Consider the following 72,089-nt stretch of genomic DNA (forward strand, 5'->3'; position numbering starts at 1 on the left):
AAAACCTTCATTTCTTTTCGACTGCAGAAAGAAAGACATGGACATCTTGGATGACATGGGGGTGAGGAAACTATCAGCAAAAGTTTATTTAGAAGGGAACTAATCCTTTAAGGACTCCTTTATATACCTACCCATGCCATCCTCAGTTTGTCTTGCTATCTTCTCCTCCAGTCCTCGAGTACCTGCAATACCAAGAACTCTATAAGTTAAGTCTGCTATATTGCCTGCCATCAGCTTTCTATTCAATAAACATCCGTTACCTGCGTTCCTGTTGTCTGCCCCTCTGTTACATGATAACATCCAGGATCATTGTTAGGGAAACGATCTTTGTGGGAACTAAATTTTCCCCATTGTGATATTGTAGTGTTTGTAATAATTTGAATCCAGAAATTGAGAATATATCATCATGCCTGGTTATTTAATCAAGTACAAAGAATGAATACAAAATAGCAAATTATAAAATAAAAATCACCTTAAAAATACATGTGTACAAGGAGTATTCGTGCTGTAAAAAGATATCTGGGACAGAATGTAGTTCTTCAGCTGGTATTAACATCCGTCATGAGTGATCCGATCACAAGTGTGAAGAGACACTATATATGATAATACATATGATGATAATGTTGAGATTTAGATGTTTCAAGAGAAAGCAGTACCTGAATATAATGAATATTATTATGAGCACAAGATGTAATAGCAACATATTTGCTGTGTCTGTTTGACTCAATACATGACGTTAACTAACAACATAACCAGTACTATATTATATCAGTATATCACTGCCATATTGACACACTCATCTCTGACTGATAACAGAATACTTACTGATTGAGTAATCCACTATTTTGTAAAAGGGGGTCAAAATGACATTGAACCATCAAGGGCCTTTAAAATATTTTTTTCGGCGTTGGCATATAATTGTTAAAACAAAGATTGTTAAAGTCAACAGATTTTCCTAATAGACCTGCCAATCTCTGTGTGAAAATAAAATGATGATGCTGCCATCTTTCTAAAGTCATGTCTACACCCCTGTAAATTGGCTCCAAATGGTGAAAATTGTAATTTTGACCCCCCCCCCCCCCTACAAAACAGTGATTACAGTGACATTTAATATTTTGGCTTTCATCACTATTTATGTTTGTCTTTCTACAGAAAAAATACTAACAACATTAAAAATTTGATATTGTGAAATTGTGATAAATGTCCTCACAGTATATATCTAAGATTCAATGTGTTTTGGTCAATGTGCCAAAGAATTGAAAAATAGCCAATTGCTTTGCTTTTCACACTGCCAATGATGTTCTTCCTCTTGTCTTGTTTTCCAGCACAAATATCTAAACATTCTTAAATCAAGATACATTTACTGGAGAAGCAAAGTGACTTCTGATATTAAGTATTTTTTAATGAAAAATTTATTAAAATTTAGTTAATTGAGTCTTAAAACAAGAACAAATATCTGCCAATGGGGTCCGTAAATGAATTAAACTCAAAGGAAAACATTTTGTTTATTGTATAAATGTATCTTGATTTAAGAATGTTTAGATATTTGTGCTGGAAAACAAGATATTGTAGGTACAGTGCATCCGGAAAGTATCCACAGTATTTCATTATTTCCACATTTTGTTTTGTTACAGCCTTATTCCAATTTTCCCCAAAATTCTACAAACAATACCCCATAATGACAACGTGAAAGAAGTTTGTTTGAAAAAGAAATCACATGTAGATGTATTCACAGCCTTAGCCATGACACTCATTGAGCTCAGGTGCTCCTGTTTCCACTGATCATCCTTCAAATGTTTCTACAGCTCGACTGGAGTCCACCTGTGGTAAATTCAGCTGATCGGACATGATTTGGAAAGGCACACACCTGTCTATATAAGGTCCCACAGTTAACAGTGCATGAGCACAAACCAAGCCATGAAGTCCAAGGAATTGTATTGTAGGTCTCAGTACAAAACACTGGTATCAATAACACTAAATCATCACTAAATTATCAGAGAAATGTCCCGGCTCTTCTTCAGGTACATTAGGTGGATGTTCAGATGATCTGGGTTTGTTCACTCCACTGATGGCAGGTTCCTCATGACAACAACAGCCTGTAGAGATGAGGAAATCACCCAAAAACATTCGGTCATTTGTGTCAGGAAAGCGTACAGCCAGACGGTCATTATGGCAAAATACAGAAAAAGGTGATCACGATGCATTATATAATTAAATGGACATGAAATATTGATTCGAGTTGAATGAATTCATTAGTTTACGTGTGTAGAGATGGAACACAAACACAGGTTTCCCGGCTGAACTATTGTTTGATGAATGCTATGATTCAAGTATTCCAAAGAGTTGTGTATTAAATTATAAAGTCTACATTGTATTAATGTAAAGGAAAGGCATTTTGTTTTACACTATATAGTTCACGTCTTAATGTAGTTTTTGTGAATTAACTTTACAATAAGGGTTGTTTTATTAACATTAGTTATTAAATGCTGTAAAAATATATATTGTTCATTATAAGTCAATTAATGCAATAACCCATGGTTAAAGTGTTACCCTTGTCATGACTATTAACTCTTTCCCTGCCACAAATTTTTGGCAATCCATGTTTTCACTGTTTTACGGTAGGGGGCGCTATTACACATCTTCTGAAAGAGTACAGAATCTCCTGATGAAAACACAACCTAATCAGAAAAGAGCTACAACCCAGATTTCACTTTTAGAAAAAAGGTTCTATATAGAACTCTAGGGTTCTTGACACAATTTTAAAGAATCCTTTATGCCAAAAAGGTTCTAAATAAGTAGTTTAACAGGTTATTTCCATTTTTTTCTAGCCATAAAGTACAACCCCAAATCAGAAAAAGTTGGGACAGTATGGAAAACGCAAAAAAAAAAAAAAAAGAAAAATAAAGTGATTTCTAAATTTACTTTGACTTGTATTTCATTGCAGACAATATGAACACAAAATATTTCATGTTTTGTCTGGTCAACTTCATGTCATTTGTAAATATGCATCCTTTCCTGTCATTCAGACCTGCAACACATTTAAAAAAAAGTTGGGACAGTAAAGCATTTACCACTTTGTAAAGTTGCCATTCCTTTTCACAACACTTAAAAGACGTTTAGAGACTGAAGACACCAAGTGATGAAGTGTTTCAGGTGTAATTTTGTCCCATTCTTCCTGCAAACAAGTCTTAAGGTGGGCAACAGTACGGGGTCTTCGTTGTCCACATTCTCTATTGGAGACAGGTCGGGACTGAGGCAGGCCAGTCAAGTACCCGAACCCTCTTCCTCCGCAGCCAGGACTGCAGAATGTGTGCAGAATGTGGTTTTGCATTGTCTTGTTGAAATATGCATGGACGTCCCTGGAAAAGATGTCTTCTTGAAGGCAGCATATTATGCTCCAAAATCTCGATGTACTTTTCAGCATTAATGGTGCCTTCACAGAAGTGCAAGTTACCTTTGCCAAGGGCACTGACACAACCCCATACCATGACAGACCCTGGCTTTTGGACTTGTTGCTGGTAACAGTCTGGATGATCCTTTTCTTCTTTGGTCCGGAGCACACAGCGTCCATTCCTCCCAAAAAATACCTGAAATACTGATTCATCTGACCACAGTACACGTTTCCACTGTGTGATGGTCCATCCCAGATGCCTCCGAGCCCAGAGAAGTCGACGGCGCTTCTGGACACTGTTAACATAGGGCTTCCTTTTGGCACAGTACAGTTTTAACTGGCATTTGTGGATGTAACTACGTATTGTGGTACTTGACAAAGGTTTGCCAAAGTAGTCCTGAGCCCATGTGGTGATATCGCTTATAGATGAATGACGATTCTTGATGCAGTGCCGCCTGAGGGATCGGAGATCAGGGTTGTTCAGCTTAGGCTTGTGCCCTTGTCCTTTACACACTGAAATTCCTCCAGATTCCTTGAATATTTTAATTATGTTATGCACTGTTGAATGTGAAATATCCAAATCTCTTCCTATCTTTCTTTGAGGAACATTGTTTTTAAACATTTCAATAATTTTCTCACGTATTTGTTGGCAAACTGGCGATCCTCTGCCCATCTTTGCTCCTAAAGGATTAGACCTTTCTTGGATGCTGCTTTTGTACCAAATCATAATTACAATCAACTGTTGACATCACCTGTTTCAAATCACACCATTATTTAACCATTTTACCTCAATACTAGCCCTAAATTGCTCCTGTCCCAACTTTTGTTTTCTCTTTTTCAAATGACATGAAGTTGACCAGACAAAACATGAAATATTTTGTGTTCATATTGTCTGCAATGAAATACAAGTCAAAGTAAATTTAGAAATCAAAAATTTATTTGCGTTTTCCATACTGTCCCAACTTTTTCTGATTTGGGGTTGTATGTTTACGAGCTGTGAATTAAAACTAAATTAATGAATTAAAACTAAATCCATAAAGTGATCCCTTTATGGGAACCCCTTAAAGGTTCTATATATGAAGCTCCTGACAGAACCCTCTATATAGAAGCTTTTCTTCTTTGGCGTTGGACTTTGAACAGAGGCTGAGCAGGTGAGATTACCTGAGTCCTGCTGGATCGTAGCGCCGCCCGGGCAAAGAACGTCATGGTCACAAGCAGAATCCCTCCTATCAAGCTGTGACAGAGGAACACTCCCTCCATTCTCTCAATGGCCATCTGAGGGAAAGAAACAAGAGAGTTTCTGTTCATATAGTAATGTATTAAAACTGCACAGGCATAATCACTCATTTGGGGGTTTTAACATCAATGCAATAAACAAAACACACTTTAGGTGGTCCCAATTCTCACTATTAACTTACTATTAAACTACAACATTTGCCTCAATAAACACCGAATTTCTGCTTATTAATAGTTAGTAAAGTTGTTAAGTTTAGGGATGAAGGGATGTAGAATATGTGCTTTATTAGTCTGAATAAACAGCCAATATCCTAGGAATATGAATACCCACTACACAATGCTGAGGAAATGCCTGCTTCACTAAGCTGTGAATATGCACCAAGTGGGCATAGCATAAATTGACTATACGGATACTCATCTGAGTCAGAAGCACTTCAACCCCATGGACGCATCCCATGTGACTCATATAGTGATGCTTCTCTCTAAGCCAATATCCCCAGATACTAGGAGAAAATCCCCAAGCTTCTATACTCCATAGCAAGGAAAGTCCCGGCTGTTATACCTATACCTATATCCTCCCTCCCATGCGGGACAGATATCAGAGCTCTGAGGGAAAAATACCCAACCTAGCCTCAGCTCTTATGGCTCTTAGGGAGCCGACTACTGAAGGGAGCATTCCCAACTACAATCTTCAGTATTACCACTCATTCAAGAGGGAGCATACAACCCTTCACTTTTGAGGAAGGGGGCAAACAAGAGAAGGCATATTATACTCTTGTCACCCAAACTCAAAACTACACGGAAAATGCAAGGGAGATTATGCTCTACTTAAAGATCCTAGTGTAATTATGGGAGAGCTGCTCATACCCTCACTTGAGTAAAGGACCTTCTGGTGGACCCACTATAGTTATTGGCTAAACTATAGAATGCAACAATAACAGAGGGACGCCCCAGGTGATCTACCTCTACTCATCAGTTCTTGAACATTGATCATACTGGAGAGACCTATAAAACACCCATCCAAAGAGGAGCATACATCCCTTCTTCAAGACCCAACAGTAAAGGGACTCTTGTGAACTACCCATCATAATAGGCAGTACTCTAATGGAAATACATCCTACCAAGGGGAGCATGCAAGGTGCTAAAAACCTCAATAATTAGCACCTCAGCTTAGACAAAGAGTGAGTAACTTATTTTCCTGCACAGGCTAAAACCTTCAGGATAGCCACTCATCCAAGGGAGAGCATACATCCTTACCTTTATTTAGGAAAGGGAGGCAAACAAGAGCAGGACATAATGCTGTTTGCCCAAAAACCCTCATCACCCAGGTTCTAAACCCCAAGGGAGTTGCAAGGAGCTTAGGGCCTATTTAAAAACCTCATTGTAACTGGGGGAGAGCAGCTCATACCCATCCAAAGGTGGCATGTCTTCCTACTTCAAAACCCAACAGTAGTTGGGGAGGGAGGTAAATGAAGAAGAGGGAAGCTCTAAGTTTACCCTGCTTCAACTCTTAGGGACACCCTAAGTACTATTCAGGAAGGGAGACAAATAAAAGAAGTTTGTTTGTTTGCCAATTACTCATCCACCATACTCCAAATCCAAGGAGGCAGCAGGAGAGTTTATGCCCTACTTAAAAACCCCAATAGACTGAGGGAGGGCAGCTCAACTGACTCAAATAACAACCCGTTCTCACTCCCAAGGTGTCAAAATCCGAAGCATGGTCAAGTGCTTTCCACGTCACAATGAAGACGCTAAAGGTACCCCTAGGCGTCACTATATCGACGCGCTGGTGCTTCATTCATTTCAATGAAAAACTTTTGCCGTCATACACAGACGCATTGGGCATGGGACCGTTATCGTCATGATGATCATATATTGGGTTATGATTTGCCATTATGAGATGTTGGAGTGTGATTCTCAATTTAATCAGCCAGCCAGCATAATTTTATTTACATTTACACTATTTCGACACGTTTTAACATGTAACCCAACCCCATCCTATCCCTAAACATACTCATGTGTGTGTTATATGATTTAAAACACAGATATAACAGGCAGATACGACTGCATGCACAATTTATTCAAAAAGTACAAATATTCCAAGTGTTCTGAGGCTAAGCGATTGATTTGTGTGAAGGAAATCCCCAAAAGTGACAAGCGTCTCCATCCGCTGAAGATCATGCACACATTTCAAAAATTGCCGTTCGTTACGTCAGTTTTCATAGTGAAATTGCATTGGCTCTCGTATGTCTCGTGACCAATTGCGTCATTACGTCAGCTTTGATTGTAAAATGTCATTGGCTCTCGTGTGTCTCGTGACCGATTGCGTCATTACGTCAGCTTTGATTGTAAAATGTCATTGGCTCTCGTATGTCTCGTGACCGATATCGTCATGCTCAAGAGTTGTGTGTATTATTTGAATGAAATATGAATGAATGAGTGCGTGCGTGTGTGTGTTCATCTCAGTGATTAAAACATTAAGATCAACTTTTTTCTTTACATGAAGACATCATGTGACTTCAGAAGACTTGGAATGCAACATGAGTTAATAGTTTTATACTGTTTTTGGACAGTTTTTGCAATAAATACCTGTGACTGTACTTGTATTTGTCTGTTACGTGTTTTACATTGTTTAGAAGTGGGTAGGTTTAGGGTAGGAGTTGGGTTAGTTGCTCCAAAATATAAAAGTAGCCTTTAAATATTAATAAAACATTAATAAAATCACGTCTGCTTTTACAAATGCAAAGAATAAAATGTGTCTTGATCTGACGCATTAGGTAAACAACTGAAATGAATGGAGCACCAGTGCGTCGATATAGTGACGCCTAGGGGCACCTTTAGCGTCTTCATTGTGACGTGGAAGGCACTTGACCATGCTTCGGATTTTGACGCCTTGGGAGTGAGAACGGGTTGAAAATAAAGACATTTCTCCAGAACCCAGAGCTATCTATAATATGCAACAGATAACGAGGAGGGATACCCCTCAGGTAGTCCACCTCTAGTTGGCAGGTTCTTGAACATGGGTCATGCTATAGAGACTTATAAAGCACCCATCCATAGGGCAGCATTAGAAAGCTGTTCCAAATAATTAGTAATTCCTACTGAAGGATTTGGTAATACTTGAGTAATTACTCTTAGGGTACCATGGTCTTCACTTTAGAATTAATTATACATTGTGCATTACTCTCATTAATTATGAACCTGTATATAGTAGTTCTCTGGTAGATATGAAAAAATACAAGTTACTGATTAGCCAATAGTGAACTACCTCATTCAACTGAGCTATACAACTTACTAATTCATTAAATCAGAGTTTCTAGTTAGTAAATAGCAGTTACTAGAGTGTTAATATGGTGTTACTCATTTGTTCCTGTGTTGTTATTCATTGAGAACAGAGCATTATTATAAAGTGTTACCAAATAAATCAATAAAAGCCCTCACATAACGTTGTACTTGATAATGTCTCTCCTCCACTGTTTGATTTTCATTGAAATGAAACCAAGTCTTTTCATGTATCAAAATGATGGAATGGATGAAATCCCCACAAGCAGAGATCACTCCAATGGTTGAGATGATACTCAAAGCAAGGCTGGCTGTGATCTGTGAGCAATCAGTTCAGAAAACAGCAATGCGTAAACAAAATATCAAACACATTCAAAATTATTAATTCATAGAGCAAATTATGTAGTTAGGATGCAAGCAAAGGCTAAACAGACACTTACGATCTTTTTGGAGGGGTTGCGTTCAGACAGTATATACAAAAGGCCACAGATAAAGAACTGCAAGAAAGGCATTGTTGTGAGTGAAATGGTCATTTGAATGATATGTCATTTCAGTTGAATTGCAAAATGGACTAAAATGAGTGAATATGGCATGATACGAACCAACTAAATTCAAAGGACAAAAAGAAAAGTGGTTTTGTACTTGATATAGCAGATTTGCTTTGGTCAGTTGTAAAAGTAATATAATGATTAGAACATTTATGAGTGGAATAATCTCATATATAATCTCTAGACCAGTGGTTTTCAAATGTAGAGGTGTAGTTTGTTGTGGCTTAGAAGTTTTCTCTGATGTAATTAAAGATATTTCAAGGCAAAACATGCTAATATAATCACAAGAGAACCTACCAGGGTTCCAAGCCAGAAGGGGCTCCACATTTCATCTGAGGTCAACGCATCTGATTGCGAAATCATGCTAAATCCAAACATGACCAGACATACGCCCATCATCACCAGCACAATCTTACACCGGACACATGGAAACAGACAAACACACATGAGACGCCTCTCAGGAGATGCTCCTCAATAATGTTGCTCATCTTCACCAGTAATGGGAGAGAAACAGCAGTGTGAGGTGACCCACAAGTTAAATAGAGAGACATTCACCCAGAGACTGTACCTTTAAGGGAGCGGGGTTTTGAGTTAAGCACTTCCGGGTTAACGTTGTGTGACTGTTGTTTACATTTCGCTGTAAAGTAATGTATGTTTGAAGTGGATAGTAAAGTCGACTCGACGCATCTCTGTCTCCAGTCTCCTCACTTATAACATTCCACATTGGTGACCCCGACGCGAGTTTAATTATGTCACACAACGGCGGTGGCGAAAATGATGCGGCCGCGCGCACCATCAAGTTGCTGGACTTTTGGCAGAACAATCCACGGCCGTGGTTTCAGCACATCGAGGCTCAGTTTCAGTTGAGAGGGATAACACAGGACGTTACAAAATATTTCCATGTAGTAGCGGCTTTGGATGCCTCAACGACAGCCAGGGCTATGGCGCTATTAGAGGCTCCTCCGGCTGACGGCAAGTACAATGCGCTTAAAACATTCCTGCTGAACCTCTTTGAGCTGTCAGAGCTGGAGAAAGCAGACCGCCTGCTTTCCCTGAATGGCCTGGGCGATAGCAAGCCATCTGAGTTAATGGAGAGGATGCTGGCTGTGCTGGGTTCGGCGGATCCATCATTCCTCTTCGCCCACATTTTCCTGCGGCAGCTTCCAGCACCCATGCGCACCGCACTGGCCAGTTCCCCCCTCCTTTCCTCCAGAGACTACCGGGCGATGGCTGTGGAGGCAGACAGGATTTTCCTCGCCAACCGGCAGCAGTTTGTTCATGCGCTGTTACCTCCCCAACACCAGTCTGCCCCATTTCCACCCCCGGTGGACGACCCGGACACCGCAGCTGCTGTGACGGCCCGCCGACAGCGCGAGGACGGGTGGTGTTTCTACCACTCCAGGTTTGGGGCCAAGGCCAAGCAATGTCGCCAGCCTTGCAGTTTTGGAGCCCAGGGAAAAGCCAGGGCCGGCGCTCATTAGCAGCTATGGGCGTTGGCCGCGACTGCAAGCTGTTATTTATCACTGACGCCTTGTCTGGCCAGCGGCTGCTGGTTGATTCTGGGGCTCAGCGCAGCATCCTGCCAGCGAAGCCTGTGGACACCATGGCCGGCGGCCATGGCCCCCCGATGGATGCCGCTAACGGCACACCCATTCGTACTTATGGCACAAGGTATGTGGAAGTGTGTTTCGGCGTTTTGGCTGGGATTTCGTCATGGCCGCTGTGTCTACGTCTCTCCTGGGGGCGGATTTCCTCTGCGCTTACAGGCTGTTGGTGGATGTAACGAACTGTCGCCTGATCGACGCCCTTTCTTTTGCTTCATACCCCTGCACGCTTGGAGGGGCGGGGGCGCTTTGTCTGTCAAACACGCTTGCCACTGGAGACCGGTATCAACGCCTACTGGCTGAGTTCCCTGACATCACCACGCCCACGTTCTCATCGGCGGTGGCTAAGCATGGCGTGGAGCACTACATTACCACAGTGAGCCCCCCGGTTTATGCACGGGCCCGGCGCCTCGACTCCGGCAAGCTCGCGATCGCCAGGGAGGAGTTCACCACCATGGAGCACCTCGGCATCGTGCGACGCTCCAACAGCCCGTGGGCTTCTCCTCTGCACATGGTGACCAAAGCTGATGGCGGTTGGCGTCCCTGTGGTGATTTCCGTCGCCTGAACAATGCCACCACCCCCGATCGGTACCCAGTGCCGCATATACAGGATTTCTCCGCCCACCTAGCCGGCGCCACCATCTTTTCGAAGGTGGACCTGGTTCGCGGTTACCACCAGGTGCCTGTCCACCCGCAGGATGTCCCCAAGACAGCAGTCATCACACCCTTTGGCCTTTTTGAGTTTCTACGGATGCCTTTTGGCCTCAAGGGGGCAGCGCAGACATGGACTCTGTGCTGCGGGACATGCCTTTCCTCTTTGTTTATTTGGACGACATTCTCGTGGCCAGCGCGTCCGCAGACGACCACCTGGCGCATCTCCGGCAGTTGTTCGGCCGATTCAGTGAGCACGGTCTCTTCATTAACCCGGCCAAGTGCGAGTTTGGCCAGTCGTCCATCACCTTCCTCGGCCACCACGTCACCCCGCAGGGGGCTGTTCCCCTCCCGGCCAAGGTGGATGCCGTAGCCAGTTTTCCACGCCCACACACCGTGAAGTCCCTGCAGGAGTTTCTGGGCATGGTGAACTTCTACAACCGTTTCCTCCCCCATGCGGCCCAACTTATGCGACCCTTGTACGACGCCTTGCGGGGTGGAAAACCGGCGGACGTGTTGGATTGGTCCCCGGAGATGAATGGGGCCCTGGAGGCTGCCAAATCCGCGCTGGCCAACGCTGCTCTGCTAGCGCACCCGTCTCCGACCGCCCCAGTTGCTCTTACCACGAACGCCTCTGATTATGCCGTGGGAGCTGTGTGTGAGCAGTGGGTAGGAGGAGCCTGGCAGCCGCTGGCCTTTTTCAGCAGGAAGCTCCGTGACAATGAGAGGAAAAACAGCACCTTCGACAGGGAGCTCCTAGGTCTTTTCCTCGCTACCCGTCATTTCCGTTTCCTGTTGGAGGGCCGGCGGTTCACGGCTTTCGTTGACCACAAGCCGCTGACGTTCGCCATGGCCAAGTCTTCGGAGCCATGGTCTGGTCGACAGCAGCGCCAGCTCTCTGCCATCTCAGAGTACACCACTGACATTCAGCATGTGGCCGGCAAAGATAATTTAGTCGCTGACTGCCTCTCCCGGGCAGTCACTGGATCCGTCCACTTGGGGCTCGACTACGCAGCCATGGCTGAGGATCAGTCTGCGGACTCGGAGGTACAAGCCTACAGGACGGCCCCCACGGCGCTGCTCATGAAAGATGTGGCGTTTGACACAGCCAACGCTACACTCCTCTGCGATGTCTCCACTTGCCAACCACGCCCCATGGTACCTGCTGGCTGGAGGCGAAAGGTTTTTGACGCCATCCACGGCCTTTCCCACCCCGCGGTGAATGCCTCTACCAAGCTGGTGGGGGCCAAGTTCGTCTGGCCAGGCCTGCGGAGGGACGTTAGGGCCTGGGCTGCTGCCTGTGTGGCGTGCCAGCGCGCAAAGGTGACTCGTCATACCAATGCACCTTTGGCACCCTTCAAAGTGCCAGAGAGACGTTTTGATCACGTGAATGTGGACCTGGTGGGCCCACTGCCCCCCTCCCGTGATTATACTTACCTCCTCACTATGGTGGACAGGACAACTAGGTGGCCAGAAGTGGTTCCCCTGTCCTCCATTACATCAGCCGAAGTAGCCCGGGCATTCATTATGGCTTGGGTGGCCCGTTTCGGAACACCGTCCGACCTCTCTTCGGACCGGGGTCCGCAGTTCACATCAGAGCTTTGGACGGCGGTCGCCGAGGTTCTGGGGGTGAAGCTCCACCGTACCACAGCCTACAACCCACAAAGGAACGGACTTTGCGAGCGGTTTCATCGGGACATGAAGGCTGCGCTCAGGGCTAGCCTTACGGACAACAACTGGGTTGACCGCCTCCCATGGGTTATGCTTGGCCTTCGCTCCGCCCCCAAGGAAGATCTTCAAGCCTCATCAGCCGAGCTGGTGTATGGCCAGCCCCTGCGCGTTCCGGGGGAGTTTCTTCCAGGTGCCACGGCCCCTTGGTCGGTTGCCGCCCATCGTGCTGTGTCCAGGAACATTGCCAACGCTTTTGTTCCCATTCCAACGTCTCACCATGGCCTCCCCCAGTCCTACATGCCTAAGGATTTACCGTCAGCCAAGTACGTTTTTATCCGCCACGATGGCCATCGTACCCCGCTGCAGCCCCCCTACGATGGGCCCTTCCGTGTCCTGGCCGGAGGGTCTAAGAACTTTGTTGTGGATATGGGGGGCAGGCCTGAGCGGGTGGCTATAGACCGTCTCAAGCCTGCTCATGTGGACATTGGCGAACCGCTTCAGCTGGCCCAGCCCCCACGGAGAGGGCGACCTCCAGCAGCAGCCTCGGCCCCTGCCCTCTCCCCTGGCACTCCCCTGGCACTTTCCTGTTAAGAGCAGCCGGTACGGTCGCCTGGTCCGCCCCCCTATACGTTGACTCTTAGGGACTGTTATGAGCTGGGCTGTTCTGTTTCGCACTAGTGAATAGGGTTCTTGTTCTATTTTGAGTACCCGTTCGGTATGGGCCTGTTATTATGGGTGAATTCTGGGGGGGCCTGTGTGGTGACCCACAAGTTAAATAGAGAGACATTCACCCAGAGACTGTACCTTTAAGGGAGCGGGGTTTTGAGTTAAGCACTTCCGGGTTAACGTTGTGTGACTGTTGTTTACATTTCGCTGTAAAGTAATGTATGTTTGAAGTGGATAGTAAAGTCGACTCGACGCATCTCTGTCTCCAGTCTCCTCACTTATAACACTCCACAAGTGGACAAATACTTTTGCATGCAGACTTGTTTTTTTAACATATGTGAGATGCAATCAAATAGTTGTTAATTTGTTGGTTCCTGAATGATCTTGATTAGTTTTGTTGATCTGAAAGGAAGGTGTTGTGTGTCTCACTCCGATGCACTTGGGTTGTCCTCTGAGGAAGCGGTGCACAGGTTTACTGCCGCCGGTCTCCATGCTGATCGCCTCTGGTACTCCTGTGGCTGCTGGATCCTCCACCATCACTGCACAACAATTACAATAACATCTTTACTCAAGGCCTTTTCTAGAGAAGATAGTAGGCATTAGCTCAAGATTTGCCAAACAAATGGCAAATTTAAAATAATGGTATAGGTCATGATAACATGCCATTAGCCTGTAAAAGGGGGTGAAAGATTCAACTGACTAAATCTAAAAACTTAATATGGTCAACTTCACCAAATATGAGACAAATTCAAATTCCACTGTAAGGTGTTATGATCCAGCTGGGGATCAAACTTGTGTCCAGCGTGTGAGTGTGTGTGTGTGCGTGTGTGCTTGATGCCTTGTGACCAGGTTTGCCCATCCCTGCCCTAGTAACTACCTAGAACAGGGGTGTCCAATCCTGCTCCTGGAGGGCCACTGTCCTGCAGAGTTTAGCTCCAACCCCAATTAAGCACACCTGTACAAGCTAATCAAGGTCTTATTAGGCATACTAGAAACTTCCAGACAGGTGTTGAGGCAAGTTGGAGTCAAACTCTGCAGGACAGTGGCCCTCCAGGATCGAGTTTGGACACCCCTGATCTAGAACATCATAGTCAGTGTTGGGGTACAGCGTTACAAGTAATTTGATGTAATCAGGAGGGTGAGGGCGAGGGTTAGGGGGTGGGTTAGGGTTAGGGTGAGGGTGAGGGGGTGGGTTTGGATGAGTTGGTCTCCCTTGGTCCGTTTGGCACCACCTGAAGTATGGCCCTGATTGGCTAACTCCTCTCCGTCTCCATGTTGAGAGGAATCGTGCAGTGTGTGAACATGATGGTTCTAGTCTAATGTGAGCATTTACTCATCTCATCCAAAATCAGAATATTACACAAACATTCAATAATTAAATATGCCAAACAACACAAATACTGTACACTTTATGTATTTAATCTCACTTTATTAACCAATGTTTTGTGATGATCCAATTTAACCATACAAATAAGCAAACATGACTTTAGTTAAACATCACATTTGACGGGGGCGCTACGAAATCGCACATAACTCCTAAAGTTAGGAGTAGCCCCGAGTAAAATATAGAAAAAAGCTTTTATGTTATTATTATTATTTTAAAGAAATACATTTAACTGTGCAATTTCTTTCATAATTTCTTCAAGTTAGAGCACATTTTCATTTTGGTGGGTTGTAATGAAGACATTTGAGTTTCTATGTGTTTTAAAAGTGCAGTGTGTAAATTTTAGCGACATCTAGTGGTGAGGTTGTGAATTGCACCCCCCACCGCTCACCACTCCCTTTCGAAGCACATAGAGAAGCTATGGTGGCCGACACAGGACAAAGATGTAGTCGTCGGAGAGAGCAGAGAGTAGCTAGTGCTCTGTAGAGAAGTTTGTCCCTTTAGGGCTACTGTAGAAACATGGCGGCGCAAAATGGCAACTTCATTGTAAGGGACCAGCAGTGTGTGTAGATAGAAACGGCTCATTCTAAAGTAATAAAAACATAACGGTTCATTATGTAAGGTGTTTATTATATTGCATTTCTGTCAATAGATCCTCATAAATACTACATGCTGCACCTTTAATAAACTGTATTATTATTTTTTTTAAATATAGTCTACTGTGTAATAGCAATATATGTCCGTTAGAATTTCTTCAAGTTATTCAGAACTTTTATTTTGACGGGTTGTCATGTAGACCTGTGTTTTTCTGTGTGTAGGCTATATGATGTGACGAATGAATGACGAAAGTTTTATTAAATTAAATGGTGAAATGTTCGTGAAGTGACTCTCATAGTAGCTCTGCGATGAAGTTCATGTGTTTGGTAAGTGAGATGGCAGTGGTTGAAAACACCACGAATGAAAATGTGAACGTTTTGTTACAAAATTATGTTGTTACGTATCCTAACTTTTTTTAAGTGGGTGTACGGAAAACCTTGACCTTTCCTAGTGGGTATACGGTGTATACCTGCATATCACATAGACTACACCACTTTCACCAAACTTGACACGCATATGTAAGAGCTTATTCTGTGTTCGTGTGAAAAAGCATGAGGCGACTGGCCACTTGGTGGCACAATAACATGGAAAAAATATAAAAATGGCTATAAGTACGCAACTCTAAGTCTGATTGACTTGAAAATTGGCATGCTGTGTCTTTGTCCAAGTCTTTGTCCAAGACTGCCTTTGAGGACATTTGCATATCTCGAAAAACACGGCTGGCGGTGACAAATGAAGTTCAAGCAGCTGTCGGACAGAGGTTAACAGAGGCCAACTGGAATGAAACTCCCGGGGCTGTTTGACTCACAGCCCTAGAACGCCTTTTCAAGCGTGTAAAGGATTGTATACCACACGATTTTTCGTACTCACCCACAAACTTCATGCCGCATGGTAGAACTCCTCATTCTGAGCAACTTTGCCTCTGACACTGTGAATCGAACCTTTCGTTAAATATTGGCAATTGTTTCAAAAACCAACTTTCACAAACTAGTCCTAGGGTTTTGGCTCAAACTCAAATAAAACCACTCTGGCACAATTCTCTGGACTCTCTAGGTCAATAATTATCACAAAAATGTCGAACTTTGGCATTTGGATAACTATAATAGAGTCATTAAGAAAAAGGGTGTGGCAAACCACAAAAAGAGTATAAATCCATAACAAAAACTTCACGATATTAGGTTAGGTGAGCACATGCGACATATGACTCTAAACAAGCATGCAAACTTTATGGAGATCGGACCATAGGTTGTGCCATAACTGTTAAAAAGCTTTAAAAAGGATCACGTGACCCTCCGGTAGCAATGGCTGTGTAGTTCGACTGCTCCCTGACTCGGTATCCTTAATCTACCTGTTCTCAGTAAAATTATCAACACTTGGTTAGTCTTGGCTGCTCTGATAACGTTGCAACAATTGAAGATGGCAAAACGTCAATTAGCGTTGGCTTCCCCGGAGAAAAAACGAGTCAAAGACCCTAATTGTGCTCCTGAGGGGGATTTTCTCGCCATTGTTGCTGACGAGTTAAAGATGCAGCTTAGCTTTGTCAGGGAAATGTTTAGGGAAGAATTTGCCCCAATCGCGGACAGACTTGGAGTCTTGGAAGAGGACGTTCGACTGATAAGAAATAACTTTGACAACATGCAGGCAGCTCTTCGCAACACAAAGAAAGACACCGTGGAAGTAAAGTTAGCAGTGGATTCCCTTCAGGAAAAGTTGGCGAGAATCGAAGACAAAAGCCGTCAGTCCAATGTCCGTCTAGTGGGACTAAAAGAGGGTGCAGAAGGAGATGACCCTCTGCGTTTTATACAGAGTAATCTTCCTAAATGGATCCCCTCTCTTACTGGCAAAGTACTGGAGGTTGAAAGAGCTCATCGTATATACAGCGGCGAGCGCGCGAAATCTACCCCTCGTACGTTTATCTTCAAGATGCTGCGGTATCAAGATCGGATTGCGATCCTGAATGGAGCCCGTGCCGCTGGACAAATTCTTCATAATGGATCTCCACTACTTTTCTTCCCAGACTACAGCACTCACACTGCATCTAAGAGGAGAGCGATGGCATTTGGTGAGGAAGAAGCTAACCCAGTCGGGAATTACGTCTTTTTTGCTTTATCCCGCGGTAGTTAAAGTTACTCACCGAGGGAAGATTTCACTGCTTGAGACACCGGCGGAGGTGGAAAAGTTCATCCTCAATATGAATCCCATTCCCATCGCAAAATCTTCCCCGAAGGGAGCAGAGGCTGTTGTGTCACAAGAATCCGAAGAGGAGCATGAATCGGCAGTTCCCATGGATGACTGAGAAAGATTGATTTTTCTTTTTGTGCATCCGGAAAATGACCGGGTCGGGTCAGGTGTCGACAGACGAGCCGGACTGCTAGTTGGCCGCGTATCCAAAGACTGTTACGTTAAGGGCAGGTAGAAGAGTGTGTTTTAACTCTTTGCTTGCTGCCCGTTCTTTTACTGTTCTTGTTTGTGTTTTTTGTTTCATGCCCAAGTCCGCCCACGTAAGTTTAATTTGTATTATGCACGCATTTATATGCGTAGTATTTATATGCATTCATGTATGTGTATTGCATATTTTCTTATTGCCGCCCACTATCTTTGCTGGGGACTACTTTTTGGTCCTCCTGCCTCGTTCTGTTTGGTCTGCATAGCTATTACTCATTAAATTATGGCTATACATATATTGTCATGGAACGTTAATGGGTTAAATAGCCCCGTCAAGCGGACCAAATGCTTAGATTATCTAAGATGTAAAAAGGTCTCTCTTGCCCTTATACAAGAGTCTCATTTGAAGTCAGCTGACGTGCATCGCTTTCAAAATAGATATTTTAAAATTATTTCATCCTCTTCGGCCGTCAATAAATCAAAAGGGGTGTTGATATTGTCTAGGCGTTCTACTAATTTTTCTGTTATACGTTCTGGTGGGGATAAAGAAGGCCGAATTACCTATGTTGTTGGTTCTCTAAATAATACTAAATATGCTTTTGTGTCTGTTTATGCACCCAACGAGGGTGATCCGTTATTTTTTCAAGAATTACTACGTTTAGTTGTGAGTTTGGAGGACTGTCTTGTGGTGCTAGGGGGCGACTTTAATTCTGTGTTAGATCCTCAGCTAGATAGATCTCATGCTTCTAAAGCTGATGCAAGGATTTCTGGTTGTTTTAACTCATTTTTGCGACACTCTAACATATGTGATGTTTGGCGTTTACAAAATGATGGTTCCAGGGACTATACATTCTTCTCAGCTCGTCACAAGAGCTATTCAAGGATTGACTATTTACTTGTGTCTCCTTCTCTAATTCCTTATATTAGTAAAGTGGATATTCTGCCACTTCTATTATCTGATCATTCCCCAATAATTTCTACTTTAACTCCTGTATCATTGGGCTCCAGACACAATCGCTGGAGGTTTAATACTTCCTTGTTAAAGGACTGTACATTTGTGGCTGAATTACGCAATTCTTTGAATGAGTTTTTGCAGATTAATAAGGATTCAGCCTCTAACCCCCAAGTATTGTGGGAAACCACTAAATGTTTTGTTAGGGGTAAATGTATAAGTTATTCATCTTTCAGTAAAAAGCGTAGAGAGAGTCGTAAAATTGAATTAGAAAAACAAATTGATCTACTAGAGAAGGAACTAAAAGGTACATTCTGTGAGACCAAAGCCAAATAAGTTAACGTCCTTAAATCAGAATTAAAATCAATATATTTGCATAGAGCTGAATTTTTCATACATCGTACTAGACAGTTTTATTATTTCAATGGAGAACGTCCATCTAAGCTTTTGGCTTTGAGGTTGAAGGACAATGAATCTAAGGCCAGCATATCTACTATTAGGCACTAAGGGCCCTATTTTAACGATCTGAAACGCAAGTGTCAAAGCGCGAACCGCAAGTAACTTTGTGGGCGGGTCTCGGCGCTGTTGCTATTTTCCCGGCGGGATAAATGGCTCTTGCGCCCGGCGCAAATCTAAAATGGGTTGGTCTGAAGTAGCTTCATTATTCATAGGTGTGGTTTGGGCGTAACGTGAATAAACCAATCCGAGCGTCATCCAACATTCCCTTTAAAAGCAGGTGCGCAAGTTCCATTATGAATTGCTATTATTATGGCGTATTTACCAGGCGCACGCCAGGAGCGGTTCACAGCCGAGGAGACTGATGTTCTTGTAAGAGCAGTGAAAGACAGAGAAGTGAAGTTGTAATGTTGTACATTATGGTAAAGGTGATTTCACAGTCTTTTTTTTCTTTCAGTTTTTTTCAGTTTTTCAGTCGATTTTTTTTCCTGGTTCTTGACGGACAAACCAATTTGTCAGATGTCCTTATATACATATATGTCTTGCCACTATTGGGCAAACAGGTCTTATCCTTAATTATTACAATTAGCCTGAATCATTTGTAAGCTAGATTTATGCCTATTTTTTCACATCTTCGTGGCTCACCACAATGATTTCCGTCATCTCATGTGTTAATATTTTTTTAGTGTAACAATTTATGATTTGCAAAAATAACTGTTGCATCTGTGTAGATTACATGAGCAAAGTGTATGCGCGTTGTGCACGCTATACATTATGGTCAAGCATGCGCCCTTAAAATAGCATGATGAACAACGCGCAACGCGCCACTGACTTTAGACTAGGTTTTTTCTGGTCAGTGGCGCAATTGTTTAATGGAACAGCAAAATAGCACCAGGGATTGTTTGCGCCGGAACACGCCTCCTTTTTTGCGCTGAACCGCCCAGGTAGCGCAAGTTCATTCACTAGTTTAGCGACGTGCTTCTGTGGAGGGAAAAGCGCGCTTTGCGCGGGTGCAAAATAGGAATGACACATGCGTCGGTGTACAAAGTCAATTGCGCTGGGTGCAAGATAGGGCCCTAGGGCTCAGTGTATACTCAACCTAAGGATGTAAATAGAATATTTGAATCCTATTATAAACATCTGTACACGTCAGAATCCAACACTGACCCGACAAATTTAGATTTATTCCTTAAACATTTAGATCTTCCCAAACTAAATGATTCTCAGCGCGATATGTTGGACAGCCCTTTGACAAGTGAAGAATTGAAGTCTGCCCTGGACTGCATGAGCAGTAATAAAGCCCCTGGGTTAGATGGGATTTCCCCGGAGCTATTGAAGGCATTATGGGACATAGTTGCTCCCTTGATACTTAACTCTTTTAATTTTGCTCTAGAAAAAGGGGCTCTGCACAGGGACCAAAACACAGCTTTAATAACTTTGCTTTTGAAGAGAGGGAAGGATTCACTTGAGTGTTCTAGCTATAGGCCAATTAGCCTTCTATCCACAGATTCAAAGCTGTTAGCAAAAGTCTTGACCTTAAGATTGGATCGGTGTGTTGGAGACCTGATCAAATATGATCAGTCAGGTTTTAAGGGGGAGATTTGCTGCGGACAATATACGTAGACTTCTTCATATTATTCAACTAGCAGACACATATACAGCTTCCTCTGCAGTTCTTTCTCTGGATGCAGAGAAAGCATTCGATAGAATTGAGTGGACATTTTTGTGGTCTGTCTTGGAGCGTTTTGGGTTTGGTTCTTTTTTCGTGCAAGCTGTCAAGACTATCTATTTTGATTGTTCAGCCAGAGTTCTTACTGGCCCTCATATTTCTCCTTCTTTCCGTCTTGGCAGGGGCACTCGTCAAGGATGTCCCCTGTCACCTTTGCTTTTTAATTTATCATTAGAGCCTTTGGCCCAAGCGATTAGACAATGCTCTGCAATAGTCCCTATAAGCTGTATGAATATGTCTCATAAGATTTCACTCTATGCTGACGACATTCTGTTGTATTTATCAAATATCACAGATTCGGTTAAAGAATGCTTAAAATTATTTGATACATTTGGTAAATTGTCCGGTTACAAAATTAATTGGAGTAAATCCATACTTTTACCCCTTAACTTAGCAGCTAAATCAGAGATTCAGGCCTTACCCTCTATGGTTCCAGACAGCGACCAATTTAATTATCTTGGGATTAGAGTTTTTTGTTCACTATCTCGCATTTCTAAGTGGAACTACCATCTCTCTTCTGGATAAGATTTCAAGCAATCTGCAGTGTTGGTCTCCACTCTGCTTAGCTCTCCATGGTAGGATGGCCACTATTAAGATGAATACACTTCCGAGGCTGAGCTTTTTATTTTCAACGTTACCTCTGGCACCACCTACTGGTTATTTTAAAGAGCTTCGTACAGCAGTAACAAAATTTTTATGGAATTACAAACGGCCAAGAATTCGACTCAAATCGATGCATAGGTTAAAACCTCATGGAGGCTTATCGCTACCTTGATTTTTGGTTCTATTATCTAGCATACCAAATGAGACCACTTAGGACATGGATGGATGTTGAATCTCCTGTGCCATGGCGGGCCTTAGAGACTAATATTATTTACCCATTACGTCTACAGGATTTACCTTTTACTGGAATACCTAAGAAAGCTCTGGAAAAGTTGGGTCCAATTATATGCCATTCTATTAAAACATGGAGAGTGGCAGAAAAGATCATGGGAGCTTCAGATTCCTATTGTGACTCTACCCCCATCTGGCATAATAGTAATCTTTGCACGGGTAATAAACCCTTTGTTTCCAAATGCTGGGTTAAGTGTGGGGTTTATACCCTGAAAGACTTATATAGTGGTTATGGACTTAAGTCCTTTCCGATTCTAAGGGATGAATTCTCTCTTCCAGGATTTTCATTCTTTCTATATCTAAGATTGAGATCTGCGTTAAAAGCATATGGAGTACCCTGGTCGAATAAAATATCTTCTCATCCTATGTTAGACTGGATAGATTCCAGTATGGCTTCTAGGGGTATTGTTAGCATAATTTATAAATCACTCGTGGTACGACAGTACTCAAACATTCCGACTGAGGACTTCTGGGAGAGGCAACTTAACACAGTAATTGACTGGGACACTGTCTGGGGGAATTGTTTTACTACCTCAAAAAATCCGGCTCACCAAATGATACATTATAAGTTAATTTATAAGGCATATGCCACGCCCTCTTTACTATATAAAATGAAAAGAAAATCTGATCCTTTTTGTCACTTGTGTAACAGTGAAAATGTAGGTACATATATGCATATGTTCTGGGACTGTTCTCAAATTTTACCAGTTTGGTCCTCAGTCCAGGACTTACTGACAGATATTCTGAAGATTCCGATCCAAAAGGACCCTCTGATTTTCCTTTTGCTGGATGATTCATCGTTGTCACTGTCTGTTAATCAAAGCAAGACTTTGTCCGTTGTCCTTACTGCTGCTAAAAAGGTTATCCTAAAACTGTGGTTGGAACCAACTACCCCAGCTATGTCTATCTGGATGTCATATCTACTGGACATTGCCCTTCTGGAGTGTACCACAGCTAAAGTGCTCGGAGCCAATAGAAAGACAATACAATTTTGGTTTGACCTTATTGAGTCTATCAAGAAATATTGGAGATCCTTCTAAATTGTTGTCAATTTTATTTTAGTTTCCTGTCAATTTTATTTTAGTTTCCTGTCAATTTTATTTTAGTTTCCTGTCATTTTATTTTATGTATTTATATTTAGTCTTACGGTTATGGGCGATCTTGGGCTTTGTTGTAAATAGTTATATACAAAATGTTCAATAAAAATAGAATCACAAAAAAAAAAAAGCTTTAAAAACCAAATATTTCTTATGGTAAATTGCCTGTATTGGCTGTAAATGGTATTTTCCTTGCTTTTATGATTTAAGTGTTTACATGCTTTCTAAATAAAACATAGGCCTAATACCTTTTTAAGCATAGGCTTAAAGGCTTTAAAACGCTTGAACCCCATTAATTGCTGTTTGAGGCTATATTTGTTTTTATTGATGAGTGTTGAACTTTCTTCTCCTGTGTCCTATTCTTCTGCGATCCAGAAAAGGTTTGTTTGAGCTGAGCCCTCTACTGGACAGGAGTGGATTTGCATTTCTTTCAGCCTGAGGCTTATTCATTTCACTTTTGGTGTGAAAGGGCCTTAAAGGGTAACTCAACACCTGATCAATATTTGAAAGATGACCCGCAGTGATGAATTGATTAGGGAGTGGTGAGCTTGTGCCAGGGGTGTGGGTAGTGAGCCATTGGAAGAGTCAACATACGTCACGATGACCCACAATGTCCAATTGGAAAATTCAACTGCAGTCGCCACCATCCAACCTTAAGAGGGCAGCACTCAGATGGTTTTACACCATATATTGTAGAATTAAAACTTTATACCCAAATGTCAAAACATTTACTCGAATCAATGAACAGCACTAATAAAGCCCCAGTCTTGCAGATCATTAACTAAAAAAAGCTGTTTTAGGGTTTATTTACACTTTAACATTTACCCAAACTATTTTTAATTAAAAAAACAAACAAGCAAGCCCTGCCCAATGTTAAGCACCCTTAACACACTAGCAACCGATTATGAACCAACTATAACAGCTTGTCATGAATGCTGCAAAAGCACTGATGTATTCTAATGCCTACAACCTTAAAACTATAAGAGATTATCAAAAACAAGCAACTCTGAATCAACTCTCCTATTTTTGACATTTATTCACAGAGAAATCAGCAAACTGTAACTGAAGTTCATGAGCATGTTATGCGTATCAAAACAAGCAACTAATCAAACAGTGAAAGTGAGAGCTTGTCAAATACCTGCATTTGTCTGTAATGAACCACCACGATGAAAACAAGGCAGTTGTGCAAGAGCACAGGAAAGAGAAACACGAGAGAGGGAAGAAAACAGAGGGAGGGAAGGACGGGGCGTCACTACAGGATGTTTGGGAAAAGAGGTCAAATCTGTGCCGAATGCTCAGAAAACAGAAACAATGGCCAACTTCATGAAGAGAAAGGAAGAGTAGAGATGAACCGTGAAGCACATTTCAGTGCTGTAAGGCATATATAATATATGCATATAAACATATAATACTGGCAAGAACGTAGCATAAGGAGAGAGAATGAAAGATTGTAACTGTGAGAAAGAAAGGAATGGAGTGTGAGAACGGCTCCCAAAAGATAACAGCTGCTTCATATGACAAACTAACTGGATCCAGATGCACCAGATGCAGTCCAGTTTGTGGCTTCCCAGTTACATTTAAAATTTTGTTTTCCTCATTGTCATTCAAGGATATATGTTTTAATTGAGAAACTACTGTGCTGCAAATAAAACATTCGTTTTAATAAAAAGTGATACTGCTGAATGAAAATCCTGTCCTTTACCCAAACTACAAACCCATGTAACTTTACACTGTCTTTGTTTGTTAGGCAGCCTGTGAGAATCAGGGAAGTTTTTCCTTTGGAGTTAAGGGTCTTTCATGAGGAGCATCACCTGTGTCTTCTCTTCGTGAGAGCAGCGAATGTGTGGATCATTTTTATTATGGTCCGATTGCTCAATAGCATCTTTCTTGGCTGCCATAACTTCCAGTTAATTGAGCCTGCTGTGACCCGTGGTTCTTTTAAAGGAAGTGTTTGGTCAAACTGCTTAAGCTGCATGATCAACTATTACATCTGAAGCCTACTTCATCAAGAGGAAGATTTCCTTTCTGGTGCTGGAGGGCTCAACCGCTGACATCATCCTGGGATGCCCATGGATGCTGATCCACTCACCACATGTCAACTGGTCGACAGGAGAAATCCACATTGTTTCAAGAACTGCTTCCAACATCCTCAACTAACTACGACTACTACAGCTGTTTCCTCAATGACCACCAAGAGTCCTCTACCTGAATCCCAACCAGAGGTTCCTGTGGGAATATAGGGCATTCCAGGATATATTCGTGGAGATGGTGGTCCAGTGGGTTAAACTACTGAACTGATACGCAGAAGGTTGCTGGTTCGATCCCAGCGGTCACCACCAGTGTGTCCTTGAGCAAGGCTTTATTCCACGTTGCTCCAGGGGGATTGTCCCTGTAATAAGTGCACTGTAAGTCGCTTTGGATAAAAGGGTCTGCCAAAATGCATAAAATATTCAGTAAGCAAACCAAACTTCCACCTCACCAGCCATGGGACTGTGCCCTCGAATTGCTGCCTGGTGCCATCTTACCTAAGGGTCAAATCTATCCACTATCGATCCCAGAGCAGAAGCCTATGAAGGAGTACACTGTGAAGGCTCTTCATCAAGATATCATCCATCCCTGGATCTCTCCGCTTCTAGTTTCTTCTTCATGGCCAAAAACTAATGGCGGATTTAAAGCCCTGTATGGATTACCGAGTTCTCAAGGTTCAGACTGTTGAGTACTGCTACCCTCAAACAGCTGCAAGGCCCACCGAGTTAGACCTGCCTAGTGCCTACAACCTCATCCGGATACAGAAGGGTGATGAATGGAAGACTGCATTCATTACACTATCAGGCCACTATGAATACAGTCCAACTCACCTTCTGTATTCCAGGTGTAAGGCCGCTAAAATCTCGAGTTGCGACTGAAGGCCGTTGCGGGTTTGTGTTTCAGCTGGGCAAAATGGATTTAATTAAAATATTCTTTATCTGACTCCATTTATCATATTGTCGAATTTAGGATAGAATGCCAATTGGTTGTTTGGTCATTTATATTTCGTAGTTAGTCACACATTTAATCATTCCATTTTAACCTTTCATTGCAATTATATCGTTCCGTACTGGAGGTATTGAATAATTACAGAGTAATTCAGAAAGGATCAAAATGTAACAAATTTATTAACAGTCAGGTAAATATATTATGCCAATTACATAAAGATAATTCATACATAACATCAAATATTCCGAAATAGCCTAAAGAGTGAAAGATTTCCTGACTTTTTCTGTGTTACGGGCCAATCTTGTTAATAGTATTGCGCCCCGAACTTCCTAGTACATCGCTTTAAATAACTCAGACCAGACCGAAACCTTTTTCAAATGGAAATACATGATAACAAAGGGAATTTAAATGGAATCGAGTTCCCATTTGTCTGGATTGGAAGAAGAAACCAAATGGCTCCAAAAGCCACACCCACCATCATGAGTAAAATATCTCTAAGCTCTAAAAACTCTTATTAACGTCTTGTATATTTCTTTGGGGATGAGATTTTTGTACCATTCGCACTGAGACATTTCAAATGATATCAAACACATATAATACTGTATAGTGAGAATTGACATTAAATCCAAAAGATTTTGGGTGAATTCTAAGTGATCAACTCTTCCCCAGGACCCTCGAAGAGACGAGAGAGGGCATCAGGCTTAACATTTTTGGAACCTGGCCGATACGAGAGGGAAAAGTTCAACCGCCCAAAGAAAAGTGCCCAGCGGGCCTGGCGAGCATTCAACCTCTTGGCTGAACGGACATACTCTAAATTTTTGTGATCCGTCCAGATCAAGAAGGGCTCCGCTGCTCCCTCCAACCAGTGACGCCACTCCCCCAGAGCCAGCCTGACTGCCAGAAGCTCTCTGTTACCTATGTCATAATTTCGTTCAGCGGGGCTCAAACGGTGAGAGTAGAAGGCACAAGGGTGCACCTTCCCATCTCTGGAAAACCGCTGAGACCGGACCGCGCCTACCCCGACATCAGAGGCATCCACCTCAACAATGAATTGCCGTTCAGGATCTGGAAGACAGAGAACAGGAGCAGAGATGAAACGGGACTTAAGAACATCAAAGGCCTCCTGGGCCTGGGAATTCCATCTGAACGGTACCTTAGGTGAGGTGAGTGCTGTTAAGGGTGCAGCGACCAGGCTAAAGTTCCAGATGAATCGCCTATAAAAGTTGGCAGACCCCAGGAACCGCTGCAGAGCCTTCCGAGAGTCAGGGGTTGGCCACTCGGCTACGGCCCTTACCTTAGCGGGATCAGCCTTAATTCCCTCCGTTGAAATTATATGCCCCAAGAACGAAACAGACTTAACATGGAACACCCACTTCTCCGCCTTGACATAGAGTTGGTTCTCTAGTAGCCGTTGTAGCACCTGACGCACGTGTTGAGTGTGTACCTGCAAGGAGGGAGAGAAGATAAGAATATCATCAAGGTACACAAAGACAAATCGGTTTACCATGTCCCTCAACACGTCGTTCACCAGGGCCTGGAAGACAGCTGGGGCATTGGTAAGCCCAAAAGGAAGGACCCGGTATTCAAAATGTCCCGTTGGAGTGTTAAAGGCTGTCTTCCACTCATCCCCCTCGCGTCTACGGATCAAATGGTAGGCATTGCGGAGGTCTAGTTTGGTAAAGACCTTAGCTCCCTGCAACAACTCAAAAGCTGATGACATCAAAGGCAGAGGATACCTGTTTCTTATGGTGATGTCATTGAGACCCCTGTAGTCGATACAGGGTCGCAGGGAGCCATCCCTCTTCTTAACGAAGAAGAACCCAGCCCCAGCGGGTGAGGAAGAGGGACGGATGAGGCCGGCATTTAAGGACTCTTGAATATACTTGTCCATGGCCTCTCTCTCTGGACCAGACAGCGAGTACAGGCGGCCCTTGGGCGGAGAAGTGCCTGGGAGGAGATCAATGGCACAGTCATACGGCCGATGAGGAGGTAAGGATGTGGCTCGGGACTTACTGAAGACCTGACAAAGATCACGGTATTCCGCCGGGACCCCGGAGAGATCTGCCTCCTCAACGTGAAAAACAGAAGACACAGAGCCAGGAGACAAGGCAGCACCCAAACACGACGCAAGACAAGACTGACTCCAAGATAACACAGAATTCCCTGACCAATCCACGTGAGGGTTGTGCTGTACCAGCCACGAGTGCCCTAAGACAATGGGGGCACTCGGGGAATTTAGGAGGTACAGTTCAATTACCTCACGGTGATTGCCTGAGACAATAACACTTACGGAAGGTGTCGAATGGGTGATTGAGGTAATGAGGAGGCCATTAAGGGAACGGACAGAGATAGGAGAGGGAAGGGGAATGGCAGGAATTCCCCACAGCGCTGCAACAGAGACATCCAGGAAGTTGCCTTCGGCACCTGAGTCAATCAAGGCTGAACAGGAGTGGACAATGTCTTTATACTGAACAGAGACACTCAGCAGAGTATGTGAAGTGGGGGAGTTGAAACCAGGAATAGCGCCCACCAGGATTCCCCGGATTACTGATGGGCTCCGGCTTTTAAAGGACACAAAATAGCCCGATGGCCCGGCTTCCCGCAGTACAGGCAAAGGCCCGAGCCAAACGATCCTGCCTCTCCTTAGGGGTGAGACGAAGACGCCCCACTTGCATGGGCTCAGGGTCTACTGAAGGAAGAGGAAATGAAGGAACAGCACCCGATGCACCCTCATCCAGTGTCCGAAAGGGTCGAGCTGTCCACCGCTGACGTTGGAGGCGCCCCTCCACACGAAGTGCCAGCTCCACAAGGGCATCAAAATCGTGAGGCAGCTCGTGAGTGACGATCTCGTCCAAGATGTCACCGTCCAGCCCCTCTCGAAACCTTGCTCGTAATGCTGCCTCGTTCCAATCACAAGCAGCTGCCAGAGTTCTGAACTGGATCGAATACTCTGTAACGGAACGTCTGCCCTGACTCAACCGCACCAACTGGGAAGCCGCCTCGTCGCCCTGAGCAGAGCGGTCAAACAGCTTCAACATCTCGGCTCTGAAGTCTTCAAACGTTGAACAGAAAGGGGCACGAGCATCCCACACAGCAGTTGCCCAGTCACGGGCCTTTCCCTTCAGGAGGGTGATAACAAACGCTACCTGGGACTCCTCGGTCACATAGCGGCGGGGCTGGAGAGCGAACACAAGAGAGCACTGTGACAGGAAAGCCCGACACGAATTGGGGTCACCATCATAGGGCGAAGGACTATTGGCATGAGGTTCCGGCTCAGCATGAGGCAGAGAATGGCCATACGCAGCAGCTGACCTGCCATTCATGGCCTCCCGCTGGAGTTCTTGTAACTGGAAACTGAGATCAGCTACCTGAGCTGACAGGCACTCAACATCCCGTGAAGTGGCTGTTAACTGGCTGGAATGCTGTCCCAGAAAAATGCCCTGTTGACTGACTGCAGTTCTGACCTGGTCCGTACCTGCTGAATCCATCTTTGGTCCGACCGTTCTGTCAGGGAATAATACGGATGCAGTTGCAGGTAACAGAAAAGTTTATTTCGAGCTCAGAAATGGACACAGGGAAAAATAGCAGGAACAAAAAAACAGAAAAAGAATCCAAATCAAATGTCCACAGGTCCGGTGAGCACTATTAAACAAGGACAGTTCCCAACGTCACCAATGACGCAATATAGAGGAGTTCTCAGATGAGCGCGGTGGGCGCAATGAGCACGCAGAGGGGAAATTCACAGATGATGGCGAAGAGCACGCAGAGAGGGGATTCCCTGAAGAGAGCGGTGAGAGGGACTGGAGCGATGATTCCGAGCTTCCACAGAGCGGGGATCACCTGGGCAGGTAGCAAAGGAATAAGGGTCTGGCGAGCGAGAGGGAGAGAGGTAGAACCAAGAATATTAAACAAGAAAACAAACAGCACTAGGAGTCTGGAAAAGCACGACACGGCAAGACTTGACAATAACGAAGGTCGGTCACGAGCAAAAGCATTGCACAACATACAACAACGGTCGGACAAACAAGTGAGAAAGAGAGGATCTAATATAGGGGAGAATAATGATGGGAAATAAGCAACAGGTGTAACGGTGAACACAAATGAGAATAAGGGATAATGAGTGGGAGGGAAAACACCACAAAGACAGCGAAACACCTGGCCAACTAGTCAACACAGACCATGTGCGCAAGAAAAACAAAGCACGCAAAACACGGAGACAAAAGACAAAACAGGATCAGACCAAGGTCATTACACCTGCGTCATAGTTGCTGTGGATTGCTACTCGAAGGCTTGTCGACTCTAACCCTAACCCCACTGCTATGGAGACAGCTGAAGCCTTGTTCCACCATGTGTTCCGTAAGTTTGGATTACCTGAGGACATTGTGTCAGATCGAAGAATCCTGGAATGTTTTCATCAAAAACCTTAATTTCTTTTCGACTGCAGAAAGAAAGACATGGACATCTTGGATGACATGGGGGTGAGTAAATTATCAGCAAACGTTTATTTAGAAGGGAACTAATCCTTTTTTGTCCTTTAAGGACTCCTTTATATATCTACCCATGCCATCCTCAGTTTGTCTGGTCTCTTCGTTCAGGTTCATCTTGCTATCTTCTCCTCCAGTCCTCGAGTACCTGCAATACCAAGAACTCTATAAGTTAAGTCTGCTATATTGCCTGCCATCAGCTTTCTGTTCAATAAACATCCGTTACCTGCGTTCCTGTTGTCTGCCCCTCTGTTACATGATAACATCCAGGATCATTGTTAGGGAAACGATCTTTGTGGGAACTACATTTTCCCCATTGTGATATTGTAGTGTTTGTAATAATTTGAATCCAGAAATTGAGAATATATCATCATGCCTGGTTATTTAATCAAGTACAAAGAATGAATACAAAATAGCAAATTATAAAATAAAAATCACCTTAAAAATACATGTGTACAAGGAGTATTCGTGCTGTAAAAAGCAAGTATATTAAAATCAAAGATATCTGGGACAGAATGTAGTTCTTCAGCTGGTATTAACATCCGTCATGAGTGATCCGATCACAAGTGTGAAGAGACACTATATATGATAATACATATGATGATAATGTTGAGATTTAGATGTTTCAAAAGAAAGCAGTACCTGAATATAATTAATATTATTATGAGCACAAGTTGTAATTGCAACATATTTGCTGTGTCTGTTTGACTCAATACATGACGTTAACTAACAACATAACCTGTACTATATTATATCAGTATATCACTGCCATATTGACACACTCATCTCTGACTGATAACAGAATACTTACTGATTGAGTAATCCACTATTTTGTAAAAGGGGGTCAAAATGACATTGAACCATCAAGGGCCTTTAAAATATTTTTTTCGCCGTTGGCATATAATTGTTAAAACAAAGATTGTTAAAGTCAACAGATTTTCCTAATAGACCTGCCAATCTCTGTGTGAAAATAAAATGATGATGCTGCCATCTTTCTAAAGTCATGTCTACACCCCTGTAAATTGGCTCCAAATGGTGAAAATTGTAATTTTGACCCCCCCCCCCCCCCCTCTACAAAACAGTGATTACAGTGACATTTAATATTTTGGCTTTCATCACTATTTATGTTTGTCTTTCTACAGAAAAAATACTAACACAATAAAAAATCTGATATTGTGAAATTGTGATAAATGTCCTCACAGTATATATCTAAGATTCAATGTGTTTTGGTCAATGTGCCAAATAATTGAAAAATAGCCAATTGCTTTGCTTTTCACACTGCCAATGATGTTCTTCCTCTTGTCTTGTTTTCCAGCACAAATATGTAAACATTCTTAAATCAAGATACATTTACTGGAGAAGCAAAGTGACTTCTGATATTAAGTCTTTTTTAATGAAAAATGTATTAAAATTGATGGTAAATGGTAAATGGACTGCATTTATATAGCGCTTTTAACAGACCTACGGCCATCCAAAGCGCTTTACAATTATTAAAATTGAGTTAATTGAGTCTTAAAACAAGAACAAATATCTGCCAATGGGGTCCGTAAATGAATTAAACTCAAAGGAAAACATTTTGTTTATTGTATAAATGTATCTTGATTTAAGAATGTTTAGATATTTGTGCTGGAAAACAAGATATTGTAGGTACAGTACATCCGGAAAGTATCCACAGTATTTCATTATTTCCACATTTTGTTTTGTTACAGCCTTATTCCAAATTTGATTAAATTCATTATTTTCCCCAAAATTCTACAAACAATACCCCATAATGACAACGTGAAAGAAGTTTGTTTGAAAAAGAAATCACATGTACATAAGTATTCACAGCCTTTGCTATGACACTCATTGAGCTCAGGTGCTCCTGTTTCCACTGATCATCCTTCAAATGTTTCTACAGCTCGACTGGAGTCCACCTGTGGTAAATTCAGCTGATCGGACATGATTTGGAAAGGCACACACCTGTCTATATAAGGTCCCACAGTTAACAGTGCATGAGCACAAACCAAGCCATGAAGTCCAAGGAGTTGTATTGTAGGTCTCAGTACAAAACACTGGTATCAATAACACTAAATCATCACTAAATTATCAGAGAAATGTCCCGGCTCCTTCTTCAGGTACATTAGGTGGATGTTCAGATGATCTGGGTTTGTTCACTCCACTGATGGCAGGTTCCTCATGACAACAACAGCCTGTAGAGATGAGGAAATCACCCAAAAACATTCGGTCATTCGTGTCAGGAAAGAGTACAGCCAGACGGTCATTATGGCAAAATACAGAAAAAGGTGATCACGATGCATTATATAATTAAATGGACATGAAATATTGATTTGAGTTGAATGAATTCATTAGTTTACGTGTAGAGATGGAACACAAACACAGGTTTCCCGGCTGAACTATTGTTTGATGAATGCTATGATTCAAGTATTCCCGTGGGCCCACCACTCACAGGAGGGACCGTAAGGGGCCGGTGCAGAGAAGATCGGGCAGCAGACGAAGGCAGGAGCCTAGACAACCCGATCCCTGAACACGGAAACTGGCTCTTGGGACATGGAATGTCACCTCACTGGCGGGGAAGGAGCCTGAGATTGTGCGTGAGGTTGAGAGGTTCCGACTAGAGATAGTCGGAATCACCTCTACGCACGGCTTGGGCTCTGGAACCACACTCCTCGAGAGAGGATGGAATCTTCACCACTCTGGAGTTGCCCATGGTGAGAGGCGGCGGGCTGGTGTGGGTTTGCTTATAGCCCCCCAGCTCTGCCCCCATGTGTTGGAGTTTACCCCGGTGAACGAAAGGGTAGTTTTCCCTGCGGAGTCGGGGATAGGTCTCTCACTGTTGTTTGTGCCTACGGGCCGAACGGCAGTGCAGAGTACCCGGCCTTCATGGAGTCTCTGGGAGGGGTGCTGGAAAGTGCTCCAACTGGGGACTCCGTCGTTCTACTGGGGGACTTCAACGCCCACGTGGGCAATGACAGTGACACCTGGAGGGGCGTGATTGGGAGGAACGGCCCCCCTGATCTGAACCCGAGTGGTGTTCAGTTATTGGACTTCTGTGCTAGTTACGGTTTGTCCATAACGAACACCATGTTCAGGCATAAGAGTGTCCATCAGTGCACATGGCACCAGGACACTCTAGGTCGTAGGTCAATGATCTTCTTTGTGGTCGTTTCATCTGACCTGCAGCCGTATGTCTTGGACACTCGGGTGAAGAGAGGGGCGGAGCTGTCAACTGATCACCACCTGGTGGTGAGTTGGATCCGATGGCGGGGGAGGAAGCTGGACAGACCCGGCAGACCCAAACGTACTGTAAGGGTCTGCTGGGAACGTTTGGCTGAGTCTCCTGTCAGAGAGATCTTCAACTCCCACCTCCGGCAGAACTTCGACCGGATCCCGAGGGAGGCTGGAGATATTGAGTCCGAATGGACCATGTTCTCCACCTCCATTGTCAAAGCGGCCGCTCGGAGCTGTGGCCATAAGGTCTCCGGTGCATGTTGAGGCGGCAATCCCCGAACCTGGTGGTGGACACCGGAAGTAAGGGATGCCGTCAAGCTGAAGAAGGAGTCCTATCGGGCCTGGTTGGCTTGTGGGACTCCTGAGGCAGCTGACATGTACCGGCAGGCTAAGCGGACTGCAGCCCGGGTGGTTGTGGAGGCAAAAACTCGGGCCTGGGAGGAGTTCGGTGAGGCCATGGAAAAGGACTATCGGCTGGCCTCGAAGAGATTCTGGCAAACCGTCCGGCGCCTCAGGAGGGGGAAGCAGTGCCCTACCAACGCTGTTTACAGTGGCGATGGGCGGCTGTTGACCTCAACTGGGGATGTCGTCAGACGGTGGAAGGAATACTTCGAGGATCTCCTCAATCCCCCCATCACGCCTTCCATTGAGGAAGCAGAGGCTGGGGGCTCAGAGGAGGACTCGTCTATCACCCAAGCTGAAGTCACCGAGGTGGTCAAGAAACTCCTCGGTGGCAAGGCACCGGGGGTGGATGAGATCCGCCCTGAGTACCTCAAGTCTCTGGATGTTGTGGGGCTGTTCTTGGCTGACACGCCTCTGCAACATCGCGTGGCGGTTGGGGACAGTGCCTCTGGACTGGCAGACCGGGGTGGTGGTCCCTCTTTTTAAGAAGGGGGACCGGAGGGTGTGTTCCAACTACAGGGGGATCACACTTCTCATCCTCCCCGGAAAAGTCTATGCCAGGGTACTGGAGAGGAGAATTCGGCCTTGGATTCAGGAGGAACAGTGTGGTTTTCGTCCCGGTCGTGGTACACTGGACCAGCTCTATACCCTCTACAGGGTGCTGTAGGGTTCATGGGAGTTTGCCCAACCAGTCCACATGTGTTTTGTGGATTTGGAGAAGGCATTCGACTGTGTCCCTCTGCAGCCAAGTGTGAAGCGGCTGGGATGAGGATCAGCACCTCCAAATCCGAGGCCATGGTCCTCAGTCGGAAAAGGGTGGTTTGCCCACTTCAGGTTGGTGGAGAGTTCCTGCCTCAAGTGGAGGAGTTCAAGTATCTAGGGGTCTTGTTCACGAGTGAGGGGAGGATGGAACGGGAGATTGACAGACGGATCGGTGCAGCTTCTGCAGTAATGTGGTCGATGTACCGGTCTGTTGTGGTGAAGAAAGAGCTAAGCCGTATGGCGAAGCTCTCGATTTACCGGTCAATCTACGTTCCTACTCTCACCTATGGTCATAAGCTTTGGGTCATGACCGAAAGGACAAGATCCCGGATACAGGCGGCCGAAATGAGCTTTCTCCGCAGGGTGGCTGGGCGCTCCCTTAGGGATAGGGTGAGAAGCTCAGTCACTCGGGAGGAACTCGGACTAGAGCCGCTGCTCCTCCACATCGAGAGGGGTCAGCTGAGGTGGCTCGGGCATCTGTTCCGGATGCCTCCTGAACGCCTTCCCGGGAAGGTGTTTCGGGCATGTCCAACCGGGAGGAGGCCCCGGGGAAGACCAAGGACACGCTGGAGGGACTATGTCTTCCGGCTGGCCTGGGAACCCTGTCCCCCCGGAAGAGCTAGAGGAAGTGTCTAGGCATCTCTGCTTAGACTGCTGCCCCCGCAACCCGGCCCTGGATAAAGCGGAAGAAGATGGATGGATGGATGGAAGTATTCCAGAGAGTTGTGTATTATATTATAAAGTCCACATTGTATTAATGTAAAGGAAAGGAATTTTGTTTTACACTCTTAAGTTCACGTCTTAATGTAGTTTTTGTGAATTGACTTTACAATAAGGGTTGTTTTATTAACATTAGTTATTAAATGCTGTAAAAATATATATTGTTCATTATAAGTCCATTAATGAAATAACTCATGTTAACCCATGGTTAAAGTGTTACCCTTGTCGTGACTATTAACTCTTTCCCTGCCACTGATGGACAATTTTTGGCAATCCATGTTTTCACTGTTTTACGGTAGGGGCGCTATTACACATCTTCTGAAAGAGAACAGAATCTCCTGATCAAAACACAACCTAATCAGAAAAGAGCTACAACCCAGATTTCACTCTTAGAAAAAAGGTTCTATATAGAACTCTAGGGTTCTTGACACAATTTTAAAGAATCCTTTATGCCAAAAAGGTTCTAAATAAGTAGTTTAACAGGTTATTTCCATTTTTCTAGCTATAAAGTACAACCCCAAATCAGAAAAAGTTGGTACAGTATGGAAAACGCAAAAAAAAAAAGAAAAGAAAAATAAAGTGATTTCTAAATTTACTTTGACTTGTATTTCATTGCAGACAATATGAACACAAAATATTTCATGTTTTGTCTGGTCAACTTCATGTCATTTGTAAATAAGCATCCTTTCCTGTCATTCAGACCTGCAACACATTTCAAAAAAGTTGGGACAGTAAAGCATTTACCACTTTGTAATGTTGCCATTCCTTTTCACAACACTTAAAAGACGTTTAGGGACTGAAGACACCAAGTGATGAAGTGTTTCAGGTGTAATTTTGTCCCATTCTTCCAGCAAACAAGTCTTAAGGTGGGCAACAGTACGGGGTCTTCGTTGTCGCATTTTGCGCTTCAATATGCGCCACACATTCTCCATTGGAGACAGGTCGGGACTGCAGGCAGGCCAGTCAAGTACCCGTACCCTCTTCCTCCGCAGCCAGGACTTTGTAATGTGTGCAGAATGTGGTTTTGCATTGTCTTGTTGAAATATGCATGGACGTCCCTGGAACAGATGTCTTCTTGAAGGCAGCATATTATGCTCCAAAATCTCTATGTACTTTTCAGCATTAATGGTGCCTTCACAGAAGTGCAAGTTGCCTTTGCCAAGGGCACTGACACAACCCCATACCATGACAGACCCTGGCTTTTGGACTTGTTGCTGGTAACAGTCTGGATGATCCTTTTCTTCTTTGGTCCAGAGCACACGGCGTCCATTCCTCCCAAAAAATACCTGAAAAACTGATTCATCTGACCACAGTACACGTTTCCACTGTGTGATGGTCCATCCCAGATGCCTCCGAGCCCAGAGAAGTCGACGGCGCTTCTGGACACTGTTAACATAAGGCTTCCTTTTGGCACAGTACAGTTTTAACTGGCATTTGTGGATGTAACTACGTATTGTGGTACTTGACAAAGGTTTGCCAAAGTAGTCCTGAGCCCATGTGGTGATATCGCTTCTAGATGATGACGATTCTTGATGCAGTGCCGCCTGAGGGATCGGAGATCACGGTTGTTCAGCTTAGGCTTGCGCCCTTGTCCTTTACGCACTGAAAATTCCTCCAGATTCCTTGAATCTTTTAATTATGTTATGCACTGTTGAATGTGAAATATCCAAATCTCTTCCTATCTTTCTTTGAGGAACATTGTTTTTAAACATTTCAATAATTTTCTCACGTATTTGTTGGCAAACTGGTGATCCTCGGGCCATCTTTGCTCCTAAAGGATTAGACCTTTCTTGGATGCTGCTTTTGTACCAAATCATAATTACAATCACCTGTTGACATCACCTGTTTCAAATCACACCATTATTTAACCATTTTACCTCATTACTAGCCCTAAATTGCTCCTGTCCCAACTTTTTTTGAAATGTGTTGCAGGTCTGAATGATAGGAAAGGATGCATATTTACAAATGACATGAAGTTGACCAGACAAAACATGAAATATTTTGTGTTCATATTGTCTGCAATGAAATACAAGTCAAAGTAAATTTAGAAATCACTTTTTATTTGCGTTTTCCATACTGTCCCAACTTTTTCTGATTTGTGGTTGTATGTTTACGAGCTGTGAATTAAAACTAAATTAATGAATTAAAACTAAATCCATAAAGTGATCCCTTTATGGGAACCCCTAAAAGGTTATATATATATGAAGCTCCTGACAGAACCCTCTATATAGAAGCTTTTCTTCTTTGGCGTTGGACCTTGAACAGAGGCTGAGCAGGTGAGATTACCTGAGTCCTGCTGGATTTAAGCGCTGCCCGGGCAAAGAACGTCATGGTCACAAGCAGAATCCCTCCTATCAAGCTGTGACAGAGGAACACTCCCTCCATTCTCTCAATGGCCATCTGAGGGAAAGAAACAAGAGAGTTTCTGTTCATATAGTAATGTATTAAAACTGCACAGGCATAATCACTCATTTGGGGGTTTTAACATCAATTTCTGCTTATTACTAGTTAGTAAAGTTGTTAAGTTTAGGGATGAAGGGATGTAGAATATGATCATGCTGAATAAGGCATTAATATGTGCTTTTTAAGTCTGAATAAACAGCCAATATCCTAGGAATAGGCATGATAATAAGCTACTGGTTAATAGTGAGAATGGACATTAAACTAAAGTGATACACAAAGAAATGTTCAGTGAACAGATCATAAAATAACTGCTTTTTTCTTAGTGTGAAGAACATTTTAAAAACCTAAAGAAACTTTTTTCTACAATAAAGTGATTTGGAATCAAAAGTTTCCATGGATGTTCATGGAACCGTCAATGCAAATAAAGAACCTACACCCCTCCTTCTTCCCATAAGAATGAATGGTGTTACACTCATATTTTGATTTATATTTCTCATAATGTGTCTGATGCACATGCAAACCAACACTAATAAAAATTGGCAGATGACAGTCCATGGTGTCACACATGGAGTGCTCCTGAGTTACACGTCATCAACTCTTTTATCTGAAGGAGAATAAGCCCATGGGAGACGTTCCCTCTCAAAGTGGAGCATTTGACGCTGTGTCATGGAGTTGATGCTATCGGGAACCAAAACCCACTACACAATGCAGAGGAAATGCCTGCTTCACTAAGCTGTGAATATGCACAAAGTGAGCATAGCATAAATTGACTCTACGGATACTCATCTGAGTCAGAAGCGCTTCAACCCCATGTGACTCGTATAGTGATGCTTCTCCCTAAGCCAATATCCCCAGATACTAGGAGAAAATCCCCAAACTTCTATACTCCATAGCAAGGAAAGTCCCGGCTGTTATACCCATACCTATATCCTCCCTCCCATGCAGGACAGATATCAGAGCTCTGAGGGAAAAATACCCAACCTAGCCTCAGCTCTTATGGCTCTTAGGGAGCCGACTACTGAAGGGAGCATTCCCAACTACAATCTTCAGTGTTACCACTCATTCAAGAGGGAGCATACAACCCTTCACTTTTGAGGAAGGGGGCAAACAAGAGAAGGCATATTATACTCGTCACCCAAACTCAAAACTACATGGAAAATGCAAGGGAGATTATGCTCTACTTAAAGATCCTAGTGTAATTATGGGAGAGCTGCTCATACCCTCACTTGAGTAAAGGAACTTCTGGTGGACCCACTATAGTTATTGGCTAAACTATAGAATGCAACAATAACAGAGGGACGCCCCAGGTGATCTACCTCTACTCATCAGTTCTTGAACATTGATCATACTGGAGAGACCTATAAAACACCCATCCAAAGAGGAGCATACATCCCTTCTTCAAGACCCAACAGTAAAGGGACTCTTGTGAACTACCCATCATAATAGGCAATACTTTAATGGACATACATCCTACCAAGGGGAGCATGCAAAGTGCTAAAAACCTCAATAATTAGCACCTCAGCTTAGACAAAGAGTGAGTAACTTATTTTCCTGCACAGGCTAAAACCTTCAGGATAGCCACTCATCCAAGGGAGAGCATACATCCTTACCTTTATTTAGGAAAGGGAGGCAAACAAGAGCAGGACATAATGCTGTTTGCCCAAAAACCCTCATCACCCAGGTTCTAAACCCCAAGGGAGTTGCAAGGAGCTTAGGGCCTACTTAAAAACCCCAATGTAACTGGGGGAGAGCAGCTCATACCCATCCAAAGGTGGCATGTCTTTCTACTTCAAAACCCAACAGTAGTTGGGGAGGGAGGTAAATGAAGAAGAGGGAAGCTTTAAGTTTACCCCGCTTCAACTCTTAGGGACACCCTAAGTACTATTCAGGAAGGGAGACAAATAAAAGAAGTTTGTTTGTTTGCCAATTACTCATCCACCATACTCCAAATTCAAGGAGGCAGCAGGAGAGTTTATGCCCTACTTAAAAACCCCCAATAGACTGAGGGAGGGCAGCTCAACTGACTCAAATAACAACCCGTTCTCACTCCCAAGGTGTCAAAATCCGAAGCATGGTCAAGTGCTTTCCACGTCACAATGAAGATGCTAAAGGTACCCCTAGGTGTCACTATATCGACGCACTGGTGGTCCATTCATTTCAATGAGTGCTTCTCCACTTGTTCCGCTTGTTACATCAGTTTTCATAGTGAAATTGCATTGGCTCTCGTATGTCTCGTGAACAATTGCATCATTACGTCAGCTTTGATTGTAAAATGTAATTGGCTCTCGTATGTCTCGTGACCAATTGCATCATTTCGTCAGCTTTGATTGTAAAATGTAATTGGCTCTCGTATGTCTCGTGACCGATTGCGTCATGCTCAAGAGTTGTGTGTATTATTTGAATGAATGAGTGCGTGCGTGTGTGTGTTCATCTCAGTGATTAAAACATTAAGATCAACTTTTTTCTTTACATGAAGACATCATGTGACTTCAGAAGACTTGGAATGCAACATGAGTTAATAGTTTTATACTGTTTTTGGACAGTTTTTGCAATAAATACCTGTGGCTGTACTTGTATTTGTCTGTTACATGTTTTATATAGTTTAGAAGTGGGTAGGTTTAGGGTAGGAGTTGGGTTAGTTGCTCCAAAATATAAAAGTAGCCTTTAAATATTAATAAAACATTAATAAAATCACGTCTGCTTTTACAAATGCAAAGAATAAAATGCGTCTTGATCTGACGCATTAGGTAAACAACTGAAATGAATGGAGCACCAGTGCGTCGATATAGTGACGCCTAGGGGCACCTTTAGCGTCTTTATTGTGACGTGGAAGGCACTTGACCATGCTGTTCCAAATAATTAGTAATTCCTACTGAAGGATTTGGTAATACTTGAGTAATTACTCTTAGGGTACCTTGATCTTCACTTTAGAATTAATTATACATTGTGCATTACTCTCATTAATTATGAACCTGTATATAGTAGTTCTCTGGTAGATATGAAAAAATACAAGTTACTGATTAGCCAATAGTGAGCTACCTCATTCAACTGAGCTATACAACTTACTAATTCATTAAATCAGAGTTTCTTGTTAGTAAATAGCAGTTACTAGAGTGTTAATATGGTGTTACTCATTTGTTCCTGTGTTGTTATTCATTGAGAACAGAGCATTATTATAAAGTGTTACCAAATAAATCAATAAATGCCCTCACATAACGTTGTACTTGATAATGTCTCTCCTCCACTGTTTGATTTTCATTGAAATTAACCCAAATACTGTAATGTATCCACGTGATGGATTGGATGAATTCTGCACAAGCACAGATCACTCCAATGGTTGAGATGATACTCAAAGCAAGGCTGGCTGTGATCTGTGAGCAATCAGTTCAGAAAACATCAATGTGTAAACAAAATATCAAACACATTCAAAAATATTAATAGTACACTTTAAATCCATAGAGAAAATTGTGGAGTTAGGATGCAAGCATTCTCAAAATTATTCATGAGAACAAACAGTGACACACAAAGGCTAAACAGACACTTACGATCTTTTTGGAGGGGTTGCGTTCAGACAGTATATACAAAAGGCCACAGATAAAGAACTGCAAGAAAGGCATTGTTGTGAGTGAAATGGTCATTTGAATGATATGTCATTTCAGTTGAATTGCAAAATGGACTAAAATGAGTGAATATGGCATGATACGTACCAACTAAATTCAAAGGACAAAAAGACAAGTGGTTTTGTACTTGATATTGCAGATTTGCTTTGGTCAGTTGTAAAAGTAATATAATGATTAGAACATTTATGAGTGGAATAATCTCATATATAATCTGTAGACCCGTGGTTTTCAAATGTGGGGATCAAATCCAGTGATTATGTTGTCAAGAAACATAAGGCTAGTTTTGTAGAGGTGTAGTTTGTTGTAGCTTAGAAGTTTTCTCTGATGTAATTAAAGATCTTTCAATGCAAAACATGCTAATATAGTCACAAGAGAACATACCAGGGTTCCAAGCCAGAAGGGGCTCCACATTTCATCTAAGAGGAACGCTTCTGATTGCGAAATCATGCTAAATCCAAACATGACCAGACATACGCCCATCATCACCAGCACAATCTTACACCGGACACATGGAAACAGACAAACACACATGAGACGCCTCTCAGGAGATGCTCCTCAATAATGTTGCTCATCTTCACCAGTAATGGGAGGGAAACAGCAGTGGACAAATACTTTTGCATGCAGACTTGTTTTTTTTTTTACATATGTGAGATGCAATCAAATAGTTGTTAATTTGTTGGTTCCTGAATGATCTTGATTAGTTTTGTTGATCTGAAAGGAAGGTGTTGTGTGTCTCACTCCGATGCACTTGGGTTGTCCTCTGAGGAAGCGGTGCACAGGTTTACTGCCGCCCGTCTCCATGCTGATCGCCTCTGGTGCTCCTGTGGCTGCTGGATCCTCCACCATCACTGCACAACAATTACAATTACATCTTTACTCAAGGCCTTTTCTAGAGAAGATAGTAGGCATTAGCTCAAGATTTGCCAAACAAATGGCAAATTTAAAATAATGGTATAGGTCATGATAACATGCCATTAGCCTGTAAAAGGGGATGAAAGACTGAACTGAATAAATCTAAAAACTTAATATGGTCAACTTCACCAAATATGAGACAAATTCAAATTCCACTGTAAGGTGTTATGATCCAGCTGGGGATCGAACTTGTGTGTCCAGCGTGTGTGTGTGTGTGTGTGTGTGTGTGTGTGTGTGTGTGTGTGTGTGCTTGATGCTAATCTCTCCACCACTGGAGGAGGTTGAACCCAAATGCAGAGGAAGAAAAAACAGTAAAAAGTTTTTATCTTTGGCTCTTTACTTCAGAGGGAAAAAACTAAACATTAGCAACAGTCTTAGTTAGCACTCAAACAACTCTCCTTGAGACACAATACAAAAAGAGTAATCCAGACAAAAGAGGTCTTTTTAGAGATCAGAAAGATAAATCCAGAAATCCACAAAAAGGTAACAAAAACATACACAAAACAGAACAAAGAACAAGAACAAAACAGAAGGCAGGAAAAATCTCAAAACCCAAAAATCCTGAGGAATGACAACACTTAGGCCAACATCAGGACTGAACAAGAACAAAAGGCAGTGAGCCCTTAAATAGGGTTTACCATTAGGAGTGATTTGACACCATTACAACCATTTAACAAAGGAGAATTAATCTGGGTATAAATAACGCCATCTAGTGGTGAAATCAAGGAGCTTCAGACAAAACATTACAGTAAGGTAGCTCAAAAAAAGAGAATTGTACCAAAATTCAACTCAATCACAGAGTATAGTTCATAAATTATGAAGTTAGTTAAATTCAGAACTCATTATTAATGTCATCATCCATTTCAAATCAGTTCAATAAGTAATGTCGATGTTTCAAAATTAGTACATTTGGGATGGGCAAACTCAGTCCCGGAGGGCCACTGGCCTGCAGAGTTTAGTTCCGACCCTAATCAAACTCACCTGAATAAGCTAATCAAGGTATTCAGGATTACTAGAAAGCTACAGGCAGGCGAGTTTGATCAGAGTTTGATCAGGGTTGGAGCCAAACTCTGCAGGGCAGTGGCCCTCTGTGACCAGGTTTGCCCATCCCTGCCCTAGTAACTACCTAGAACAGGGGTGTCCAATCCTGCTCCTGGAGGGCCACTGTCCTGCAGAGTTTAGCTCCAACCCCAATTAAACACACCTGTACAAGCTAATCAAGGTCTTATTAGGCATACTAGAAACTTCCAGACAGGTGTTGAGGCAAGTTGGAGCCAAACTCTGCAGGACTAGTGGCCCTCCAGGATCGAGTTTGGACACCCCTGACCTAGAACATCATAGTCAGTGTTGGGGTACAGCGTTACAAGTAATTTGATGTAATCAGGAGGGTGAGGGCGAGGGTTAGGGTGAGGGTGAGGGTGAGGGGGTGGGTTTGGATGAGTTGGTCTCCCTTGGTCCGTTTGGCACCTGAAGTATGGCCCTGATTGGCTAACTCCTCTCCGTCTCCATGTTGAGAGGAATCGTGCAGTGTGTGAACATGATGGTATTGTAGTTCTAGTCTAATGTGAGCATTTACTCATCTCATCCAAAATCAGAATATTACACAAACATTCAATAATTAAATATGCCAAACAACACAAATACTGTATACTTTATGTAATTAATCTAACTTTAATAACCAATGTTTTGTGATGATCCAATTTAATCTTACAAATAAGCAAACATGACTTTAGTTAAACATCACATTTGACGGGGGCGCTACGAAATCGCACATAACTCCTAAAGTTAGGCGTAGCCCCGAGTAAAATATAGATAAATAGCTTTTAAATTATTATTATTATTTTAAAGAAATACATTTAACTGTGCAATTTCTTTCATAATTTCTTCAAGTTAGAGCACATTTTTATTACAGGGGGTTGGGGGGGGGGGGTTGTGAACCTGAGACCCGCAGTGATGAATTGATTAGGGAGTGGTGAGCTTGTGCCAGGGGTGTGGGTAGTGAGCCGTTGGAAGAGTCAACATACGTCACGATGGCAAACAACGTCCAATAGGAAAATTCAACTGCAGTCGCCACCATCCAACCTTAAGAGGGCAGCACTCAGATGGTTTTACACCATATATTGTAGAATTAAAATACTTTATACCCAAATGTCAAAACATTTACTCGAATCAATGAACAGCACTAATAAAGCCCCAGTCTTGCAGATCATTAACTAAAAAAAGTTGTTTTAGGGTTTATTTACACTTTAACATTTACCCAAAATATTTTTTAATTAAAAAAACAAACAAGCAAGCCCTGCCCAATGTTAAGCACCCTTAACACACTAGCAACCGATTATGAACCAACTATAACAGCTTGTCATGAATGCTGCAAAAGCACTGATGTATTCTAATGCTTACAACCTTCAAACTATAAGAGATTATCAAAAAACAAGCAACTCTGTATCAACTCTCCTATTTTTGACATTTATTCACAGAGAAATCTACATGTCAGCAAACTGTAACTGAAGTTCATGAGCATATTATATGTATCAAAAACAAGCAACTAATCAAACAGTGAAAGTGAGAGCTTGTCAAATACCTGCATTTGTCTGTAATGAACCACCACGATGAAAACAAGGCAGTTGTGCAAGAGCACAGGAAAGAGAAACACGAGAGAGGGAAGAAAACAGAGGGAGGGAAGGACGGGGCGTCACTACAGGATGTTTGGGGAAAGAGGTCAAATCTGTGCGGAATGCTCAGAAAACAGAAACAATGGCCAACTTCATGAAGAGAAAGCAAGAGTAGAGATGAACCGGGAAGCACATTTCAGTGCTGTAAGGCATTCCTCAACTAAACATATAATACTGGTATGAACGAAGCATAAGGAGAGAGAATGAGAGATTGTAACTGTGAGAAAGAAAGGAAGGGAGTGTGAAAGCGGCTCCCAAAAGATAACAGCTGCTTCATGTGACAAACTAACTGGATCCAGATGGACCAGATGCAGTCCAGTTTGTGGCTTTCCATTTCCATTTTTCATAAATTCAGCTTATTAAGTAGCCTACTTTGAAACATATGAGTATTTTCGTCCATTTTATTTTCCTCAATGTCATCCAAGCATTTATGTTTTAATTGAGAAACTACTGCTGCAAATGAAACATTAATTTTAATAAAAATATCTTAAATAGAAAGGGATACAGCTGAATGAAAATCCTTTCCTTTACTCAAACTACAAACCCATGTAACTTTTTCACTGGAAGTTTTTCCTTTGGAGTTAAGGGTCTTTCATGAGGAGCATCACCTGTGTCTTCTTCTCTCCGTGAGAGCAGCGAATGTGTGGATCATTTTTATAATGGTCCAATTGCTCAATAGCATCTTTCTCGGCTGCCATAACTTCCAGTTTATGGAGCCTGCTGTGGTTCATTGAAAGAAAAGTTTAGTCAAAGTTAGGACAATTCTTTAGAGATGTCTTCAAGTTCGACTAATGAGTATACAGTGCATCCGGGAAGTATTCACAGAGCTTCACTTTTTCCACATTTTGTTATGTAACAGCCTTATTACAAAATGGATTAAATTCTCTATTTTCTTAAGAATTCTACAAACAATACCCCATAATGACAATGTGAAAAAGGTTTGTTTGAAATCTTTGCAAATTTATTATAAATAAAAAACGAAAAATATCACGTCCATAAGTATTTACAGCCTTTGCTCAATATTTTGTTGAAGCACCTTTGGTACCAATTACAGCCTCAAGTCTTGATGCTACAAGCTTGCCACACCTAATTTTGGGCAGTTTCACCCATTCTTCCTTGCAGGGCCTCTCAACGTCCATCAGGTTGGATGGGGAGCGTCATGTTCAGATCTCTCAGAGATGTTCAATCGGGTTCAAGTCTGGGCTCTGGCTGGGCCACTCAAGGACATTCACAGAGTCGTCCCATAGCCACTACTTTGATATCTTGGCTGTGTGCTTAGAGTCGTTGTTCTGTTGGAAGATGAACCTTTGCCCCAGTCTGAGGTCCGGAGCAGGTTTTCATCAAGGATGTCTCTGTGCTGCATTCATCTCTCCCTCGATCCTGACTAGTCTCCCAGTTCCTGCCGGTGAAAAACATCCCCACATCATGATGCTGCCACCACCATGCTTCACTGTAGGGATGGGATTGGTCAGGGGATGAGCGGTGCCTGGTTTCCCCCATTCAGGCCAAATAGTTAAATCTTTGCTTCATCAGACTAGAGAATTTTTTTGACTCCAGATGGGCTGTCATGTGTCTTTTACTGAGGAGTGGCTTCCGTCTGGCCACTCTACTATACAGGCCTGATTGGTGGAGAGCTGCAGAGTGCTATGAATACTTTCCAGATGCACTGTAGATATATAGTTTGCCCTTGCTCTTACCTCATTCACCTGACCCCATCTGACAAATATTTAAATACAAACTGTTTATTAAAATGTATTTGTCTGAATGACATTCACTGTATATCAAAGTATAACTTTTCACTTTTTCCACATTTTGTTATGTTACAGGATTATTCCAAAATGAAATTCATTATTTTCCTCAAAATTCTACAAACAATACCCCATAATGACAACATGAAAGAATGTCTCAACATCAACATGAATCAACATGTTTTGCAAATGTATTAAAAATAAAAAAAAATTAAAAAATCATATGTACATGCATACACAGCATTCACAGCCATGACACTCATTGAGCTCAGGTGCTCCTGTTTCCACTGATCATCCTTGAGATGTTTCTACAGCTTGACTGGAGTCCACCTGTGGTAAATTCAGCTGATTGGACATGATTTGGAAAGGCACACACCTGTCTATATAAGGTCCCACAGTTAACAGTGCATGTCAGAGCACAAACCAACCCATGAAGTCCAAGGAATCATCTGTGGACCTCCTAGACAGGATTGTATCGAGGCACAGATCTGGGGAAGGGTACAGAAACAGCAGTATTCTGTATTCAGTAGGCCTCAGAAAAGTTTTGCTGGATCCTTCTTTAGCCACTTTAAGTTCAACCTTGCGAACCCTTCCATCTTGACCAGGGAAGACACTAGTGACGAGTGCCATAGGCCATTCATTTCAGACTACTTGACTGTCTTTTAGTAGTACCATGTCACCCTCCTGGACGTTTTGGTATGGCTTCTGCCATTTGCAGCAAATCTGCAGTGTTTGCAAATATTCTTATTTCCAGGGACACCAGAATTGGTTGGCTAGGCTCTGTGCTTGCCGCCATTGGCATTTGTAGATGTCCCTTTCTGAGAAGTTTCCTGCTGGTGGTGGAATGTCTGCTTTTTATGTTAGGAGCATTGCAGGGGTCAGTATAGAGACCGGTACTAGAGGTCTACTGTTAATAATTGCTGTCACTTCCACCATAAGTGTACAAAGCACTTCATCAGAGAGGTTGGAGTGTCCTTCCTGCATCAGCATTGAGTCAAGAATTCTCAGAGCCAGACCAATCATTCGCTCCCATGCGCCTCCCATATGGGAGGAGTGTGGTGGGTTGAAAACCCATGTGCATCCCTCATTATTGATGTACCTTTGCACCTTTGATTATTTCACTACTTTGTGGAATTCAAGCTCGTTGCAAGCACCAATAATATTAGTTCCACAGAGTGCAGTTGTTTTGCAGGGCAGCGGATTGCGAAAAACCTGCGAAGTGCATTGGTGTAACTTGAAGAGTCCATAGACATAATGATTTCAATGTGGACTGCAAGGGTGCTCATGCAGGTGAAAAGCACCGTCCAGCGTTTACTTTGAGCTTGGCCTCCTCTTGTGCGGTGAGCTACCACTGTCCGTGGGCCGAAGACATCTAAGCCAGTGTAAGTAAAGGGTGGTGACACACTCAGTCGTTCTGGTGGCAAGTCTGACATTTTCTGCATTTCTAGTTTACCCCGACGTTTCCGACAGGTTACACATGCATGAAGATTACTGCTTATGCATCTCTTGCCTCCAATAAACCATAATCCAGCTGCACGAATGGCCCCCTCTGTGAATATGCAGCCTTGGTACTCCACACGTTCATGGTAGTGCCGTATGAGTAAAGCAGAAACGCGATTCTTGCCAGGTAAGATGACTGGGTTCTTTTCTGGGTAGCTTAAATCTGACAGTTTCAATCTGCCCCCGACTGCCCGCCATCCTCATCTAAGAAAGGACTGAGTTTTGAGAGTGGAACTTTACTGCTTATGTTTCCCCCCTTAGAGAGTGTTTCAATGTCCTTGTTGAATGATTCCCTTTGCACAGAGCGGATTATCACATTCTTAGCTTTTAACAGCTCACTTACAGTTTCTGGTTGTGAACACAGGTGCCAACCGCTGCATGTGTTGGATTCATTGGTGGATCTAAAAGAGCAAGCTACATGGATCAGTGAAGCAATGGCTCTTTGCAGGGTTCTCCAAGAGGAGAATCTCTGAAACCTGTCAGAGGTCAAATGTTTATCTTCTGTTCCTGTGGCACAAGCTGTCACAGTTGACACTGCATGAAAAGTGGGATTTTCGTCAGTATGTGGCACTGTAGATTGCCGTGAAACTTCAGGTTTACGACTGTGCACGGCAATTTGCAGGCAACACCGAAAACTGCCGTAAATTGTCTGAAATTGTCGTGGGCCTTGCTTGGCAGTTGTCCCCCCATGACCCCCCCTCCCATTAATTCTAGGGGAGGCTTTATCATGTAAATGAACATGCTGTGAGCTACACAAATGCAAATCAGAGTAGCAGCAGGGGGAGTTTTATCTAGGTTCTGAATTTTTTTGACTAAAACAAGTTTAAAGTTTAAGTTAAAATGCTAACTTAAATTTAAGTTAAATGTACTCGTTTTAGTTCACATTACTAAATTTTTAGGGCAACCAGTTTGCTCCAATTTTTTAAGTAGATTCAACTTGTCCAGGCTCACAGTGTAGATTAATTACTCTGTATGTCATTAGCAATAACCAATGTTATGTAAAAAAAATAAAAAATACAGGACAGCAGTTCATATCTTCAACCTTTAGAGAGGTTATGTAATGCAACAAAACAATGAACCAAAGCACACAAATAAATCAAGTAAAGCATACAGTTTACATACCAACATTAATTTTTCCACCCTGCACTGTGAATGATTTTTTAAATGGCTATTAATCATTAATGTGAAAAGTACAAGTTTGTTTGTTTATAGTTAAGTCAGATTGTGTTTTTCTGTAATTGTCATTTAAATTGAGCTCACACCACATTTTATGAATTATCAATGCAGATTTTCAAGAGGTGGTTTCCTGGACAGGGTTTAAATTATGCCAAGAGTAAGCCTTAATCTATTTAATCGTGAGTTAAAAAATTGTTGCCTGGAACAAAGATTAAGCACAGATTACTAACACCTGGACTATGAGTCCTGAACTAAAATAAACTGGATTCATTTACAGTTTTATCTAATTGCTTACACACAATTTCTGAAAATATGGCTCCATTTCTTGTAACTCTACACACAAAACATCAGACATCTCTTGCAAAAGCAACACTTTGTGCAAAACTATTTTAACTATTTCCAAAAATGTTGTTTTTGCATATATCTAACTACACACAATGCACAACTGAGGAATTTACCGTTGAACTGAAATCAACTGAACTGAATCAACACTGAAGTCACTTGAGCTGAATATTGACACTATATTGGCTTGTTAGAGCCGGTTTACAGCAGAATTTGTTTTGAACTTGTTACTGAAGCTGCTATGAAACAATATATTTTGTTGCATGCATATTCTTTCTTTCTCAAACCTTAGTTTTAATTTCTAAGTGATCAATTTATGTATAAGTGTTTTCACACATGATCATTGGCTGTATGGGTCCTCAGTAAATGAATGTGGCATTTAAATGGCAAAAGTTATTCTTGTCTCTATAACTTATGGCTTCCTAAAGACACGTTTATGGGTAAATAAAATATTAATAATATAAATAAAATGAATATCAAAACATATTTTAAATATAATGAAGTCATTTTATTATAGCACTCATCAGATGTTCCTGGAAACAAAACAGAGACAGAACAGTATAAACAAACTATACAACAAACTAAACACCAAATTACAAAAACATTATTATGTGAAAGTGAATAAAGTTGTGTGTGTTTTCAGTTATAAATATGTGCTGTGTAAATTAGCCTATACTTTTAGAAATTATATATAGCCTAACTTTAAAAAACAAACAATAACCCATATAGATAAATTATAATAATTGTATAATATTAAGCATTTACTTAATATACATTGTAACATTAGGCTACTTTACTCTAGCACAGTAGTCAGTTAAGCAATTAATTAATATCTTATATTAATATGTATGTAGCCTAGGCTACATCTAAAGGTAAGTCTGCTTTAAAAAAAAAATATTACACTTCGACATGTACAGAATGTGCGCGTTAAGAAACACGTTCAAATGTGTCTTCTTAACATGTTAAAACTGTGCGTCGACTGTGTGCCTGTTACACGACCAGAATGTGCGTGTCTACACATACAAAAGAAACACGTGAAAAATTGCTGCGTTGACGCGGAAAACAGGGCGTGTTGAAACGGTCTTGAGTCACGCGTTTCGTATAAAGAGATTTGGCCCCGGGCGCGTTCCATATTAGAGCTCTAGTCCAATGAGGTGCGAGGTCGAGGTCATGGCCATGACGCGTAGAAGACGAGCTTTAAACTTTTTTTTATGTTTTTTGCTGCTTTCCTTTTTCGTGATCAACAATGACAGGACACCGTCTTCAACTCAATCTCTGCATGGACGCGACAAACTTTTTGGACTCATTTTCAGGAGGCTGTCTTCGTCTTCATAACTCTGAGGCAAACTGCAGGCGCTATGAACCACAGCATGGGTAATGTAACGTTACGATTTAAAGAATATGCTTTTATTCAGCTGTATAAGGAAATGGACGCGTTAATAGATCCGAGCTTAAAACTGCACATTTTGTTTACACAGACTATCCTCGCCTCATAACGAAGCCGTGAGCTCTTATCTGCTTGGAGCGATTTCCGCGAGTCCAGATTTAACCGCTGATCATGACGAAATTGTGTGTAAGTAACTTCTAATGTGTTTCTCATTCCTTGTTTAAAGCTACACTGTGTAACTTTTTTAGTCTATTCTTAGCTAAAAACACTTAGTTCTTTCAAAAATATATGTGCTCATTAATGTATATATACTTCTTTCAAGTAATAAAGTATTCTCGTAAGTTTATAATATGCCATTGAAAATACATAAGGTAATGGGATCTAACGGTGGTCGCCATGTTGCCCCTCCATCTTGAAAGTACATTAGCCAAAGAGGGACATACCCGTAAATTCAAGCTTCGCCTTTCGCGTTTCACTCGATGGCACTGTACAAAATTCTCTGCCTCGCGCATGTGCGCGTCAACTTGTTCAGACTTGTCTGGTGCATGTGCAGAGAGTTTTCATCTCAGCAGCGTCCAGTAACAGAGTTATACGGAGTTTTCCCGGCTTGTTTATTCCTCAAAAGTCTGTTTTTGCTTGTGTGGTATTTCTGTGCGTTAATAACTCCGTAAGTAATAATAGTTATTGTCATTGTAGATGTGTTTCAGAGTGTGTCATCGCGTAATTCAGTTGATGTCACCTCAGAAGTATTTTTGTGTCAACATACAATAGCGTAATGCTCACCTATTTGAATAATCATTCAGTTATTTTGTTATCAACAATGTTTATTCGTTTTTAGAAAATATTTGCTTGTAATGTATGTTGATGGAAATATGTATCAGGTCTGATCGGCATATTAACAATTGTTATAAAGAGCGCACTGCAGTGCTAACGTTAAAGCGGCGCACACACTTTTGTAACCGGACACCGCTTGTTAGCAGCGGCAGCTCCGCTCCTTTTAATGCAGCTGCATTTAGCGCCTATATATGGTACAATAAGCTCTGGTTTACGGTTACATTATACAAATGTAACTTATAAGTATAGTTATACAGTTCTTAACTGTGTATGTATATTTACCATCCTTATTTGTTATCTCACAGAAACCACATTAATGTACATATCCACGCAAACCTGTTTATGCCTTGCAATTGGATGACTGAATAAACATTACTATCATCAAAGTTCACTCTGGATTAGCTGCAGTTCTTTCTAGCCGAATAATTAGGCCAGTTGAGTTCCAACCATCCCACTGCGCACAGAATATCCCACAGGCACCGTGTCGAATGTGGACGAGGTCGAACTGGAAGCCATGTTAATCTTGGACTAAATCGGCCACCGTAGGAGTTGAAACGAAATCGGAATTGAGAAGAACAGAAACTAAAATTCACTGGATGGTCATATACCTTTTAACCGCTAGATGGGGGAAAATATCACACAGTGTAGCTTTAATTTTACCGTGACTGTTTTTATTACTACCAGTCTCATGTAACGTAATTGTTTTCCAGCTGCCTGTAAGACGTATTATGAATCAACACGCCGGAGCTTCAGATACAAACAACCTGAACTTACATAGCAGGCGGAAACTGCGAAGTTTAGCTCGGAGTCGATCAAGAAGAAAAAGGGTAAGATTTATTATATTAGATCCGTTTTTTGTCAATGTGAGTATTTTTCAGGTTGCTTATTGTCTTTATGGATTGTATTACAGTTGCTGGAAGCGAGAGTGTGCTGGATGAGGTGGACATTTGGAAGTGCGCGACCATTGAACTCATATCTGATGAGGAAGACGGCTTTGTTGACGGGGTGTCTGGATGGATTGTGCGGCCACCGCCCTCTCGCAGCCTGGAGCATGCCGAACTTTACATTACATTACGAGACATTACTGCTGCACTGTACATAGTTGTGTGTTTAACAATAAAGCTCTTTCTTTGAGTAAACCGCTGTGTTTTATAAATGAAGCCCTTTCTTTGAATGAACAGCTGCATGCTTATAAATGAAGCCCCTTGTTTGAATAAACGGCACGGTCCGTATAATTTTCCCATATATTCCTTGATGGTATGAATACTTCATAGCACAATAACATTAATATGAAACAAATTATTACAACATAAATTATATATTTATTATTATTATTGGGGTTTACATTTAAAATGAGCCAGGGGGACCAATAATGATTGGTTTGCAGTGATCTGCCAACCAATCACGAGGGATTTTTCTTTTTTAAATGTAGTGGCTTCAGCCAATAGTGAGTGAGTAAATTAAAGTCTGGCCGTTGACTCTCTGGTTTCGCTGCTATTCATATGCAAATTAGAGGCGTTGCACCTCCGCGCGGGCTCTCAGCGGGGGGCTCTCCACCTACGTCATGGTTCGTTTACGACAATTTGTGGCACAGACGAACGCGACGTTCGCTGCCTCTAAATTGTCGAAAACTGCCGAAAATTAGGGAGATTTCCAGGAGTATACAGGGGTTTACGGGGTCGAAAATCCCACTTTTCATGCAGTGTGATCTCTGTATCTGAATCTGAGTCCACAAGCACTCAAGTCGTCTCTGATAATGAAGTCTTCTACATGTGGCTTACGCAGGAATGCTGGACCTGTAAGCCAGTTAGATCTCGCTAGTTGAGATGCATGGATGGACCTAGAAGCAATGTCAGCAGGATTGTGCTTTGTGGGTATGTATCGCCACTGCTTTGGTTATGAAAATTGTCTGATTCTCTGTACTCTGTTGTGCACATAGACGTAGAAACGTTTAGTTTCGTTGTAGATGTAACCAAGTACAATTTTGCTATCACAGTAAAAGGTAATAGCATCCGGCTTGAAGCCAATCTCTTGAACAATGAGTTCTGCTACCTCCACTGCTAAGACTGCTGCACAAAGCTCTAATCTGGGTATGGTAGGCTGTTTTTTTGGCGCCAGTTTTGCTTTTCCTAAAATGAAGCCAATGCTGATCTGTCCATCTCCATCTACTGTCCTGAGATATGCTACCACTCCTATAGCTTTCGTTGATGCATCTGCGAAAACACAGATCTCTTTGTGATTTGCCTTTGAAAGAGAGTTGGGCGAGTAAGAATGAGGAATGTGAAGGTGTTGCAAGTGTTTTATTGAATCTCTCCATGATTCCTCTCATCGCTTTTCTCTTGTGGCAGTGGTGCATCCCAGTCTGTACCTTCGATGGATAGCTCTCTAAGAAGTAACCTTCCCTGTATAGTGACAGGAGCCACAAGACCAAGAGGATCAAATAGACTATTAATTATGGATAGGACACCACAGCGTGTGAATGGTTTGTAATTGACTGATACATTAAAAGTAAATGTGTCAGTTGCAGTTTCCCAATTCAGACCAAGGCTGCGTTGTGTAGGCATGGTTGTTCCTCTGAGATCAAGGTCTTTGATGTCCTTTGCGTGATCTTCAGATGGGAATGCGTTATGTACTTGTACACTGTTGGATACAATCTTGTGCAGCCACAAGTTTGATTCAGAGAGGGATGCTTGTGTTCTCTTTAGTAGGTCTATTGCCTCCTCTTCAGTTGGCAAGGAAATTAGTGCATCGTCCACATAGAACTCACGTTCCACAAAGTGTCTGGTGTCTGGACCGTATTGTTGCGCACCCTTCTCTGCTGCTTGTCTTAGGCAGAAAGTTGCTACTGCCAGGGAAGGGCTAATGCCAAACACATGGACTTTCATCCTGTATTCAACAATGTCCTTGTTAAGGTCGTTATCACAATGCCATACGAAGCGTAGGTAATCTCTATGATCTTCTCTCACAACATAACAGTGAAACATTTGTTGTATGTCTGCCATCACTGCTACACACTCTTTCCTGAAACGCACCAGGACACCAATTAGGCTGTTATTAAAATCTGGTCCAGTGAGGAGCACATTATTCAGAGAGATCCCCTCATGTTGTGCGCTGGAGTCAAATACTACCCTGATCTGATCAGGTTTTTTGGGATGATAGACTCTGAATAGTGGGAAGTACCAACATTCCTTTCCCTTTGGTATTGGAGCTGCAAGTTCTGCATGGTCACTGTCAAATAGTTTTTATATGAAGGTTACAAACTGTTCTTTCATATCTGGCTTCCGTTCTAGGGAAGGTTGCAAGGAAGAGAGGCAGCTTAAAGCTTGATGTCTGTTGTTTGGAAGAACTGGCCGTGGACATCTAATGTACCACCCAACTGTTGGAATCGTCCTGGAAAACTTCTCTCTCCATAGTCTTTATAAAAACTTCATCTTCAATGGAGGGTGCAAGCTTACCGTCGTTCTCTGTTGTTTTAAATAAATCCTGGCCTAGATTGTCTTTGCTCATGTTCAAATGTGTTTCAAAGTCATGAGCTGTATGCAGAATTGTTAAGTTACTAGTGATCTTTTCTTTAACATGTATGTGACTTGTACAAGGAACGAACAGTGAGGGAAACACTGGGCTTGTGCACATCTCCTAGGCATACTTTGCCAACCAGAACCCATCCTAGGTCTATTTTTTGGCCAAAGGGTGTGTTGTGCGGGCCGTTAATTTGTTTTCTCACCTTATGATCTTTGAGTATGTCTCGTCCAAGCAGCAGGAGGATGTGAGCTTCAGGGTCCAGAACTGGGATTTCAGATGCAATATGCTTGAAGTGAGGTTGATGGAGAGCAGCCTCAGGTGTTGGAATTTCATCCTGGTTGTTGGGAATTTCATCACATTCAATGAATGTTGGAAGCGCAAGACTAATTCCACCATTTGCTGCTTCAATCCGATATCCATTTGCTTTTCTTCCTGAACACTCAATCAATCCAGCACGTCTTTAGGCTGTAAGGAGATGGTTTGCAATTGATGTTGAATAAGTCAAAGAATTTTGACCTGTCCAGAGATCTGTTGCTCTGATCATCGAGCACAGCATACATCTTTACTACATTCTCAGGATGCCCCTCAGGAAACACCTTGACAAGACATATTTTGGAGCAAGATTTTGTGGAAAGGCCGTGGCAAACTTCAGTGCAAAGAGAGCTCACTTCTTGTGTTATTGGAATTTCTCCTGCATCCTCCCCGCCATGCTGTAATGGAGGACTTTGGGTTTTGGGTGCCCATGAAGGTGGACCAGGATGCAGAGCTGAGTTATGACTATCACTGCCGTATTCATCACCTTTTAGAATGGCTTTGCAATCCCGAGCAAAATGTGACGATGATGAGTAGCACCTGAAGCAGATCCCTTGCTCTTTCAGACAAGCTTTTTGCTCGTCGATTGCCTTCATTCTGAAGCCTCGAGATTTCCTTAAAGGGTGGGGTTTATTGTGGATGGGACAGTATTTGGCTGGATCATCTTTAGAAGGCATTTTGTCTTGAGATGCTCCATGAGAGATTTCAGTTTTGTGTACCCACACTGGTGTCTTGAAGTTAGTGCATTTTTGAGGGGGTCCTTCATACTGTGGACGGTAACTACTGGAAAAAGAAAAGCTGGGATCGTTGCGTGTTTTGGCATGATTGCAAATTAATTGAGTAAAGAACGAGAAAGGAGGGTAAGTGACACCAAACTCTTCTTTGAACTTTGAGCCTTGAGAAATCCACTTCTCTTGGAAGGCATATGGCAGTTTTTCAACAATAGGTCTGATGCCACGAGCAGTGTCTAAGTAGGCTAAGCCTGGTAGATAGCCATCTTCTTTGGCTCATTTTTTTTGGCTCTCTTTGAGATGAAGAACATGCATCAAGTACGACATACTGGCTACAGTTCACATGCACTATATTTGGTTCAGTTTGAGAGGTAGCCCGGTTCTGATCTGTTTCTTGGTCTAGTTCAAATTTGCAATCCTGAGGCTGATCAGTGGCTAAATCAGCCTACTCACTGCGATATGTACCTTAGTCCCTGACATAATCACAAACACGCTTGTCTGTGCTTCGTGCAGATGAAGAGTGACTTTTCTTGTCATATAGCTCCTCTTTTTTAAATTCTGCTGCTGCTTCTAATATATCTGCTACTGCGCTAGCAGCTGCAGTCTCTTTTTCTAGATGCAGGGCTTCTAAGTTAGCTTCTAGTCTGGCTTTGTCCACCTTAATTGCAATTTCTTTCTCTGCAAAGGTAACTTGTGCTCGTTTAGCCTCTGGCTTAGCTCTAGGACGTGCTGCAGCAACACCAACTGAAGAGCTTGAAGTTCTTATTGAACTTTTAGAGGATGTATCAGATGTTCTTTTACTTTTATTTTGTGTCTCTCCTGGTGCGGTGTCTTTTGGATACCTTTCAGCCATGATGCTCGCTACTTGCTGCTGTATGCTTCTGCCAGGATGTTCAGCCAGCTGAGTTTATGTAATTTCACTGTACTGCTCTCCTTGTGTGTTTCCATATGTGTGAACACAATTCAGCAGCGAGCCAAACTCCCTTCAATTAAAGACTGGAGCCAGGGTGTAGTTTCCAAAACTCCCGATGTTTACTCCAATATGCATTGAATGTGAGTGAAACTATCAAAAACAATACACAAATAAAGTCCTTTTAGTAAATAGAATACAAAATATACGCACAATATAAAGGATGGAATAGCAGAGTCCAGTTTAGCAATTAGAGCAATTAACACTGAATTATATTACCAATATGACATAAAAAATAAAGAAAATATTCTTAATTTACTGGAGCAGCAGTCACATGGAGCTGTCAACATGGAATGTTTGAGAGAGCAGAGCAAACTGAGCTAAAAATGGCTGCTCCCTTGCTTAGTCTGGTAATTTTCAAAATAAGAGTCCCAGGCAAGAAACCAACAATACTTAATTCAACAGACAGAACAACCACTTTGTGTTGAAATAGTGAAATCGATAGGGGAATGTGAACGTGTAAAAACCATTAATTTAGTTTTTTTTTTAGCATTAACTACCAACTTTAATCCTACAAGAGATTTTTGTACCTGACTAAAGGCAGACTGTAAATTATGAATTGCTTCCTTCAATGACATAGCATTACATTTACATTTACATTTAGTCATTTAGCAGACGCTTTTATCCAAAGCGACTTACAAATGAGAGCAATAGAAGCAACTACAACAGTCAGAGGCTACAGTATGCAAGTGCTGTAACAAGTCTCAGTTAATCTAACACAGAACACACAGGATTTTTTTTTTTTTTTTTTTTTAAATAAATTAGACAGACAGAAAAATGAATAGAATGTTAAGTGCTATTCTTGATTGGTCAGGTGCTGCTGGAAGAGATGCGTCTTTAGATGTTTTTTGAAAATGGCTACAGACTCGGCTGCTCGAATTGAGATAGGCAGGTCATTCCACCAGGTGGGGGCAGTCCAGGAAAAGGTCTGTGACAGTGATTTCATGCCTCTCTGGTATGGCACCACAAGGCGTCGTTCACTGGTAGAACGCAAACTCCTGGAGGGTGTGTATGTCTGAACAAGCGAGTTAAGGTAAATTGGTGCAGAGCCAGTGGTTGCTTTGAAGGCGAGTACCAGTGCCTTGAATTTGATGCGAGCGGCTATTGGTAGCCAGTGGAGTCTGATGAAGAGAGGCGTGACGTGCGCTCTCTTCGGCTCGTTAAAGATCACCCTCGCCGCTGCATTCTGGATCAGTTGCAAGGGTTTGATAGTGCATGCCGGAAGGCCCGCTAGAAGAGCATTACAGTAGTCCAGTCTGGAGAGAACAAGAGCTTGGACCAAGAGTTGTGTGGTCTGATCAGATAGGAAGGCTCTAATCTTCCTAATGTTGTATAATGCAAATTTGCAGGACCGGGTTGTTGCAGTAATGTGGTCAGTGAATTTTAGCTGATCATCGATCACAACTCCAAGATTCCTGGCTGTCCTGGACGGAGTTATGGTTGATGAACCTAGCTGAATGGAGAGATTGGGGTGAAGTGCTGGGTTGGCTGAGACCACAAGCAGTTCAGTCTTTGCAAGGTTGAGTTGCAGGGGATGCTCCTTCATCCAGGCAGAAATGTCTGTTAGGCAGGCAGCAATACGAACACCAACCGTGGGATCATCTGGTTGAAATGAGAAGTAGAGTTGAGTGTCGTCTGCATAGCAGTGATAGGAAAAGCCATGTTTCTGAATGACCGATCCCAGTGATGACATGTAGATGGAGAAGAGAAGTGGTCCAAGCACTGAGCCCTGTGGAACTCCAGTGGCTAGATGATGTGACTTAGACACTTCACCTCTCCATGACACCCTGAAGGACCTACCTGAGAGGTAAGACTTGAGCCACTGGAGAGCAGTTCCTGAGATGCCCATCTTCATGAGAGTTGACAGGAGGATCTGGTGGTTAACTGTGTCAAAAGCAGCAGACAAATCCAGTAAGATAAGTACTGTGGATCTGGAAGCCGCTCTTGCCTGCCTCAGTGCCTCCGTAACTGAGAGCAGGGCAGTCTCAGTTGAGTGGCCGCTTTTGAAGCCTGATTGGTTGATATCCAGGAGGTTGTTCTGTTCAAGAAACGTACAGAGCTGGTTAAAAACAACTTGCTCGAGTGTCTTTGCAATGAAAGGCAGAAGGGATACCGGTCTGTAGTTTTCTAAAAGTGCTGGGTTCATAGAGTGTTTCTTAAGCAGTGGGGTTACCCGAGCCTGCTTAAATGCTGTGGGGAAAGTCCCGGTGTGAAGAGAGGTGTTGACAATGTGAGTGAGTGCAGGAGTAACAGAAGAAGAAATGGCCTGAAGGAGGTGAGTGGGGATAGGGTCAAGCGGACAGGTAGTGGGGTGGTTGGAAAGGATGAGTTTGGAGACTTCAGCTTCAGAGAGCAGAGAAAAAGAGGGGAGTGTATGTGTTATGGTTGTTGAGATGTGCGTGTCGGTTTGTGGTGCGGAGAATTGGCTGCTGATAGAGGAGGTTTTTTGTGTGAAAAATGATGCAAAGTCATCAGCTGTAAGAGTTGATGAAGGAGGAGGGGGGGGAGGACAGAGGAGCGAAGAGAACGTTCTGAAGAGTGCACGAGAGTCAGAGCAGTTGTGTATTTTGTTGTGATAGTATGTAGTTTTAGCAGTGGAGACGTTACTAGAGAAAGAAGCGAGAAGAGACTGATACAGGGTCAGGTCAGTAGTGTTTTTAGTTTTGCGCCACTTCCTCTCTGCCGCCCGGAGCCCAGAGCGATGTTCGCGGAGAACATCAGACAGCCAGGGGGCAGAGGGAGTGGTGCGGGCTGGCCTGGATGTAAGGGGACAGTGGTTGTCTAAGCAAGATGTTAGAGTGGAGCAAAGAGTGTCAGTAGCACTGTTAGTGTCCAGTGCTGAGAACTGAGCAGGTGGAGGGAGTGAGGAGGAAACCATAGTGGATAGACGGGAGGGAGAGAGTGAGCGTAGATTACGCCGAAAGGTAATCAGCGGAGGAGTGTGTGTTGTGTTAGGAGTTAGTAGGAGGTTAAGAGGGATGAGAAAGTGATCTGAGGTGTGTAAAGGAGTAACTAAAGTGACGTCTGTGGAGCAGTAGCGTGTGTAGATAAGATCAAGATGGTTACCTGATTTATGAGTAGCTGTAGTAGATACTCGCTTAAGATCAAATGAGGTCAGAAGAGTGGTGAAGTCTGCAGGCTGGGGTTTATCAAGGTGAATGTTGAAGTCACCGAGCAGTACCAGAGGAGTGCCATCCTCGGGGAAGTGAGAGAGTAACATATCCAATTCCTCCAGGAAGTTACCCAGTTGACCTGGAGGACGATAAATAACTACAACATGGATTTTAGCAGGGTGAGTGACACTGATTGAGTGCGATTCAAATGAGCAGTTGCCAGATAGAGAAGGGATGGGCTCAAATTTCCAATCCTTTGAGATGAGCAGACCAGTACCTCCGCCCCTCCCAATCTGGTGAGAGGTGTGTGAAAAAGAGAAATTATTTGAGAGGGCCGCAGGAGTGGCAGTGTCTTCTGGTTTGATCCAGGTTTCAGTTAGAGCCATGAGACTGAGATGTGAATGAGTGGAAATAGATGAAATAAAGTCTGCTTTGTTTAAAGCAGACTGGCAATTCCAGAGACCAATTGGAATGGACATTAATGTAGCAGAGGAAATGGGTACACTACGCAGATTAGTAGGATTACGGCGTCTAAAATGTACAGAGCGTGATTTACGGGTGTGTGTGATAATAGTAGAGATTTGGAAGCACATTGTGAATACGGGTCAGAGAAATTAGCAGATGAAAACAAGCAAAAACACAAAAAGTGGACAAAGTATATATATAGCTATACTCAAGTGCCTTGTCGGTGTCCTTGCTCGAGTGGAGTCGCGCAGAGTAGAGTCGAATGGTCTTTACACTCTTCGGTCTTCACACGAGGAGGGCTTCACACGAGGGCTGCCGCTTCCGCTGCCGCGGAGTACTACTCAATTTATACTCGCATTAAATGTCGTTATTGAATACAGCTGGCTACTCCCAGTGAAACGCGTTAGTTCGCACGAGGTCAAACAATAACAAACCAGACTACAACAAACAGCCAACTACAGCAAACAGACAGCGTTCTAAAGAACAGCTGAACTACAGATCAAATGAGGAAAATGTAAACAGAACTCACACACTAGCTGTTTTCCCTGATGTTCGATGCTTCTCTCTGACTCAAAGTAAACAATGAACGCTCTATATAGCACGCTGGCTTATGGCCACGCCCAGTGAAACGCGTTAGTTCGCACGAGGTCAAACAATAACAAACCAGACTACAACAAACAGCCAACTACAGCAAACAGAACAGACAGCGTTCTAAAGAACAGCTGAACTACAGATCAAATGAAGAAAATGTAAACAGAACTCACACACTAGCTGTTTTCCATGATGTTCGATGCTTCTCTCTGACTCAAAGTAAACAATGAACGCTCTATATAGCACGCTGGCTTATGGCCACGCCCAGTGAAACGCGTTAGTTCGCACCAAGCCTGTAGTGCTTCAGTCAGAAATTGAAGCTTTCGCGCCTCGATCGCCCCCCCGGTGGCCGGTCCCAGTCAGGGGCGTGTCTACGTGGTGGCCAGGGGGGGCACTGGCCCCCCCCGAAATTCGATTGGCCACCCCAGGTGCCCCCCCTATAAGATGTCTTGCGATTGGTTCATTTTACAGCCAATCAGTTTATAAACTCTACTGAAGTTCGCGATTCAAAGAAGTGTAGCGCCAGAGAAACAACGGTCGTCAACGTCGCGGACTTGGACTTTTCTTTGATCAAGTGTGGGGAAGTCAAGACACCAAACAAAGAGCTGGTAGGTAACCTTTATGTATGGTTTAATATGTTTGTATGGTTTTCTCAGACTCAGATCAATGTTTTTACCCCGTCAGGCTCTGCTCGCGTTGGTCGTGGTTGATGTGGTCAATGTTCAGTCAACGTTTAATAAAATACAATAAAAGTAAAATACGCTGGGCGCTATGTAAGGTATAATGTATAGCGAGGCGGTTGTTATAGAGAATACAACACCGACAGGCTGTTTAGGAGCCCGACGCGAAGCGGAGGGATCTTAAATCAGCCTGAAGGGGTTGTATTCGCTATAACAACCGCCTCGCTATACATTATCCCGCTTATTACATTGGCAACCTACCAAATAAATCAATAATTTGACACAAAATATTGATTTAAAAAGGAGTTTATTGATTTAAAAACGATTTGTATTGCTTCCGCTAAAGAAAATAGTCCGTTTAGTCTCTGCGGTTAGAATCCTGCGCCCATAACAACGCGCTGTTTTTCATGCCAACGGTCTGTTATACTAAGCAGCGCATTCTACATTCGAATTCAACCAAGCCATGTAATAACAAACAATAAACACTGTCATGGTGATTTGCATATTTTGTGACAGTGACCACATAGCAAGATTGCACCAAATGACAATATGCACAGAATGTGTCAAAAAAAACACAAAAAACAATAATAACAATTGTCTGGTGACACGTTACTTGTTAATGCATGGCAGTAAGTCAGTTAGATAGATAGTCAGTTAAATTGTCAGGCCTAACTTAGTCATTTACACGTGAAATGACATGGATGCATTCTGTGCATTTCATTCACAATTTGAAAATTGTTTTGTTGAGATTGAGAATAACACATAAGTGTTTCTTTTGAAGGCAGGGAAGAGAGCAGTGCCAAGCCATGAAAAGAAGTAAAGATATAGTGAGTTTCTTTCAAAGAAAAAAAAACAAAACAAGTGTAGTAGAGGCAGAAGCAACTGAAGAAAATGTTACTCATCACCAAGAAGAAAATGTCAGGCAGCAAGAAACAGTCACTGTAACAGAATCAGCCAGCAAGGAATCAACAGGCCAGACAGACAGTGATGCCAGTGGACCCAGCCGACAGCAGTGGCCTTCATTTTCCTCTGTGCTTCCTGCAACTTCAAGTATGTGAAGTGTAGAGGGAATTGTAGGGATATTTGAGAAATATTACATTTCATTTGTGAGAAGCAAACTAAAACGGTAGTAATCATTGCATGTACATGAATTTGCCCTAAAAATACCATGAGTGTATTTATTCTGCTATAGTACTCACAGAGCTTGTTTTTTTCTCATTGATGCAACTTGTGACATTTCTCAGGATCAACGTTTGGTGGGGATAAACAAACACCTTCATCCCCAATAGAATGCAAAGGTATGTACAGTTGTAGTTAAGACCTGAAAGTTCTTGTGTTTACACATGTCTTGTGTTCAGAAAGTGATGTTTGATGTCTACTCTGTTGATTATTATTTTACTTTATCTGCAGATAATTCAGCTGTAAGTGACCTGTCTGAATTTGAAGACCACGAAGAAACTTTGTGTCAGCATAGGTCAGGGGGTGATGGTGACAGACCTCAGGCACTACATGCCAACATCTCCACAGATCGCATTCTGCCAGGACCACATGGTATGCTCCAGTTTTTTTTTTACTTACATATTTCTAAAAGGTATTGTCTAAATGGGTGTTAATGATGAGCTTGTGTATTTTAATTAAAATCCTAAAACCTTAAAAATGACTGATTTCCTTCATATTATTGGAGGGTCTATGGTTATGTAACTAACTTTCATTTAAACTTAATTTGCAGAATCAATTGTATGTAATTCTAGGTTGATTTTATTTGACAAACTACACCTTCTGCACTGATAACTATTTGTATTATTACTCATTGTTTAAATTGATTGAGGACCCCTGGTAGGCTAGTCATCCCTATAAGAAGACCATTCTCTTTATTTGCAGACATTTCACAGTCTCGGGCAGCAGGACCAACACAGCCGCACTTGAAGGTGTTCCCTCGAACCATGATGGGCGACCGGAAAAGAGCTTTCAACAAAATGTGGTACACACAGCACCAATGGCTGGAGTATTCTGTAAGCCGGGACTCTGCATATTGTTTTCCGTGTCGACACTTTTCTCTCCCTGGTATTCAAGAGACTTCATTCACATCATCACTGGGCTATTCTAACTGGAAGAAGGCAATGTATAAAGATGGAGGTTTCAGGGGACATGAAAAATCTGAAAATCATGTTAATGCCATGATAGCATGGAATGAACACAAAAAAAGAATCTTGACAGACACTTCAATGTTAAATGCCCTCGATAAGAAACACCAAGGAGTAGTCGAACAAAATCGTACCTACATTAAAACAGTTGCTGAGGTACTTTTGTTTACTGCAACGCAAAACATTTCACAAAGGGGACACCTTGAGACTGATGCATCTACAAAAAAAGGAAACTTTTTAGGCATTATGGATTTGATTGCTAAACATAGTCCACTAATTGACAAGAAATTAAAAGCTGTGGGGAATGCAAAATACACAAGTAACACTATCCAAAATGAAATTCTTGAATGTCTGTCAGATATGGTACGGGAAAGCATCATCAGTGAAGTCAAGGAAAACAAATATTTTTCCATCATTGCTGATGAAACAAAGGATTTAAAAAAGAAAGAGCAACTGTCATTAGTACTTAGGTACTATTATAATGGTGCAGTCCATGAAAGCTTCCTTGATTTCAAGCAAGCTACTGAGCTTGATGCAGAGGGACTCACTCAAAAAATAACACAATGCCTGGAGACGTATGGACTTGAGTACAGGTCAAATCTAGTGGGGCAAGGTTACGATGGGGCCTCAGTCATGTCAGGGAGACACTCTGGAGTTGCAGCAAGGATAAAAGCTAAAACAAATCACGCTTTTTATGTGCACTGTAACGCACATTGTCTTAACCTTGTTCTCGTTGACTCAACAAAATCAGTACCTGAGTCTGAAACCTTCTTTTCTTTGCTACAGAAATTGTATGTGTACATGTCAGGCTTAGTAATCTTGGAGTCTTAAGCATTGAGGTGAGGAGAGCCAAATGTCTTGACTTGGATGATTTTGTTAGACGGTTTGCCAGTCACCACCAGAACAGAAGAATCCAGCTATTCTAGTTGAGGTCTGCCTTTCTTTTTCGACTGTTTTCCTCTCTTTCTTTTCTGTTTTTATTGTTTCTAAACTAAAGACTACTCTTTAATATATTAGCAGAGCACAATGTAATGGTTCCATATTTTATTTTTAAACTGTGGTGTTTTCAGTTGAACTGTTACAGTGCTAAAACTTTAACTCTGTGTTATTCAGCTTTTTTGTAAATTAATCTGAAAGAAATGTTGAATGATGTTTTGGCCAAACCATTTGAATTATTACAGTGGGGGGAATTTTTTATTTATGTATTATTATTATTTGAAAGAGATTGTGAATAAAAGTACTACTGTATATTGTAATGGCCAAACTAATTAAAAGAAAAAGTTAACATCGTTTCTGCTTCTGGGTTTTTAAAATTGCTCATTATTAAAATTGCTTTTATTTTATAAACTTGTTAGTTTTATGAAAACACAAAAAAATTATGAACACTGGCTCTCAAATTTAACTTAATGGATACAGGGATGACAAAAAACTAAATTAATCAAAAATGTGCTTTATTACTACATTTGTTTAACTTTATTCAAGTTAAAACAAATTATAAAATCAATAGGATTTACGTAATATACTGTAAAATTTAGCTTTTTTTTTTGGTCACTGGCGGCCACCCCGTTTGGAGGCAGTGCCCCAGCATGGCCCCCCCACTGAAAATGCTCTAGACACGCCCCTGGTCCCAGTATAGCTCCTAAACCCCGCCTCTCCATGTATTAGAATGGGCGCGAGACACACTAAACAATTTAATTACACTTCAAATAATTGTTTCCTAAAGATGGTTTCTGTCATTTTAGGCAGTTTTTATTACAATAATTTCATTTCAAGTGTTCGTTTTTTAAATAAGTTTAGTTTTAGTGAGTTATTTGATGCTATAAAAACGAGGGGTGTGACGTCATGATTGACAGCTGAGATTGACGACTTCTCTGAGTGAGGTTTTCACTGAGGCACTAACGGACTTTTTTCTGGATTTTTGGGAGGAGATTGGAGCTTTAGCTTTAATTTCTACACTTCCATAACTGTTTATTTCACACCAACATAATGAATTGTTCTGCATCTGCGAGAGTGTGGGCGGGCTTTTGATTATCGCGCCTCTACTTCCTGTTCTCTACTGCGCAACTCCGGTCCCGAGATCGCTACTGCGCAGACTCGGTCCCAAGATGTCAGCGCCGTGAGCGGGCCTATGAAAGCTTCAACTTTGGTCAGCGGAAGTCAATGAAGTCGCGTCGTCCATATTTTTTTACGGTCTATGGTTCGCACGAGGTCAAACAATAACAAACCAGACTACAACAAACAGCCAACTACAGCAAACAGACAGCGTTCTAAAGAACAGCTGAACTACAGATCAAATGAGGAAAATGTAAACAGAACTCACACACTAGCTGTTTTCCATGATGTTCGATGCTTCTCTCTGACTCAAAGTAAACAATGAACGCTGTATATAGCACGCTGGCTTATGGCCACGCCCAGTGAAACGCGTTAGTTCGCACGAGGTCAAACAATAACAAACCAGACTACAACAAACAGCCAACTACAGCAAACAGACAGCGTTCTAAAGAACAGCTGAACTACAGATCAAATGAGGAAAATGTAAACAGAACTCACACACTAGCTGTTTTCCCTGATGTTCGATGCATAGCAGAGAGGTGTACAAAATAAAATCTATGTAAAAATGAGCCTTTGCTTGATTCAGATTCAGACCTAAATTATTTATATAAATAAGAAAAGAAAATAGGACCCAAAACTGATCCTTGGGGGACGCCCATTTTTACTTCTAGCAAGGATGGTCCTTGTGACAGCCCCTCTTTGGCCCATTCCTCTGAGGAAGGACCTGCTCTCTCAGAGATTGGGCACCCTATGGTACCCACGCCCAGACCTCTGGAAACTCCATGTCTGGTCCCTGGATGGGGCGCGGAGGTTCTATGTGATCTGCCACAAGCAGTGGTAGACACCATCACTGCAGTTAGAGCCCCCTCTATGTTTTTAAATGGACACTATTCGTTGAGTGGTGCACTTCTCGACGAGAAGACCTCAGAAGATGTTCGGTCAGTTCTGTGCTCTCCTTCCTGCATGATGGGTTGGAGTGAAGGCTGTCTCCCTCAACCCTCAAAGTGTATGTTACCTCTATCGCCACACATCAAGATGCAGTTGATGGTAAGTCCTTTGTGAAGCATGTTCTGATCGTCAGGTTCCTTAGGGGAGCTTGGACTCTTAGGCTGTTCCAAGCTCATATAAGTTGGCAGATGACAAATAGGTGGTTTGATGGATCGTACGCCTTTCGTGGCCACCACTTTCACTCTTATTTGGATGGCAAGTTGGAGTTTCCCCTGAACAATGACTAGGGCCCCAGATGGCCCCATAGGTGCTGGGTGGACACCTCTGGGTGTAATCTTGGGCTTATGGGGTCCACGAAACCCCTACGAGGCCCCCCTAACCACTTACTCTTCACCGTAGTCTTCCTCTCATCCACAAGTGGCCTATTTGTCCCCTAACTGTCTACTCTTCGTCCACAGAGCGCCTAAACATCCCCTAACTGCCTACTCTTCACCGTAGTCTTCCTCTCGTCCACGAGTAGCCTATTTGTTCCCTAACTGGGGCCCGTTATGAGACATATATGTCGATTTCGGGCCAATCAGACCTTTCGGTCCACCATTCACGAAGCACCTATGAAAACGAATGGAATAAGTTGCACGTGTCCTCGGCTCCCATTCGGCCCCCGGGGGCCCAAGGGGCCCCAAACTTAACGTACTGATAGCCTAATGTCCCCACTGCTGCATATCAGGAGGACTGTGACGAGACATGCATGTCAATTTCAGGCCAATCGGACCCTTCCTGGACATAGTGATGAAAAATAGGCGGTTAGGGGCACTTTAGGTGCTTCCTGGACATAGTGATGAAGAATAGACACAGCTATTACATACAATTTATACTATATTTTGACAGATACATACAGGTGCATCTCAATAAATTAGAATGTTGTGGAAAAGTTAATTTATTTCAGTAATTTAACTTAAAAGGTGAAACTAATATATTATATAGACTCATTACATGCAAAGTGAGATATTTCAAGCCTTTATTTGTTATAATGTTGATGATTATGGCTTACAGCTTATGAAAACCCCAAATTCAAAATCTCAGAAAATTAGGATATTTTGAAAAGGTTCAGTATTGTAGGCTCAAAGTGTCACACTCTAATCAGCTAATTAATCTAAAACACCTGCAAAGGGTTGCTGAGCCTTTAAATGGTCTCTCAGTCTGGTTCAATAGAGTTCACAATCATGGGGAAGAGACCGCTGACCTGACAGTTGTGCAGAAAACCATTATTGACACCTTCCACAAGGAGGGAAAGCCTCAAAAGGGAATTGCAAAAGAAGTTGGATGTTTTCAAAGTGCTGTGCTTTTCAAAGCACATTCAAAAGTGTGGAAGAAAAAGGTGCACAAGCAGCAGGGATGACTGCAGCCTGGAGAGGATTGTCAGGAAAAAGCCATTAAAATGTGTGGGGGAGCTTCACAAGGAGTGGACTGAGGCTGGAGTTACTGCATCATGAGCCACCACACACAGACGGATCCTGGACATGGGTTTTCCACAGACTGTGTTGGTTTGGGGAGCCATGTCATCGGCTGGTGTTGGTCCACTGTGCTTTATTAAGTCCAGAGTCAACACAGCCGTCTACCTGGACATTTTAGAGCACTTCATGCTTCCTTCAGAAGACAAGCTTTATGGAGATGCTGACTTCATTTCCCAGCAGGATTTGGCACCTGCCCACACTGCCCACACTGCCAAAAAGTACCAAAACCTGGTTCAGTGACCATGGGATCACTGAGCTTTTTTGGCCAGCAAACTCGCCTGACCTGAAACCAATAGAGAATCTATGGGGATTGCCAAGAGAAAGATGAGAGACATGAAAGCGATTAATGCAGAAGAGCTGAAGGCCGCTATCGAAGCATCCTGGTCTTCATAACACCTTAGCTGTGCCACAGGCTGATAGCACCCATGCCATGCCGCACTGAGGCAGTAATTCATGCACAAGAGGACCAAACCAAGCACTGAGTACATATGCATGACTATACTTTTCAGAGGGCCGACATTTCTGTATTTAATTTTAATTTATTTCATGTAATATTCAAATTTTCTGAGATTTAGATTTTGGGGTTTTCATAAGCTGTAAGCCATAATCATCAAAATTATAACAAAGGCTTGAAATATCTAATTTTTTTATGCAATGTGTCTATATAATATATCAGTTTCACCTTTTAAGTAGAATTACTGAAATAAATTAACTTTTCCGCGACATTCTAATTTATTTAGATGCACCTGTGTGTGTGTGTGTGTGTGTGTGTGTGTGTGTGTGTGTGTGTGTGTGTGTGTGTGTGAGAGAGAGAGAGACCCAATTGGATCTCATTAAAATACTGTAGAAACTATCCTACAGGATATTTATGTATTGTCTTATAATACAATTCCCATAGAATCCAATAGGAATCAGATGAGAATCTTATAGGACAAGACATACATATCCTATAAGACTATCCTAACGGAATCCTAAATCCTAAGAACGGTTCCAAAATATGATAGAAATTCTAAATGGAATCCTGTACAGGTTTCTTATTGGAATCCTTCAGGATTTTTTGACAAGGGATGCTAAAAAAAATGCTAAAAATGCTAAAACTTTACCAAAAAATGATTTTATAATGTCTACATTATAATGTATTTGAATGTATTCTGAAGTGAAACTGAGTTTAGGACCCATCGGAACAGCTCATCTGCTGTCATGTTATATATTTTTATTTCCACAAGAGGTTGGCAGAGACACCTACATTTACCTGTTAATGCATGTATTAGAGAGTTATTTTGTATTTAAATTGAAATAATGTGATCAGTGTACTTAAATTATATTATTTATTGATAAAATCTAGTAATAAAAAAGAAATCTCCCAAAAAATGCATTTAAAAAAAAAGAAAAACATATTATAAAAATTAAATCATATAATAGCTTTCTGGACAAAAAAAAAAAGTATAATGTTAGGGCTTCGGGTCATTTTGACCCACGAGGGAAGGGAAGGATTTGTTACAGGATGCGAGGAGAGGATGAGGGTTAACTTATAACAATGACAAACCGTGGTTCGCTGCAAAACTCAGACAGCTTCGTCGACAAAGGAGATCAGAGAGGCTAAGAGAAACCTTCCTGCTTCCTGCTTCGCTACTGTTCGGACGCTCTTGCTTACTGCTCCGCGCTTTGCTCTATCGCTTCTATATTTTACAACTTCAGCAAATCAGCACATTGCTCAAACGACAAAGCTTGACTCCAATGATAAAATTAGAAACTCTGGTGACTGAATTCCTAAACAAAAAGCGGAATATTTCAACCGACCAGCCTCCCACTGCCTTCAGCTTACATTCCGGAGAAGGGAAAACACAGCTGCCTACATTCAAAAGGATAAGAAAATGCCTCTTCTAGAATCTACTTGCTGCACAAACTGCCACAGACTTTTACAAAGGATTGCAGTTCTTGAAACAAAGTTATTTGCGGAACCATCCAACCAGACGAATCACACAGCAGAGCTTCATCATGATCGCCCTCTGCACACTGCCGGTGAGTCCCATAAATGTAGTGCTACTCAACATGTAGAGAAACAAGTAACTGATCAACACACTAATCGATGGCACAAACAGGGAGCAAGACCAAAAGGCACTCGAGACATCAGATTGTCACGAGCATCACATATTGCCGCAGTAGCATGCTCTACCCCAGACACAAGGATTGCAAACACTAGTTTTCTACCACCAAATATACATCTTGAAAACAGATTTGAAGTGCTAATGAATGTGGGTGAGGAATCCCCAAACGTGATAAATGTGACCGAACACAGATTGAATCAGCCCGTAGCTAACACTAATGCTAACAGGCGCTCAAGGTCAAGCAGACAGCGGCCCTCAGCTCAGAGCGCAGCTCAGCCCAGGACTCTGATAGTGGGGGACTCAACAATCAGAAACATTAGCAGCAGGGATACAACTACATGCTGCCTTCCACAAGCAACAGTCTCTGATGTAAACAGGGAACTTAAGAACATTCTGATGAAACACAAGACTGCAAATCGACTCATCATTCATGTGGGAAAGAACGATATTCAGAGAGAGGAGTCAGAACTTCTAAAGAGGGATTTTAATGAACTTTTTGAAACACTTAGAAAACTGAAAGTTCAGCCGTTCATCAGTGGACCACTTCCAGCAAAAGGAACAAATAGGTTCTCACGGCTACTTGGGCTTAATACATGGCTGCAAAAAACCTGCAACATGAAGGGAGTGAACTTTATCGACAACTTTAATCTCTTCTGGAGTCAGAGACAACTGTTTACATCAAATGGCCTCCACCCAAACAAACTCGGTGCAAGAGTGCTAAAGGACAATATTTATTTTTCCCTTCATCATCCTTCAGCTGTGTGTGCTAACCCACTCAACCTGGATGGCACACACACACCAGTACAGAGTATGGACGATCACAGGACTTCATTTCAGCATCTGAATGGACATGCGGTTGATACACCCCACAAGGACAATGATAACACCACGCAGCCACAACAACCACTTCTCATGGACACACTCCCAGCTGAACCCCGCCCTCAGAGCTCACCACAGATAGACTGTGACGAATTAGAACTGCTCCAAGTGACACAGATCGAGCCACTAAACAGTAACATCTCAGCCCATACTGTGGAGTCTGTGGAGGCACTGGTAAAAATGGGGACCATCAGGGGTGAGACTGGTGAACTTTTACAACTTATATGTGGTATAAGCAATAGGCTGGAAGAAATGTCTATATCACGCCTTGAACCGGACGATAACATATTGCAGCTTCCGGTAACACCAGAGAAACAGCCCCCCTCACCAGACATGTTATTCCGCTCT

At 42.5% G+C, this 72,089-nt stretch overlaps 2 protein-coding genes across 8 annotated transcripts; both read right to left on the reverse strand.

Annotated features, from left to right (window-relative positions):
* Window positions 1-399: 399 nt before the first annotated feature.
* LOC307141749 (B-lymphocyte antigen CD20-like) lies at window positions 400-30,157 on the reverse strand. 7 transcript variants are annotated; one of them, XR_013818387.1, is made up of 9 exons: window positions 23,682-23,748; window positions 15,901-15,958; window positions 13,479-13,588; window positions 8,755-8,868; window positions 8,350-8,406; window positions 8,069-8,227; window positions 4,553-4,666; window positions 1,618-2,096; window positions 400-1,334 (listed from the first exon to the last, which is right to left on the reverse strand). XR_013818387.1 is itself a non-coding variant. In XM_079842190.1 (8 exons), exons 2-8 carry the CDS (start codon window positions 15,911-15,913, stop codon window positions 2,058-2,060), a joined length of 606 nt encoding a protein of 201 aa, XP_079698316.1. In that variant the 5' UTR covers window positions 15,914-15,958; window positions 23,682-23,733; the 3' UTR covers window positions 400-2,057. The 7 variants fall into 7 exon arrangements, 4 of the variants coding, with proteins under 4 accessions (XP_079698316.1, XP_079698315.1, XP_079698317.1 ...); XR_013818388.1 differs by lacking the exon at window positions 15,901-15,958 and having other exon boundaries at window positions 23,682-23,747; XR_013818389.1 differs by lacking the exon at window positions 15,901-15,958 and having other exon boundaries at window positions 400-1,343; window positions 1,633-2,096; window positions 8,755-9,025; window positions 13,188-13,588; window positions 23,682-23,730.
* Window positions 30,158-30,366: 209 nt separating this feature from the next.
* Window positions 30,367-44,712, reverse strand: LOC307141874 (uncharacterized protein). The gene is made up of 7 exons (XM_079842334.1): window positions 44,635-44,712; window positions 41,880-41,989; window positions 41,523-41,636; window positions 41,067-41,123; window positions 40,734-40,892; window positions 37,405-37,518; window positions 30,367-32,195 (listed from the first exon to the last, which is right to left on the reverse strand). Exons 2-7 carry the CDS (start codon window positions 41,985-41,987, stop codon window positions 32,157-32,159), a joined length of 591 nt encoding a protein of 196 aa, XP_079698460.1. The 5' UTR covers window positions 41,988-41,989; window positions 44,635-44,712; the 3' UTR covers window positions 30,367-32,156.
* Window positions 44,713-72,089: the final 27,377 nt, after the last annotated feature.

The sequence above is a fragment of the Gobio gobio genome, assembly GCF_949357685.1.
Source record: "Gobio gobio genome assembly, chromosome: 18".
Taxonomy (NCBI): Eukaryota; Metazoa; Chordata; class Actinopteri; order Cypriniformes; family Gobionidae; genus Gobio; species Gobio gobio.

What these genes read in the sequence shown, in the direction of transcription:
- LOC307141749 (XM_079842188.1), bottom strand. Translation starts at nt 9,253, where the DNA reads ATGGTGCGCGCGGCCGCATCATTTTCGCCACCGCCGTTGTGTGACATA. An exon ending in GCAACCCCTCCAAAAAGATC is followed by an intron (nt 8,228 to 8,349) that starts GTAAGTGTCTGT and finishes GATTGCTCACAG; the next exon opens with ATCACAGCCAGCCTTGCTTT. An exon ending in ATTATCAAGTACAACGTTAT is followed by an intron (nt 4,667 to 8,068) that starts GTGAGGGCTTTT and finishes TCTTTCCCTCAG; the next exon opens with ATGGCCATTGAGAGAATGGA.
- LOC307141874 (XM_079842334.1), bottom strand. Translation starts at nt 41,987, where the DNA reads ATGGTGGAGGATCCAGCAGCCACAGGAGCACCAGAGGCGATCAGCATG. An exon ending in GACAACCCAAGTGCATCGGA is followed by an intron (nt 41,637 to 41,879) that starts GTGAGACACACA and finishes GTCCGGTGTAAG; the next exon opens with ATTGTGCTGGTGATGATGGG. An exon ending in TTAAATCCAGCAGGACTCAG is followed by an intron (nt 32,196 to 37,404) that starts GTAATCTCACCT and finishes TCATCTCTACAG; the next exon opens with GCTGTTGTTGTCATGAGGAA.